The sequence below is a fragment of the Pongo pygmaeus genome, chromosome 2 (genome assembly GCF_028885625.2).
Source record: "Pongo pygmaeus isolate AG05252 chromosome 2, NHGRI_mPonPyg2-v2.0_pri, whole genome shotgun sequence".
NCBI classification, from domain to species: domain Eukaryota; kingdom Metazoa; phylum Chordata; class Mammalia; order Primates; family Hominidae; genus Pongo; species Pongo pygmaeus.
Genome location: NC_085930.1, coordinates 154639386 through 154711474, shown reverse-complemented (window position 1 = coordinate 154711474; position 72089 = coordinate 154639386).

The following is a 72089-nucleotide window of genomic DNA, read 5'->3' as shown; positions in this document are numbered from 1 at the left end:
AATATTGTTATGGGTCAATTTGATCCTGTCATTATGATGTTAGCTGGTTCTTTTGCTCGTTAGTTGATGCAGTTTCTTCCTAGCCTCGATGGTCTTTACAATTTGGCATGATTTTGCAGTGGCTGGAACTGGTTTTTCCTTTCCACGTTTAGTTTTTCCTTCAGGAGCTCTTTTAGGGCAGGCCTGGTGGTGACAAAATCTCTCAGCATTTGCTTCTCTGTAAAGTATTTTATTTCTCCTTCACTTATGAAGCCTAGTTTGGCTGGATATGAAATTCTAGTTTGAAAATTCTTTTCTTTAAGAAAGTTGAATATTGGCCCCTACTCTCTTCTGGCTTGTCGAGTTTCTGCTGAGAGATCTGCTGTTAGTGTGATGGGCTTCCCTTTGTGGGTAACCCGACCTTCCTCTCTGGCTGCCCTTAACATTTTTTCCTTCATTTCAATTTTGGTGAATCTGACAATTCTGTGTCTTGGAGTTGCTGTTGTCGAGGAGTATCTTTTTGGCATTCTCTGTATTTCCTGAATCTGAATGTTGGCCTGCCTTGCTAGATTGGGGAAGTTCTCCTGGATAATATCCTGCAAAGTGTTTTCCAACTTGGTTCCATTCTCCTCGTCACTTTCAGATACACCAATCAGACGTAGATTTGGTCTTTTCACATAGTCGCATATTTCTTGGAGGCTTTATTCGTTTCTTTTTATTCTTTTTTCTCTAAACTTCCCTTCTCACTTCATTTCATTCATTTCATCTTCCATCACTGATACCCTTTCTTCCAGTTGATCGCATCAGCTCATGAGGCTTCTGCATTCTTCACGTAGTTCTTGGCTTTCAGCTCCATCAGCTCCTTTAAGCACTTCTCTGTATTGGTTATTCTAGTTATACGTTTGTCTAAATTTTTTTCAAAGTTTTCAACTTCTTTGCCTTTGGTTTGAATTTCCTTCTGTAGCTCGGAGTAGTTTGATCGTCTGAAGCCTTCTTCTCTCAACTCGTCAAAGTCATTCTCCATCCAGCTTTGTTCCGTTGCTGGTGAGGAACTGCGTTCCTTTGGAGGAGAGGCACTCTGCTTTTTAGAGTTTCTGGTTTTCTGCTCTGTTTTTTCCCCATCTTTGTGGTTTTATCTACTTTTGGTCTTTGATGATGGTGATGTACAGATGGGTTTTTGGTGTGGATGTCCTTTCTGTTTGTTAGTTTTCCTTCTAACAGACAGGACCCTCAGCTGCAGGTCTGTTGGAGTTTGCTAGAGGTCCACTCCAGACCCTGTTTGCCTCGGTACCAGCAGCGGTGGCTGCAGAACAGTGGATTTTCGTGAACCACGGATGCTGTTGTGTGATTGTTCCTCTGGAAGTTTTGTCTCAGAGGAGTACCCAGAGATGTGAGGTGTCAGTCTGCCCCTACTGGGGGGTGCCTCCCAATTAGGCTGCTCAGGGGTCAGTGGTCAGGGACCCACTTGAGGAGGGAGTCTGCCCATTCTCAGATCTCCAGCTGCGTGCTGGGAGAACCACTGCTCTCTTCAAAGCTGTCAGACAGGGACATTTAAGTCTGCAGAGGTTACTGCTGACTTTTTGTTTGAGCCCTGCCCCCAGGGATGGAGCCTACAGAGGCAGGCAGGCCTGCTTGAGCTGTGGTGGGTTCCACCCAGTTCGAGCTTCCCAGCTGCTTTGTTTACCTAAGCGAGCCTGGGCAATGGCGGGCACCCCTCCCCCAGCCTCGCTGCTGCCTTGCAGTTTGATCTCAGACTGCTGTGCTAGCAATCAACGAGACTCCATGGGCATAGGGCCCTGCAAGCCAGGTGTGGGATATAATCTCCTGGTGTGCTGTTTTTCAAGCCCTTCGGAAAAGTGCAGTATTAGGGTGGGAGTGACCGAATTTTCTAGGTGCCATCTGTCACCCCTTTCTTTGACTAGGAATGGGAACTCCCTGACCCCTTGAGCTTCCCGAGTGAGGCAGTGCCTCACCCTGCTTTGGCTCGCGCACGGTGTGCTGCACCCACTGTCCTGCACCCACTGTCTGGCACTCCCTAATGAGATGAACCCGGTACTCAGATGGAAATGCAGAAATCACCTGTCTTCTGCGTCGCTCACGCTGGGAGCTGTAGACCAGAGCTGTTCCTATTCAGCCATCTTCTGGATTCACTTTTTTAAAAATTTAATTTTGTTGAGAGGTATCCCACCAGAAGGACCCTGATTATTATCATGCTATCAATAATTAAGGTTTTTTTTAAGTTTTCAAAACAGTCAATCTGAAGTCATGTTCCTCTAATACAGCATATTTCTTTGGATCTCAATTTTTCTTCTGAGATACTTTTTCCTTGAAAAGACCCTTCCACTTAGAGGATTTTCTCTATAGTAAATCTCCATCTATATTTCCTGCTTCTTAAGCAGCTACTCAACATTTTAAATTTTTCTTTTCTTTCTTTTTTTTTTTGTTTTTTTGAGATGGAGTTTCACTTTTGTTTACCAGGTTGGAGTGTGATGGTATGATCTTGGCTCACCACAACCTCCGCCTCCTGAATTCAAGTGATTCTCCTACCTCAGCCTCCCGAGTAGGTGGGATTACAGGACTGCACCACCACGCCTGGCTAATTTTTTGTATTTTTGGTAGCGACAGGATTTCTCCATGTTAGTCAGGCTGGTCTTGAACTCCCGACCTCAGGTGATCCGCCTGCCTTGGCCACCCAAAGTGCTGGGATTACAGGTGTGAGCCACCGCACCCAGACATGATAGATTTTTCTAATTGCCCTTTTAAAAAACAGAAGTCCTAAACTTTTATTAATTTGTTTTGCAATAAAATACATAAGTTGGAACCGGTGAGAAATACATTTATGGAAAGTGTTTATGCTCCTACTAAATTTCACAAAGAAACATCCTAATTAGAATAACTCTTCCCATCTCTGAACCCTCTTTGTTAAGTGTAGATAATCAGTTTCTAGTTGGGCACTCTCATTTTCTCTACCTGTAAACTAGAGATAGCAATAGCATCAATCTCACAAGATTTTATGATGATTAAATTAACTAATATATGTAAAATGCTTGGAATGTAGCCTGCATACAGTAACTAAATTAAAATATATATACTTATGAAGAAACTAACAATTATGATTTTTAAAGTAAATGAATATACTTTAGAATGTAAAATAGTTTCTCTATTTTCAATTCTAAAACATCATCTGTACTACAATCATGCTTATAATACCTAAAAGGAGAGAAGGAAAAAACAAGGCATTATACTATTCAGGCATCACACTTAAACTACACATAAACATGAAAGAAATCATGTTAATCTCAATAACCCAGAATTTCTCCTTACTTCCAACAGCATATGCAAATTCCACATAGCTTTCTCAGGTGTTTCTGTGGGCTGACAGCAGTGCATTGTGGAGATTCACATACCTGTCATCATCTGCAATACCAGATGGCATCCATCAACTTCTTCCCTTTAGTTCTACCTCTCTGTGATGCTGCTAGATGTGAGCACCAACGTGGGTGGTGGGAAATCTCATAGTGAGGACATTACAAGAGCATCAATGTGCACACCCAGGGAATTGCACAGGGATGCAGCCAAAGCTGCCTGTCTTTGAAGGGCTGAAGGTGTGCTGCATTCTGTGCAGACAAAGAGAAATTATCCTCTCTTCAACTCTGCATTGTCCTATGTCACCTCAGTTCATTAACAGCAATATTTCTTTCCAGGGTCTCTTAGAAATCATAATAGCTCTTCTGGCCTTAAGCTATTTTTTCATAAAGAGCTGAAACCTAGTCCAAACGATTGGGCAGGAAACAGATACCTTGCAATAACCTGTTTCTGTCCATTAGTTCTTTCTACCCCTCCCCTTTATATAAACAAATGTTAAAGCTCCTGTCTCAGCCTTCCACTAAATCCTTCCCGTGTCCCTGCCCATGTGTGCCAGTTATGTAACTCCACTCAGCAGAAACATTTATTCCAGGATTTACTTCTACTTTCTTTTCCATGGCTGAGAGCATGTCAGTTCCCCCAAATCATGACTCATTTCTATTGGGGAATAATTGGAAAAAGAGAGTACTGGAAATAGAATAGAGAAAACAGATGACAGAGTAGGAATAAAGGATTTTGCAATAAAGCTTGGAATCTATGAAAGTCAAACAGTGAGTTAGATCTGTACCCCTCAGATTATCAGAAAAGATGCACTCTGTACATTCTGTGGAAAGACAGACTCAGAACAAACCCTTTGTCTAAAGTCATCCTTGACTGAACTAAGATTCTATAACCCCCAACAACTCTTGGGAAGAGTTGTTGAAAAGTTTCTATTTACCATAGCTGAGTATATTAGATAAAGTTACTCCCAAATTTTCTATATGAAGCAAATTATTACTTATTTCTGTGACTATGAGAAAATTAAAGAGGGAATCAATAACTCTAAATTGTATATCAAATAGCCATTAACATTTGGATAGAAGCTTCAGATCCTGGAAAATAAAAACATTTCTAAACATGCATATTTTCTGCAGCCAACACACACACACACACACACACACACACACATTTTGCTGAAGGCTTTGGTGAAAGAAAATCTAAAGCTATCACCTAGTGAATATAGGGATAATAAATAGAAATTAATTTTAATATCTTGAAATACATAAAGTAACTTTTATATCTTATATATTTTAGTAATCATAAAATCACTTTTACATATGACTTTGATCTCCCAAATTCTATTTCCCTCAGAGGATCTGATCCTTCTTGATGAATGAGTCAGGGTCTGCTTTTTTGCCTTTGCTACTGATCTTTCTAAGGTGAATGACCAACTATGAGGTTTCATAGGATTTTAGATAATTCACCCTTTAATAATTATATTAAACTCATTATTTTTTATGAGTTTAGTAAAAATTCTATTATCATAAGGGAGTACTTTATTCTCTTAACAGGGCCTATGCTTGCTTTTGAAAAATCTGGAATATTGATCTTCACTACATTTGTACATATCATTGGAGAACAGTGTGTGAAGATCATAGATCACAGGATCAATTGAAAACCTCCACATTTGTTGGTTAAACGGTGTGACATTTGGGAATCAAAAAGAATCCAGTTGGATTTTTTTCTACTCATTCTTGATGACAGAAGGAGAGGGGCAGAGGGAGCAGCATTTCAGCTTGGGTAGTGGCTCAAATGTTATTTAGCACAGCAGTGCTAAAGAGAATCGGGCATGTTAACAGGTACAGCGCAAATTTACCAAGTGGTTGGAAGGATCAAAGGTTAAAGGATGGTTAAGTAATTGTATATTTTATAAGGTTAAAGGTGAGCATAAACCCCCTTGGAGATCACAAGAGAATTCAGGTACCAGTCTGGAGACAGCTGGAAGGCATTTTTTCAAAGAGTTTCGTTAGGTAATGGGTGAAGAGAGATTGGACTCATTATTATTAATAGACAGAAGGAACGGAACTAGTCTGAGGAAGGTCTTCACAATGAAACTAAAGCTGTAGATCCTGCATGTTCTTTCACCATGTTTGCATGGCAGGCGGCCATCCACAGCTGTTTGAATGAAGTATGCTACTACTAAAGGAGTGAATGTATTTATTTGGAGCCACTAAGCATTTAAAACTGTGTTTAAATGTCAGTCAATTTCTCCCTTCTCTGTCCCCAGGCAATTCCCTTCAGTGAAACTAAGAATACCGTAGGCCTTCCCCTAAGATGGTAAAGATTTGTATACACACAAATCAAAATCTGGAAGGGATCTTAAAAAATTTATATTCCAACTCACTCAGAGAAAATACTATCCTAGAAAAGTTGTTTCTTATACATTGTTACGGTTAAAGAGAGTACGGATGAAAATTATAGTTTCTTACTTCATTTGCAGGATAACGTACTCTACCCCTTGTCTGAGAAGTGATGAAGAGGTGGAATGGAAAAAAGCCTGAACAAAAACATTTTTGTATCCTCTATGTTATTTAAATTTTTTTCTTCTTGTTAAAATCCCTGTGAGACATGTGTTTTCTCACTTTGTCATTAAACCCACATTGAAAATTGAGAAACAAATCTTGTTCCATAAAAAAAAGTAGTAAATGAACATAATAGAAGTAAGTTTGTTGATTTTCCAAGTAACTGACCAGGGCTTCCACAGGCTCACATATTAGAAGTTTCAGTTTTTAAAATGGTTTTCTATGTCTAACTATTTTGTAGATGCTTTTACCTAGTATTATTTCCAGAAACACATATTGTAGATACGTAGGCAGTTTCCAGAAAAAGTTACTATTTGGGAAACTGGAAGTCACGGGTGGTCCTCTGACCGCTTACATGAACTGATGCATGTGATTGTATGGTACTGAAAGACACAGGGTATTGTGTAATTCCGTACTACTGCATATGCTATTTTTAGACCCGCCTATTACTCTGAGGTTCTCTATAATAACGACACATCTATGCTTCATCAAGATGTCATTAAAAAGATGAAAGAAGACTTAGAAAGTAAAACGAATGTGGTAAACATGGAAAAATACATAAAAATGGAGTAAGAAGGATGTCTCAGAATTCTATGATTAAACTCATCTGGAAACATTGACTTTTTCTTTTACTCTTTTATTTAACCTTTTATTCTACAAATAGCTAGCTTTAAGTAGCTTATGATTATGTGCACATGTATTTAAACTATTGAAAATTCAGTGCTGATTAATGTTGAATGTTATTGAAAGGTCACTCTATCAGTCAGTGTCCAAGTGTGAAATAGAATTCCATTCAGATGGTTCCACTGAAGACTTTAATGTAAAGACTGCTTGCAGAGGTAAGGGCAGGGACAACCAAGCCAACGAGTAAGGTGGAGGCAACCAAAGATCATTGTGGATCAATGGAAAACTGTTATTACTCCTAGGCCTGAAGGGACAAAAGGAGAAAATAATGCACTGAAGACCTGGTAAGAAGTAGAACCATGGATAAAGGACTGCCTCTTAGGGGCCGCAATCATAGCGGCATGGAGGCAATGCCAGAAAACATTGACCTTGTGTGCTGGGGGTGGGGAGGTCAAAAAATATAGTTATGGGAAAAAAAAATTACCCTAATACCCCAACCTTTCTCCTCCCCTCCATAATCTCCTGCCCATGCCTTCCTTTGGCCAAATCCACTGAAAACTAAACAACAAGAAATCTGGGTGATACATTCTATAAGGGCCCACCACCTGTGGACCAGCAAGACAGAAAAAAGATGGAAGATGAAACTGAACAGATAAAGAATTTCTGCTGCAATATCAGAGGTTAAGAATCACATAGCTCTTTCCACTGATCCAAGCCAGTAGAGCAACGATGAGTGAAAGCTTACTTCATGCAAAAGAAGTGGAGTGCATGATGATGCTACAGATACAGCCATTCCAGTGTGAAAAATTTAATCTTAACATAGTATGCCAATCTGCGTATGCACTACTTGCTTCTGGTGTTCTCTTTACTACTTGAGAGTAGATGGGAAAGGTTGATGTGTAGGAAACCCTGTTAATAGCATAAAACTCGAAGGTATGTTCATGGGGAGAAATCAAGATTCAGGTATAATATCATTTTCCTGAGAGTCAAGATGTCCTGTTGTGCCACTGGCTGGATTGTGTGACTTGGCTACTTTTCTGAAAATCAGTTAACATGCTATAAAATAAAAAGGCTTGACTCTAAAAGTCTCTGGTTTTAAAATGTTATGAGTTTATTTCTGAATGGAAAGGAAAGCAAAATGGTTTCCGACTTTCACACACCATTCAAACGATACTGTAGACACCAAATGTCAGGGATTTTTCCCCACACATCCAGCAATTATCCAGCAGATTCCAGGTGAGTATCCTCTAATTCACTTCCATTTTGGATACCATCAGATCCCACTGGCTAAAAGCTCAGTCTCACAAGACTACCCCTTACTTCACATGCCAGTCGCAAATTCTAGGTTGTGACTTGTGGTTCTTACGGACCAGCAATAAATTGGGGGTTCACATAATTACTTTTTCAGGCTTGATTAATTTGCTAGAGCAGCTCATAGAATTCAGGGAAACACTTAATGTTTACCCCTTTATTAGAAAGGATATTACAAGGGATACAGATGGACAGCCAGATGGAAGAGATGCAATAAAGGAGATACTGGGGAGGGGCATGGAGTTTCCATGACCTTTCTGCGCACGCTGCCCTCTCCATGTGTTATCCAACCTGGAAGCCATCTGAATTCTGTCCTTTTGGTGGAAGCTTTATTACCTAGGCATGATTGATTATGTCATTGGCCATTGGTGATCAGCTCAACCTGTATCCCCTCTCTTCTTCCCGGAGGTTGGAGGGTGGGGCTGAAAGTGCTAATCCTCTTCTCAGACTTTGGTCTTTCTGGTGACCAGCCTCAGCCTGAAGACATCCAGGGACCCCCCATTTGCCAGTCATTTCATAAGCATACAAAACTCTTACCGCTTGGGAGACTCCAAGGGTTTAGGAGCTATGTGCCAGGAACGAGGGGCAGAGTCCAGATAAGTGTATTTCTCATTATATTAGAGTTATCACAGAGTTTTTCTATCACAGAGTTTTTTCTGTCACTGGTAAAGTGATACCAGCTTATCTTTGTTTTATTTATCCCAGACTTTGGTGTCACACTAGATTCTTCCTTCACCTTTCCTAGTGTGTATAACCAAATTCTGAATTGTTTTCCTCTGACATTATACTCAAGTTTGCTCTTTCTCCTCCACGCTGTTTTGACTCGGGCCTGATGACTTCACAGCTGGAGCACTGGCGGCAACCTCCTTAGGGCCTGAGTAATTCATCCTTTTTATGCTGAATTGTTACAAAGAAAGAATTATTACTAGTGAACCCTTCTGAGAGTAGAATGGATTGTTCACAAAGTAAACACATAAAAGTAAACTAAAATACCCCTATTTTGGTTTAAGTCCAACAGATGTTTACCAAGTGTGTACTATTGTATTAGACATTACATGTTGGGGATGAAACAGTGAAAGTTACTGACCCTGTCCTGGGAAGGTCCACAGTTTAGATTTTAGCTGTTGAAAATATATGAGGGTTTGGGGGGGAGGGGTTAATGCTTCTTTAACAGAATGTTAATTTTGTTGAAATTTATATACATACAGACACACACACACACACACACACACAAGATATAACCATGATTCAAACAAAACATAAAATGAACATGTTGCAAGTTTTACTTAATTTGTTAATTAATTAGGTGTTGTGGGCTGAATCGTGCCCTCAAAAAGATACGTTGAAGTCCTAATCTGTATACCTGTGAAAATAACTTTATTTGGAAATAGGGTCTTTGTAGATATATCAAATTAAGATAAGGTCATACTGGATTAGGCTGGGGCCTAAATCAAATGACTAGTGTCCTTATAAGAAGACTATATGAAGGCAGGGACACAGACACAGGAGAGAAGGCCGTGTGACAACAGAGGCTAAGGTTGGATTGATGTAGCTGCAAGCTCTGGAAGGCCAAATATTGCCAGCAACCACCCAGAAGCTAGGAAGAGGCAAGGAAGAATTCTTCCCTAGAACTTTCATGGAGAGTGTGGCCCTGCTGACACCAAATTTCAAAATTTTAGCTTCCAGAATTTTAAGATAATAAATTTCTTTTGTTTTAACTCACGAAGCTTGTGACACTTTGTTTTAGCAGCCCTGGGAAATTAATACATGAGGGCACTAGTAAAACACCTGAAACCAGTTTTAAGGAAAACACAAAGAGCAGAAAATCATATTTGGGCAATCAGGAATGCCAAAATTAATTTTTTAAAGTGATGTAAATGTACCTTCTTGAAGGAGAATTGTTTTATTTCCTCCAGACAAAATTCATTTGCATCTCCAAGGACAAGAATTGTTTACAATGCAGTTAGGATTCTACAATATACAGAGTCAAAAAATAATCCAAAAATGAAAAGGTGCAGATATCTATAGATTGGGACAACCTGTGGTAGACACCATAGGATGCCCAGTAATCTCTCTCCACTCTTCTCTCTCTCTCTTTTTTGCCTTTTCAATGTCTTTTTATAATTTAATCAAAATCAGAAAATTGATCAATGATAAATTACCCGTAAGTTACTCATTTGAAATAAATTCCTGTGTTGAAATATGTTTTACTTTTTATTTTCAGTCCATTGTTATTGTAACAATTTTCTTACCAAAACCTCTCTTTCCCCAGATGTGCACTGACACCCTATACCCTACCACATCCTATTTATGTTTCTTGTTTATCAATCTTCTTTACATTTATTTGTGTTCTATCTTCTAACATTGTCTTTTGCTTATCCTCAATAGTTTTTCAGTATTGTAAGATAGGATAGCTCTCAAAGAAAACTCATTCATTTTATGCTTGGTGTATGAGTTCTCAGAAGTTGCTTCTTCTCCTCTGGCCTCTCCCCTCCCTCATCCATCTATGTAGACATTAGTCAATGTTCAAAGTCACTTTCTAGTGCCCTCTTTTTGATCTGACTTCTGAATGCTCCAGCTACTCTCAGGTCGCCCTTTACTAAACTCCCATTGAATATCATTCATCTACAGCATTGCGATCTTGATTGTTTTCTTATTTCATATGTATTTAACTCTTTCACCATACGAGAGCCACACACTGGCAGGGGCAGATGTGTGTGTTTGCTGGCACAATAATTGTAAAATTTGATTTTCTTTATGAAGAACACATTTTTCTTTTCATTTTTTTTCACTGTATCCTGTCACTATACATTGGGCATTTATACCCTTATGCTCTTTTCCTGGATCCAAAAGGCATTTGATTTTGGTCCCTCATTACAGAGACTGAAAAATATGAGCGACTTGCTATCAGGAGCCTTATTTAATAATATACATATATCTTTTGGGCAGACCTTGGCTCAGCTTTGTGTGTACGTTTGCTATATGTGGATTTATTCTTTTTATAATTGAATCAGAAATAAACCCTTTGGCTATGTGAAAAGCCAGAGATAATAACATGAATTCACATTTGCATATTTTAGAGCTTGCAAATATTTGTATAGACACTTTCTCATAATTATCTGATAAAGTAGATATTATAATGTCTAGTTTATAGATGGGGGACCTGAGTCCCAGAATAATTAAATGCCTTACTGAAGCTCACACAGCTAATAAGCAACAGGTCCCTTTTTTTCTTTTACATCATGTGAAAAAATTCAAGTAAATGAAAATTCATGCACATGCTTTTGTTTCTACTGGAAAGGAAAATTACATTAAAAGTGCTGCAGGAATTTTAATGGAGCATTTTACTGCCTTCCACGAGAAAGCGAAAGTAGGAAAATCTTTAGTTAGCTTTGCAAATCACCTGAAAGCATTCTATCCATAAAAGTAATGTTTGGTCTATAAAATTAGCATCGCCTCTATTTATATTCATCAATTCTACCCTATTCCCTATTGTTTTCTTCTGTCTCCTCCTATTGTTCTAATTCTCACATATTAAAAAAAAATACATGCATCTGTCTATACAGAGCAGCCCCATGCACAAATACGTATTTCATTTTAGAAAGTCTAACAAATGGCAAATAAAAGGACCAATTAAATATATTATATTTTCATTAGGTTTCACTACCAGATCTTCATTAGATCCACTGTCAGATTACTTTTAAGAATGTCCTTATTTCTGTAAGACATCAAAATAGGCAGAATACTTACTTTTCATAAATAATTGAATGGAAATTTGAAGGAAATCATAATGATATCAAAATCCATTACATTAAGATTTTGTGCACCCTTTAAAAAGATTAGAAACAGATAACAAGTTAACTCTTGACTTTATTAGAAATTTAAATGGATTAAGGAAACCAAGTTTTTGTAATTCAGAGAAATAAACTGACCTTTCTATGGCTTTGAATTGATTAATGTCTAAAATGTTTCTCATTTGGAAATAAACTTAATTTAGTCACCATTACTAGAAAGAAACTCATCAAAATGGAAGTTTTTTAATAACTGAAAAAATTCTATTTAGGGTGCCCAAACTTTAATTTTTATTATGAATGGCAATATTTCCAAATATATCATATTTTTATGACTTCCACAATAGAGAGCACTTTACCATCATTATGAAATGGCCCATGATTGTGAAATTGATTAGCGTACTCTGCTCTTAACACAGATTCAGAAACTATTAAAATGTAAAGGGTTGCCCAGATGTGGTGGCTAATACCTTGTAATCCCAGAACTTTAGGAGGCTGAGGTGGGTGGATCACCTGAGGTCGGGAGTTCAAGACCAGCCTGGCCAACATGGCAAACCCTGTCTCTACTAAAAATACAAAAATTAGCCAGGCGTGGGGGCATGAGCCTGTAATTCTAGCTACTTGGGAGGCTGAGGCAGGAAAATCGCTTGAACCCGAGAGCAGGAGGTTGCAGTGAGCTGAGATCACACCATTACACGCCAGCCTGGGTGACAGAGTGAGACTCCTTCTCAAAAAATAAAAAATAAAATAGCATAAATGTGAAGGGTTTTTACTCCTAATCTAAATGTACTAGAATGCTATGCTGCTTGAATTCCTTTACATAGTGTGTTTGACCCTCCCCTCCCTGTCTTCCTGCCTTTAAACATTTTTATGGAAACATAATAATTGTACATATATATGGAGAACATGGTGATACATTGATACATGTATACAATGTATAATAATCTACTTAGTGTAATTAACATATTCATCACTGCAAATATATATCATTCCTTTGTATTGGGGACATTCAAAATCCTCTCTTCTACCTATTTGAAAATATACATCATGATTGTTAACAATAGTCATTTTACAGTGCTATAGAGTGCTAGAAATTATTCCTATTATTTAGCTGCAGCTCTCCATTAACCATTCTCTCCCTATTATCTCCTCCTTTTATCCTTTCCAGCCTCTAGTAACCACAATTCTCCTCTCTTCTTCTACTATGAGCTCAGCTATTTTAGCTCTCACGTGAGAACATGAGGTATTTATCATTTTGTGCCTGACTTATTTCACTTAACATAATGTCTTCCAGGCATATCCATGTTGCCATTAATGATAGGCTTTCATTCTTTATAAATAGATAAATAGTATTTCATTGAGTATTGATAGACACTTAGGTTGATTCCAGATCTTAGCTATTGTGAATCATGCTACAATAAACATGGGAGAACAGATAATCTCTTTGATATACTGATTTATTTTCCTTTGGATAAATATCCAGTAGTGAGATTGCTGGATCATATGGTATTTCTATTTTTAGGTATAGAGGAACTTCCATATTGTTTTTTATAATGGCTCCACTAGTTTACATTCCCACCAACCATGTATGACTTCCCTTTTCTCTACATGCTCACCAGCATTTTTTTTTCTTTTTGATAATTGCCATTCCAAGTGGGATGAGATGATCTCTCCATATGCTTTTTAATTTGCATTTCCCTGATAATTAGTGATGTTGAGCATTTCTTAAATATACTTGTTGTCCAGTTGTATTTCTTCCTTTGGGAAATATCTATTTAGCTCATTTGCCCATTTTTAAAATCAGATTGTTTTACCGCTGTTCAGTTGTTTGAGCTCCTTGTACACTTTGGATATTAATCCCTTTTCAAATGAATAGTTGGCAAATATTTTCTTCCATTCTACAGATTGTCTCTTTATATCTGTTGATTGTCTTATTTCTTGTGCCAAAACTTTTTGGTTTGATGTAAACCCAATCTATTTTTGTCTTTGTTGCCTGTGTTTTGGGAATCTTACCCATTAAATACTTGCCCAATGTCTTCAAGTATTTCTCCTGTGTTTTCTTTTAGTAGTTTTATAGTTTGGGGCCTTACATTTAAGTCTTTAATCCATTTGAGTTGATTTGTGTGCATGGTGAGATGCAAGGATCTCGTTTCTTTCTTCTGCATATAGATATTCAGTTTTCCCAACTCCATTTATTGAAGTGGTGATTCTTTCTCTAATGTTCTTGGGAACTTTATAGAAAATCAGTTGGCTGTAAATTGTAGATTTCTGGGTTCTCTATTCTGTTCCATTGGATTATGTGTACATTTTTATGCTAGTATCATGATGTTTTGGTTATGAAAGCTTTGTAGTCTATTTTTAAGTCAGGTAGTGTGATTTCTCCAGCTTTGTTGTTTTTGCTTTAGCTATTATGTGTCTTTTGTGCTTCCATACAAATTTTGGAATTGCTTTTTCTATTTCTGTGAAAAATAGCATTGGAATTTTGATAGGGATTACATTGAATCTGAAGATTACTTGGAGTAAGTAGTATGCATATATGGACAATATCAATTCTTTCAATACATGAATATGCAATCTTTTTACATCTTTTTGTGTCCTCTTCAGTTTCTTTAATTGGTGTTTTATAGTTTTTGTTTGTAGAGATCTTTCACCTCCTTGGTTAAATTTATTCTTAGATATTTGTGGATTTTAGCTACTGTAAAGAAGATTGCTTTTGTATTTTTTTCAGCTAGTTTGTGATTGGGGTCAAGAAACACTACTGGGTTTTGTATGTTAATTTTTAAAAAATGTCAATTTTAAATTCTGCAACTTTAATGAATTCCTTTAGTATATCTAATAGGTTTTTTTCTTTGGTAAGTTGTCTTTAGATTTTTCTATATATAAGATCATGTCATTTGCAAAGAAGGACAATTTTACTTCCTCTTATCTAACATACATGACCTTTATTTCTTTCTCTTGCCTCATTGCTCTGGCTAGGACTTCCAGACCACATTGAATAAGAGTGGTGAGAGTATTTTATATTTATTATTTTTATTATTTACTCTTTTAAACTAAGAGCAAATACCAAAATTCTCTTTGGAAAGTATGGATGGGCAGGTTGATAAAAATCTGTAAGCTGCCACTGTGGGCATATTTGTGACTGAGGAAAGTAATTGGGGTTTGGGCATACATGACTCCTTGTCTACTCTTCTTCATCCTCCGTATTCAAATGTCAAGTTCCAGCTCCAGATAGTTTGTGTGAAATTCAACTCAGGCAAATGTCAATATTCACTGAGTGGAGTCAGAGGGGAACAAGACTCTAAATAACTTCTTACATACGTTACCTCATTTAATTCCTTCAGAAATCAGGTATTAGATATTTAAATACTGTTTTAATAATAAAGAAAATGTGACTGTAGGGAAATTTGGTAAATTGATTAAAAGAGTAAATGATAGTAAAAAATCAAACCCAGTGATTACTGCTTCAATGCCCATTCTTTTAACCATTGGGTTTTCTTGCAAACCCCTGTGTTAACTACAAAGATAAATTAACAGGAATGAACAGAGTGCTAGGGAACAGAACCGGAAGCAGCTCGTTTGTGAGGCTAGATAGGGCTCCATGATAACTTTGGTACAGGGTTGGCCACCAGGTGGAGGATATCAGAAAAGTAATTTAGTCTCAGCAAATAGAGGTTGAATTCTATATGGAATCAGATAAGCCGTTCTTCAGCTTAATGACTATGCTACAGAGCTATGTTGTGGGTCTTGGGGAATTGAGGTGAAATCAGGCACTTAAGAATCAGGAAGGGGTCAGAAATTGTCATGATTAGCTCCCACAACTAATGTTTTATTCTTGTTTTACAGAATAGTGCAGCCTCTCTAGACCATTTTCAAAAAAAGCACTAGTCTTGCAAGCTGATAATTACTTTGCTTTTGTGTGTATATGGAGTGTGTGTGCATGTGTACGTGTGTGGAAGTGTCTAATGGAGAGAATTTCCCAAATCAGATACAGTACAGGACATTTCAGGTTACCAAGTCCAAGAAGGGAAGCAAGGTTAGAAGTCTGTAGACTTTGACTTTATTTTTTATTTATCTGAGGATGAGTGGCAATATGGGAGCATAAACTAACCTTTGCAAAAGTTATTGGTTTCTATATTATCAAAATTACTGAAATTATGTCATCTTACTAAACACGTTTTAAAATGACATGTTTTGTCAAGTCATGGTACATTGTGATATGACATTTTACTTTCTGCTTTATAAACATGAATGTAAGACAAACTTTAGATTGAAAAAAGAAATTAAACCATTCAAAAAGCCTGGGAAGATAGCAGATATAAAATGTTTGTACAATAAAAATACTTTAAAAAATCTAATTAAAAATAAACATTTTATATATAGATAGTAAAAAATTTAATCTTCAAAAGGAAATATAAAATGTAACCCTCTCTTTCCCATTTCTATCCCTGTCAATTGTATTTCCCCAAATGTAACTCCTGCTTTCAGTACTATTTTTTCTGGGGGCCTCACTGAAAAATATATGCATTATTAAACCATATGTATAAATTGTAGTTGTATATTACATAAGTAGAAATTACATATTTATGTAATTTTTCATGCATGAGTTTATACAATATGTGCTTTCTATACTTCTAATGTCATAGTGCTATTTCCATAATTGCAAATGTTTATACATGCAGTTTTATTAGGCGCTAGCAGCTTTTAGCAACATACAGCCCAATTTATTTAAATATTAACGTATAAATGGACATTAAGTTGTTTCCAGATTATTTTATCTAATATGTACAATCATTAAATCACTAGCAGTGCTATTATTGGGCCAAAAGTTATATTACTATCTAGGAATTAACTTTTCTCTGAAGAGTAAATATTGCCTATTAGCATATGGCTTTCTAACCTTAAAAACTTAGAAAATATACTAAAGAAAATTGACTGAACTATAAATTTTTTTCTGACATTGGCATAAGTATAAACCAAATTAAAATATAATTTAAAATGATTGAAAAAATATTTGCCAAAAGTAAAAATCCATATCCTTAATATATAGGGAATCCCCAGCTTCATACTACACAGTCCCCTTGACTGGCAGCAGACAGGACCTCAAAGGTTAAGTTGAGAGCCTGAAAGCATGGTTAAATGGACTTTGTGGCAACTAGAGAGTAAGCAGTAGGCAGTAGGTTTGTTCCTTGCTGGAAAATATAGAAGACAAAATCAAGGGAGCATGGAAGAGGTTCAAGCTTAGCAAAGGCAGGAGGGTCAAAAAGCCATAAAAAGTAGCTCCAACAGGTCACATACATGAGAGTAAAGCCAGAGGAAGATAATAAATTCATAGTGTGAAGCCATAGCTGTATGTATTCAATTTGCTTTAGTGAGACTCTTGAGGAATACCTAGGTTTAAAGAAATAGGAAGGATCTATTCAAAAGAAGATTCAGCCTCTACAGAAATTTAATAAAACATGTTGAAATAGTGAAATGCATTTATTTTTTGCCTGTCAGTGTGTTATCTTCTCTATTGTTTACCTATTGCCTCAATCATTTACATAATAAAAAACCCAAAAATCTAGTGGTTTATGAAACAACCATTTTTTTATTTCTCTTGGACAATTGGGTAATTTTGCTTATCCGTATTAGCTGGGGAGAGGAGTTCTGCTCTTGGTTGGGATTTACGCACAAAACTGGTGGTTTTTATAGTATTGGCTCATTTAGGATGTCCTTGGCTGGCTCCAGGATCTCATCCTTCAGTAGGATGGCTTGGTCATGTTATCATGATTACAGGAATTCAAGATAGGAACCAAGAATGCAAACATACTTCTTTGCTTACACCAAGTTTGTTACTATCCCAATGGCCAAAGCAAGTCACATGACCAAGTTCATGGTCAGTATAACTATCAAAGGCCACATGTGGCTACAGGGAAGCCTGAATAATTGGGACTATGAGTGCAGTCATCTACCACACATTCTCTCTTGCTTTTGGAACTTTTCCCATGACTGGAAAATTTTTCTTTACTTACCCATCCCCAGATCAATGGCTATTCAACTTTTAGACCTCAACTTTACTGCCATTTCTTAACAAAGTCTTCCCTGCCCCTCCTAGATTGGGTTGCATGCCACCACTGTGTGCTCTTACAGTCCCCTTCATATCTTCTGCCATATGACTTACTGACTAAGAAACTCTGTGAGGATGGGGCCCATAGCTTGGCTTTAGTATTATCAGTTATTTTAAATGCATTTTCAGGAGGCTGTCAGCTTATACAAAATTCTACAGTATGTCCTAGATATATCTAAATCACATTTTAGTATAAAAATTAAATAACTACAAGTAACTTAAATGGTTTCCTTTATTTAACGTGTATATAAAATTAAAATTGTCAAAATGTAAATGTAAAATACTAAATATCAAGTGGGTGGTCAAAACACATTTTATGGATCAAAAGATTTTACTAGGTCAGAAAAAAATCTGTCATATTCTGCTTAGAGATTATTTTTTCTCTCTCTTAACCTTTAACGTGAATTATGTTGTATCTACATCTACATGAGATAAGTAAAAATGTGTGTGGAGATTCTACTGCTGTGCCTCTGATGTGTTGAGGGTGTGTGGGTTAGAGAACAGCTTTCCCTGTCCTGCATTTAGGGTAGAATGCACACATTGACCATGCTGGCCATGACACGATTAATGCCGAGGCCTCTAAAGTCATTTGTTTGAAAGAGTAGCTGGATTTTTTTTTTAAATTAGCATTTAGGAACTTGATCTCTGTAAAACACAAGCCTCAAACTTGCTACTCAGGAGAGCAAAAGAGAGGAGGAAGAACTGGACTTTTCTTCTCTTTCCGTCATATAACTCATGGTGAAAGCTAACTGTTTTTGGCCTTGAGGGATACAATAAAACTCATCACATAGACTTTAAATAGAAAATTGGGGGATCTAGGTTAACTGTAAAGACAAATTGCTTGAGAAAGAGGTCAATAAACTCAAAACATATTGAAAGGAGTTTGAACAATTTCTTTCCTAGAGGTCCTTAAGAACGAAATAGATTTTTTTAAAATGTGTTTGGGTGTTCTTAATCTTAAGCCAGACAAATATCTTTTCAGACCATATGTACCATTTTTGAGTACTATAGTTTTACCATTTTTTATTCCAAATCTCTAAGGTTAGAGAAGTCTTCTACAATGCAGCTGGGATGTGTTTTAATTCAGTACGGTAAGACAGTAGACATGGAAATAATTGTCTTAAAGGAAAAAGATTATACTCACAGATCCCTAGAAAAAGAAAACACACCATCCTATGCAGGGCTGCATGGGGAAACAACAGTGTCGGTTAGAAGGCAGGAGAGGGAGAGAGAGAGCATGGCCTGAGGTTTTATTGGGGTTTTTATGGGAAGAAGTGGGTAAGGCAGGGTAAGTGCACTGAGTAAGCTTAGTACAGGCTAGTTTGATAGATTTTAACAGGCTCTGGGCTATAGGGGTGGAACCTACTATCCAGTACTTTATCCTGGGGCGATTTAGGGCAGAGAGAATATTGGCTTGGTGTGAGAAAATTTGATAAAGGAGATGGTTGGGTGTGTGGGCACTGGATTGGTTGGTGTGCCTATCAAATACACACTCAAAGAGGAGTAATTTTTCATCTCTATGAATAAGCTAGCCTGAGGAGAGGCAGTCTCTACAGGATTAAGGACCTAAATGCTGGAACATGAAGAATACAATATAGGAAATATAGTCAATATAGAAGAAATATAAGAAAATAAACAAGCAAACATAATCAATGTGGAAGAAAGTCAAAATCAGACTCACAAATTACGTAGAAAATAATTGTCTTTTTCCTTTCCAATTTTAACCCTTTGGCTTTTAAAAATTATTGGATGTTTTCACTATGTAACTCATTTACGATGCCTATAGGAAAGAAGCGTTAGTTCTCTAATTCAAAATATTAGTATAGTTTAAAATTTGTTGTATATTTATGTTAGGCAAGTCTTCATGTACCTGACATTTTGTATGTTGATAAAAGTCCTAGCAATAATATTTCACCATGAAATAATTTTAATATTAGGGCTTTGGCTGTGTTCTCTGGCCTTCCCTTTACGTCATGAAGTCTAATGGTTATTATTTTTTCAAATTTTGGTGGCAGAAACATGTTTTTAAGATAAATCTCTTCATGAAGACTCTTCAGTGGGGCTATAGTAGGATTCAGAAGAAATGTGTTACTGTCATTATACAGCCAAAAAATCAACTAGGAAACTTTTAAGACATTCAATTTCCTTTTATCTCCAGTTTACTAATCTCTTAAATGAAACACAGTAGTTTCGTCTCTGACATCATGTTATGCTACCTACCATATTGCATAGATCAGTTCTGAAATGTTATGTTTGGACATTTGGCTGAAAACCATAGGGAAACAGATTTTGACTCATATAAGAAAGAATCTTCTCAGCTGGACTTCAGTGGTTTGTGAGTTCCTGACACACATTGGAATTGGTCAATCCAAGGATGAATATGCTTTCCACAAGGATATGGTAGGGATCAAAATTTAGGTAGGTGGTTTGAGCATAAGAACTTGTCTCATTTCAATTTATTCATTAAATTAATATTGCCAGATAACAATGATGCATTCCAGTATGGACCTACTATAGCATTGCATAGTTCATCATATCAATTAATACTTGAGAATATTATATAGTCTTCTAATGTTCCTTAATTATTTAGTACTTGTAGTCTTCATCTCCCCAGCCAGATTATGAATTACAGATTTTAAGAATAATCGTGCTTATACATCTTGACAGACATCCACTAAATAAATACTGCTTGAATTGAAATAGTTACACAAATCTTTGACAAAGCTTTAAGCAGCTACTTCATAATTTAAAAAGTAATTTTCCCAACTGATTCTGGAACTAGCACTTTCACCTTCCTTTGTATTTCCTCAAGGGCACAATCTCTATTAAAAAAAATCAGCCTCCTTCATATAAGTTGCTTGCTCCAAGTAATCGACTCACTTCTGTCTTGGTCTATTGAACAATATTACAATAGTCAATTACCCCAAGGAGTAACATTTTTCAACAGTATGTTTTTCTCTTGGACCTTTCAGAGTAAAGATAAGAGTCATTTAAGTTCTATTTTGTTTTCATTAACCCTCTTTAATTACAAAAAAGCCCTGCTATAACATTAAAAATAAGTCCCAGATGTACTGTGTATACTCCAAATGGAGGTATAAATAATAATTTTGAATATTTTTAGATGGTCTCCATGCATGAAAGTATGGCTTTGATATAACATATTTGTGTGGATTGCCATATAAAAATGAATTGCTTTTTTAAGTAATGAGATACAATTTTTTGCCATAGTTACAAGCTCATTAAATGCCTGATGGATTTAATTTTGTAAAATCTACCCTCAGTCCTGACATTGTAAAAGTTATTTTATAATTTATTTTTGATTTATAAAAATAACATTTTGAATATATTTCCATTTAAAACTATTACACCATGAAGATACATCAAAGCATGCATGCCCACTTAAAAATTCCAGTCTCTCTTCAAAAGTTAACCTCAGTATTATTATTATTTCCTATGTAACTTAAGAGACATAAATACATATAGAAAAGTGTTTTGTATATATTCGAAAAAATGTCAAAATTTTTTTCATAACTTTATTTCCTACAAATCTCGAAGAATTGTTTCACATCACAATATGATATTGTTGTGTTCCTTTTTACTGCTGCATCATATTTCAACATTTGGGTATACCATAGGTTAGTTAGATATCCCTATGGATAGAAATTTCTCTTGTTTCCTTTTTTTATTCTGTTGTGTTTGCTATCTTTTACATATGTGCATAATCATGTAGGATGGATAACTACTAGATTTCTGGGTTACACTTTCTAAATATTAATAGAGCTGGCCAATGTGGCTATGTATGAATTAAAGTTGCATCATCAGAGTATGAGTACACTTTTTTCTACTTCCTCAGAAACACTTGATGTGGTCTATCATTTTTGCTTATCCAGTGAGCAAAAATAACACAATATAACTCAGTGCACATTTTTTCCTCTGTGAATTTACTGATAATAAAATTTGTCTGCCTACCCTCTACCTTTTTGACGGAGTATATTTTCTTTATCCATTTAACGTATCTTCTCCTTTCTTTTCATTTACTTTAGAACTTTATTTAAGATTATTTAGTCATGTCGACATTTTAAAGTTAAGGATACATAAAGTTATAAACCTTATGCTCCATAAACTTTGCACTTAATATTTTGTCATTGAAAGCTTTTCTGATGCCAAGGACATAAAAAAATTGGTCTATATTTCAGTTTAATATTTCTACATTTCATTTCAAAATTTTTTGTTTAGATGTTAAATCCATGGAGAGTTAAGTTTTTGAAAATAAAATAACAGTCTAACTTTATTTTTCTTCAAATAGGTAGGTTATCAAACAATTGTGATTGAGTAGTCTTTATTTTACACACTGATGTAAAATATAATTTTTATTATTAATTAAATTCAAATATATAAATACATTTCTTCACCTTTATCCCATTTCATTGATATTTGTCTGATATTCGCCAAAACCAGATTATTGTGTACATTTTATTATTTTATAGCCTGTTTTACATTTTGGTAGAGCAAATTCTTTCTCATTTTTCTCTTCAAATCTTTTCTGGCTCAGATTGAATTTTTTTATAAAGTTGGACATCGATTTGATAAGTTTTGTTTTAAAAGATGTTTGAATTATTATTGAGTTTTCATGGAGAAAAAATTGATCTCTTTAAAATATTGAGTATTTTTCCTAGTCATGTTCTGTATCTCCATTATTTTGTGCTTTTCTAATGTCCTTCAATTGAGATTTATATCCTTATTAGATCTTTCTTTTTAGATGTACTATAATGAGTTTTTCAGAAATATATTCTGTTGCTACTTTAATTGGATTCCTTTTGAATACTACATTTTTGATTGATTCTTGTTAATGCTATATAGGAAACTAATCAATTATATGTTTATTCTGAAGCAAGTGAGTTGGCTGAAGTCTTGCATTAGTTCTATTTTATTCAACACACTATCCTCCTGGATTTGCTAAATAGAGTATTATATTTAAGAAGACTAATACTTTCAAATATTTATACCTTTGTGTTTTTGTCTGTTTTTGATCTTACTGCGTTGGCATGTGTCATGGTGGCATGTGCCATCTCCTTGACAGTTTCTGAACTTTTAATAAATCCTAAGTTCACCTTTTCCATAACAGGAGTCTTAACAGGAATTCTGGAACTTGACATTGGTTCATATATATTCTCTGCTCTGGAATCTGTTTCTGAAGGTTTGGTAGAACTTGCCAATAATAACTTGAATTTTCATTCATGGTTTGGGGAGCATTTAACCATAATCTTTTATTTTCCATAGTGTGTACCTTGCTTATTCTTCATGAGATAAATTTTGAATTTGGTATTTTTTAAAAAAGATTCTAGATAGAATTTCAAATTTATTGTTGTAAAGCTATGAAAGGTAATTAAGTTAGAAAAAAATTGTATATTGTTAGGTCTTCCGTTTAATTTCTAAATTGTTTGTTTCTTTCTTTTCTTCCTTGATCAAATTTGCAGGATTATCTGTAGTATCTAGTGATGCACAAGAGCTGGCTTATATTCCATGAGGCCTCTATCACATCCTTCTTTATTTCCTTCCTTTTGATTTTCTCTTTTTGTCCCAAAAATCTTTTACCACCCTCACCTTCCTTTTATCCTGTTCCTTATTATTTTCTTCCTGTCTGTGTGGGAATATGGGACTTAGTAGGGCTGAATAACTTCTAAAACATCCTTCTGCCCTACATTAAAAAGGATTTCTAACAAGTCTCTAAGGTTAAATATATAGAAATTTGTAAATAATGTGTCAAATTTTCCGTGTGATTTTAGAACTTTTAAAAAATTAATGGATTGCAAGTTTTTTGAACTGTTCCAAGTGAATAAAATAATTATAATTCTTAGTTTAATTATCCTCAAAATAGATATTTAAATTCTGATTTTTTCATTTTCTTTTTCTCTTATCTCTCTAGCTGATTTTTTTTATCTATTTCAAAGAAATGGCTTATTATCTTGTATTTCAGCATCTCTGTTAATATTTCCTTATTTTTCTATTGGAATTTAACCCACAAAATTGTTTAGCTAAAATTTAGGGCTGTCTTGCTATCACTACCCCAGTAATTATTTTGTTCTTATAAACCCCAGACATCTTGATTTGTTACAAATATTGAAATCCCAATTTGGAAAAAACAATTCATTTTAGAGAAAATGCAATTGTCAAAATATCACCTCTAAACACATGTTAAATTTAATCTGAAAACTCAAATAAACTAACAAACGAACAGAACTTTTCCTCCCCCCATTATATAAGTGAGAGTCTTCAAAATATTCTGCATATTTCTGAATTTCTACCTTTAAAATTTGCATGATGAAGAAGAGATGTAATGTATTGTTTATAAATCTTATACTGATATGCAACAGATAAAGGGTTTTAATGTTTTCATAATGGAATGTATTATTCACCTTCTAAAATTGTTAGCATTATACACATTTTAGTAAAAGGCAATTTTAATGAGTTTATGTTTATTTATTTATTTATTTATTTTTACTTTCCAAGAGCAAAGAAGATTGTTTAACATGGTAATGAAATTATGAAAATATGCTTAACACAGGTAATATGTGTAGAGGTTAAAATAACACATCATTTTTATCTGAAGCTTTAAGTATCTCAGAAAAGAACTAAGTATTAATATCACACAATCTCACATAGAGTAATACCACTTATAAAGAGCTTTTCTTTTATGGTAAAATTATTTCTAAAAAATGTTTTGGGATATTTAACCCGAAGTTTGCCTTGTACATACAAGCATATTGACTCCTTGCACAATTTAAAAAATTCTTTCTTACCTCCTTTCTGTAATATGGTTCAAATAAGTCTTCCTTAAATTCTAAAATGATCTAAAGGACATTCAAGTAATAAGGCCAAATTGTGTAAGCCAACACATTCTTTCTAGAGTCATGGTTACGTTATCTGATTTTCTATTGATATTGTCTAGCTTTGTAAAAGCTTTTTATGTTCAAGGAGATGGTTCTCTCCTCATAACTTCCCTTAGGCTATGTTGTTATTTTCAGAGAACTTGGAGCCACTCACTAGTTCTCAGAAAGTTTCCACTCTGGGCTCTCGGGGGAGGCCCCATGTTTCTTGGTAACCCATCTCACCCTGCCAACAAAAAAGAAAATAGTGACTGCATGATAATTTGCATGTTATCAGCATGTAGTCGGTAATTCTCAGAATTTTTCCTGGCCATGATCAGAATTACCATCCTCAGCATGAGGAATGGTAAGACTAATATTAGACCACCTTTAGGGAGGTAAATAAATAGTGGATGAAAGGTGGAAACATACAGAGAGCTGTTCAAAATTGTACCAAGGGAATCAGAACTCGTTATGTTGACAAAAATAATCAAATACATGTAATCTAGGAGAGATAATATAATACTAGAATATTTCAGAACCACAGTGGCCACTTTGAAATGGCAAATATAAAGGACACATTCTTACTGAATCAAATGCTCAAAGGAATTATTTTTTGAAACTTCTTTAAAGACTGAACAATGTTGCCTTAGCAACTGAAGAAAAAATATATTGGACACATCTGTTGTTTATCCTGTATCATTTCAAAATACAATTTGGTTGTACTGGCATGCAAAGTGATCCTTAATTTAATGAATATATACAGTTTTCACAGATTTGCTATAAAAAGATCTATTTAAATTAGTTTTGAAGATTGTAGACTGCTAGGTGTGGAAAATAAATATCCACTGTTAATGGAATATATTAACATAATAACAGTCTGATTAAAACTAAAATGTTTATATGATAAAATCTGACCCACAAAAACAGCAAAATCACACTTACTTCCCACACTCAGTCTATGATATCAATAAAACTTGTAAAGGGATATATTAGGATATACTTCGTCATATTAATTATTTACCAAGCTTCATGTCATGTACTTCAATGACCCAATTAATACATTATAATAGCTTTAGTCCTCTTTAGAGCTAAGCAGACCTCATCATGTGAAGCCTTGTTAAAATTAAAGATGCACCTCACTTTAAGTGAATCTGAAATAAGAAAATTTGATCTTGACTAATATGTTTACCTTACAGGATGAAGACTAGGAGCTATTAGTGGCCTTACCTAAATGAACTCACAGCCTAACTATCCCCAGGGATGTGGATTGTATATATTTTATTCATAAGATTACAGAGAAAAAAGAGAGACTTAGAGAAATGACATAATTTTCCCAACATTACAAATCTATCAAAACGCATTGCTTGTCCTTTAACCCCAGGGACTCTGTCCCTACCTTCATTCTTTCCAGCATCTATCCATTTCGACAAGTTTTGTTTTTGAAATTGAGTATTTAATTCACTCACATTAATTGTAATTTCAGGTATAGTTTATTTTAAATACATTACACTACTGTTTGTTTTCTATTGCTCTCACTTGTTTGATATTTTCTTTTCTCTTTTTTCCAGACCACTTTGCATTTGATTTATTATTCTAACTTTTTTTGCCTTCATTAACCTTAGAAGTGATATATTCATTCAATTTTTTTTAGTTATTATTTTAGGAATTATGGCATTTATCCTTTACTTAGCAAAGTTTAATATGTTTCGGTACTTTTGCTCCATTACCAGATAATGGATCTATTTCTATTTGTTATTTCTGTAGTTCTTGTTTCATGGTGCTTAATCTCTTCACAGTGTTATGCGATCTTTGGGGTGTCATTTTTCTGGCCAGAAATTTCTGTGGCCAGTGATGCCTTTACCTGAGTTTTGCTTCAGCCCACTGGGCTTATTTCACTCACTCAGCCTGGCAGGTTGTACTTGAATCACACTACCAGCCTTTGTCCTATGCCGGCTAAGGGCAAGTCAGGCATGGAACGGTGCGGGGTGTGTGAACAAGCATAGGTTATAGCCACTGGGCCCAATCAGACATGCCGACTGCTGCAGAGGGGTGTGCAACTCCTGTTGCCAGCAGGAGTGCTGGTTCTTTGTGAGGGTGTGGCCAGACTAGGCACACCACAAGGAGCTTCAAGAGTGACCTGGGGAATACAGAGGAATGCAGAAACTTGGAGATGCCAGGAACCGCAGGGCCCTAAAGAGGGGCCACAGCCCTGGTTTGGAGAGTGCCCAGATGTGGTTCCCCGAAGGGCTGCAGTTCTTCTTTCCTACTCTTCACCCACAACGTGGCAAGCAAGGGTCATGTTTCAGCCCTTTTTGTGTTACAGCTCTTTTAGCCTCACCATTCAGTTGGTCCAGAGTTTTTGTCCTGCCACCAGAAAGAATGAGGTATGCAGACAAGTAGCAGTTGAGCAAGATGAAGAGGAGCTTTACTGAGCGATAGAACAGCTCAGAGGAGACCCACAGGGGTCAGCTCCTTTCCACAGCCAGGGTGTCCCAGCGAGTGTTCAGCTCCTAGCAGAAAGGGTAGATCCTTTCTGCTAGGCAAGTCATTCCAACAGGTGGTCAGCTATCAGCAGAGGGGGAAGCTCCTCTCTACAGCTGGTCATCCCATCGTCTGTGCAGCTCTCAGCAGAGAGGAGGCCCCAGAGTGGCTTGTCCCTCTCTGCAGTCGGTCATTCTGACGTCTGCTCAGCTCTGGCTGAGCTGCTGTTATGGGCTTCAGAGGGTAGGAAGTGCGTGCAGATGGGTCCATGGGCAACCATGGGCAGACCAGGAAAGGGCATCACATGTACCCAGTCTGCAGCCTGGCCCCAGCCTTCAGGCTGTCCATGGCCTGAAGGTGGGCCCTCACTGGAGACAACAACCTTCTGCCCAGGAACCTGTCTGCCTGCTGCTGCCATTCATGGCGCCCAGGCTGTAGGTGCCATGGGGTGCCTGTAGGCCAGCGCTGAGCTGCTCTCAGCTCCCCATTGGCATCCCTCCTTTGCTCATTGGTGCCCAAAGTCTGGAAGGGGCTGATGTGGCAGCGGGCTGGCATGTCAACAGTGCCTCCAGCGTGTGCCCACCCAGCCAGGCTGTGACAGCCCTGGGCTTGGCCCAATTTTGCTTCAAGATTGGAACAGGTGCCGATATCAGGGAAAGCCGGGCAGTGGGAACAAGCAATTCCAAGCCTGCAAGGGCAGAGGGGGACTTCCTGGGCCCCCTAGAGTGCAGAGATGCCTGGGTCCACAGTCACAGTTTGGGTGGCTGCAGCTGCACCGGCAGGACAGGGGTGTGGGGCTCCTGCCTGCTCTGTGGAGCAGGAGGCCCAGGTCGCAGCATGGTTTGAGCAGCTGCATTTGCACCTAGGAGCTCTGGGTTCCCACCTGCTCCCAGGCCCCGAGAGCACAGGGATACCTGGTCTGCAGCCCTGGCTTGGGTGGCTGCAGTGGCACCCAGGGGGCTCCTGCTCCAACTTGGAAGGGCTGAGGCTCACTTGTCCCCAGCTCCTGCAGGCTCCATGGAGCATGCAACCCCAGCCACGTCTCCCTGCTGCAGCTGGTGTGATGGCAGCTGCCACTCCAGACTGCCTGCTGCTGCCATCAATAGACTTGATTATTTTTCATTTCATGCCAAACATTGTATTTGAAAAACTATTTACAGAATTAACTTGAGGCCTAAGATGATATTAGCCTCCTCCACAGAGGGCTTTTGTTTGCTTATGCATGATACTTATAGTAACTACACCACCTGGGGATCTCTGTAATCCAATTTTAATAAGTGAAGTAATTCCAAGTTAGGATGCAATCAATCCCTATGTGGTCTGATAGATCACTAATGTGTAACCCTTCAGCTCCTATCCTGAGCATGAGAGTTTAGAAACAAACCTCTTGGCTGCTTTGTACTCAAATTTTTCTCCCTAGTCTCATGAACCTGCTCAGCCATTCAGCCTCCCTCCTGCCTCTGGAATAATTAAGCCCCAAAAGGAACATGCTCTCAAATACTTGAATTACGTCCCTGAATTTCCATTGTCTCTCAAACTTTAGCCCAATAATTCTATATGATGGCCATTTTAGCTTTCTATTTTCTATAAGCTTAGATATATAATTTTTAGAATGCTTTTTCTAGTTATTCTCACTGGAAATATCTGTCTGAATTAACTAGTCCATGAGTACAGGAAGTCTTTTTTGCAATTCTACTGTGATTCTAAGTTTAAAGAAATACTATTTCTATTTGTTTTTCAGAAGCACATCAAGTAAATAAATGTATATTCCCATAATTCAGTCTTTTCTCTCAAGTTGTATGTTGCTAACAGAGTAAAAAAGTAGGTACTGAACAATCAGCTGGCCAACTTAAAAAATACTATTCGAAATAGATTCTGGTTCTACAATGTATGTGAGCATTTAAAAATATGGTTTTACAAATAAGTAAGTTTGTTGAGGAATAGAGTGTAAAGAAGATCCCTATATCAGGCCTGAGTAGTAATAGTACAGAGCTTGAAGTGAGAAGAATTAGCAGATTACCTACGCTCTTATAAGGAGCTTAGATTTTATTCTAATGCAGTGGAAAACCTTGACAGATTTTAAGCAAAGCAGTGACAAGATCCAATATATACTAAAAAATCAAAATAAAAAATTATTTTGGCTGCTATGTGAAGTATTTATGGCAGTGGGGATGGAGGATCCTAGATTGAATGATGGAGACCAGTTAGCAAGAATTACAGGAATCTTGGTGAGAGACGGCAGTGGCTTACACTAGACAGTGGCTGTAGATAGGAATGGGCGTACTTGAGATTTTTTAAATGAGGGAATATATTAGATCATTTCATTTTTTTTTCATTCCTGTCCTTGGAGTACTTTCCCCTGCTCATGGATGGCAATATCATTACTACTCTTGAAGACCTTATAAAGTAATTTCAAAAGTTCTAAGGCTGAGGTAGTTTGTCCTCATTCTGAACATGCACAGCTTTTCATTTATATTTGCTTTGTGGCACTTTCTGTGTATTTTGCTTATTCTTGGTTATGTTTGTGTTCTTTACTATGGAGAAGCTATTCAAGGATAATGTTGCTAGCTTCACATTTGCATTTTAATGGTGTTTGGCATAATGGCTGGCACAAAATAGGTGCTCAGTAAATATCTTCTAAATGATAACTTCTTTATGTATTTGTAAATATGTCACTATTTTGATCTTTGCCCCTTTGAATGTCTGAATTAATGAGGCTTGTCTCTTCTTGGAAGAACAGAGTATTTTAAATAAGCAACTCATTGCAGATTTATATTTAGAAACATATTTGTCACATTACATTTTTAGAAGAAAATGAGTAATTAAGTTAGATATATTGTTAAATAAAAAATGATCATTAAGAATAATTTTAATGTGGCAGTGATGAAGTTAGACAGATTCAGTTTGGTTTTAGAACACAAACTTGTTTCAGATCTAGAGCTATTTTGTGGGACAACTGAAGGGAAGAATTGTAAACAACCATGGAAAAACATGTATTTGCTTCCAAAATCCAGATAAAGATATTAGGCCCCGTGTATTATTTTATGCTTGAATAGCTAGAAAAACTGGTTTGGATATAAAATTAATGTAAGGGATTTTTTAGCTCAAATTTTATTTTAAATTTTTATAATATTGTTTTTAAAAAGTCTTTACCTATATAACATATATACAGAACTTTAAAATAAAATGCACTCACATTTCATTATATATATGTGTGTGTATATATATAATGTGTGTGTATGTATATATATACACACACATTGTATGTGAAATAGAATATATATTAAATATGTATATGTGTGTACATTTTTTCTTTTTCTCTTTGCCTCAATTAGTTCTTACTATCTATAATTTTGAAAACTACAAGCTGAAGTATGCTGTGATTAGTTTTTTTCTTATGAAAGGTTATATAACTTATTTTTGTATAGACACTGCCCCAAATGCTCTCCAATAAGAATTGGAATATATTTCTTTAAATTCCAAATACAGCCTTTACTTCTTATTCCAGGAACCCACTTGTTCTGAAAGGTGAACTGGCTTGAACAATACTTTATTGCAAGTTAAGACAATCTTCACTCATTGATCTAAATTGTTTATGAATTCCCCTGTTGGCTTGCTTGTTTATTTATTTATCTGTTTGTTTGTTTTATAGTTTCTGAAGGACCTATCAAGATTCCCGTAAAGATTTACCCAATGAAATTAACCAAAATAAGTTGTTCAGTAGAGACATCTCATGGACATTTGGTGCCCAGGCTTCTTTCTTGATCTCTGAGATGATTTTTAGATAGAAAAATCTAAAAATGGTGATAGAACTATTTCTGGTGTATTTCTTCTTTGTACAGATCTGGATTGGTTTTGTCTTAGGTATCATGTGAGTTTACCCCACTAACATTATATTTGGATCTGCCTTTACTCTGTGTTTTGTTTATAGAACTTCAAGAAAACCCCAGTGCCTGGCACATACTCATTTGTAACTGTATCACGGGAATGATTTTAGTCTGGTCACACTTGGGTGTTTGAGACTGTCTGTGTTTAGGGATCTATTACGTTTTTGTGCCTTTGTGCTGACTGTGTCATGCTTATGAAACATTTCAAAGCCAAACTCAATTCTTTTCTTCAGAAAGAGCTCACACTCCTGGCAATTATTGTTACTTTCTGCCATTTTTATTTCAAAATACTGTCACTCTGGTTACAATTATTGTCAAAACTGTAACCATTTTTCTTGTCTTTGGGTGTCTCCTCTGATAACTGTTATTGATATTGGCCCTCCCAAATTCAGAGTGCAGGTTTCCAGGTGTCAGTTGACTTCACGGTCATGAACAGATGCTTTTCAAAGTATCAGGGGACTGTATCAGGGCCCCCAGGATACCTTTGGTCAAGAAACAGATGACTCATTGAAAACAGCCTGCTCAGCCAAGTCTTGACAGTAAAGACTTAATTATGTAGGATAGATTATAACTAATATGAGAGAAATTTAATTATAGGTAATGTTACATTTTCTGATGGATATATTATAAAACAATTTTCTTTCTCCTTGGCTTATTTCTAGCATGCAGATTAAGAGGTCACATTTGTACAAACTGAAATCAACAGCCTGTTTAAATGGTGCCTTGCCCCTACTAACCTCAGAATTTGAGAGAAAATATCCTATAGGAAAATCTTCATATAATTTTTAATCTAATGATCATCATCACAGCTTAAAAATGGTTCATCTATAAAAAATAGTAACTATATTGATTATCTTTGTCTTCAAAACTAATCAGATAAATGGTCAAATATTATTAAAAAAAACTTTTTGTAGCAAGGCAGTTATTTGCATAGATTCAATAACATTTCTATCACTTTTTCCATCAGAATTTAATTTAACAAACCAAGATGTATAAACAGGACCATTCTAGAAGTTATCATTTAACAGTAAATTTTATTACAAAAAGTAGATTAGAAGTTACCAAGGGCTGGTGGGAAGGGGGAATTGGCAGCTGTTGCTTAATGGATACAGTTTGTGTATGGGGCTATGAAAATGTTTTGGAAATAGATCCTGGTGATGATTGCACAATACTGCAAATGTAATTAATTGTGCTCTTAAAAACGCATAGACACAGAGAGTAGAATTTCCTTTGCCAGGGGCCAGAAGAGGAGGGGGGAATGGGGAATTGTTATTCAATAGGTATAAAGTTTCAGTTACGCAAGATGAGTAAGTTCTAGAAATCTGGTGTACGGCATTGTGCCTAGAGCCAACATTACTGTATTCTACGCTTAAAAATGTGTTAAGAGGATAGATCTCATGCTAAATGTTCTTACAACAACTTAAACAAATGGCAAATTACACTATATTTCATCATAATAAAAATTATTTAAAATGCAAAACTTATTACATTAAGAATTATGAAGGACAGGGCTTTTGGAGACAAGGCCTTTAATTCTTCCAGGCAATCTGTCTAGTATAGTTCTAGTATTTATAGATTCTTAGCCTTACAGGTGGCAAAGAATGTTTCTTCCTGGCAGGCTAGAGGCATTGGTGGAACTGAGAAGTCTCAGAGAAAGAGACATACAGTGGCAGGCAATGCCTGGTAGAGGCGAATGGGACAGTATGCCTGTTACTACAGAAGGAACAATAAATAACACTATAGTCTTTCAGAAATTTCTAGACAGAGGTTAACTCTCTAACCTTAACATCTAGACAATCTTTTTTGTTAAACATATAATAAGATATATTAGTCATCACTTCTTGTTGTCTCTAGAACAATAAAAGAGGTCAAAATAAATCAGAGCATCAGATTTATTTTGCTGACTTAGATAGTCATGAAACACACTTACTTGGTCCAAGGCAAGCCCCTGTCACAGGATTCTGACCATCAGGAGATTCTGAAAGAGTGAAAGTAACATTTCACAGTTAGCTTACCCTCTAAATGGGAGCATATGTTGGGCCACTGAAAAGATGTAGATTTGTAAAGGTTTGCATTTCAAGAGATAATTCTTGAATTACAGGGCAATTCCAAACCTCTGACAGTACAAAATAAGTCAAGTTACTGTTATTTCTTTATCAAAGGCAGGAACTATGGTTCTTCATCAAAATAAACCCGAACTTTATTCAGTCAGAATATTTGTTTGCTGTTACTCATTTTTAGCTGTAAATACAGCCTTCACTAATTATTCAGTGATAGTTCTAAAATATAGAATCCCCTACATAATGCTTCACTGAAAATAAAAAAAAAGATAAACCACACTTTCTCACAGCGATCAAAATGGCTTTCTTTTTATTTTATTTTATTTTTTTCACCTGAGAGCAGCATATGCTTTGAATTTGCAGAAACGTGTTTTATTTCATACCTGAGAAAGTAACTTTTGGTGATGCATACTTTATAAAGCCTACAAATCACCCACTTTGGATTTCCATAAGACCTGTAAAAATGTAACTTTGTTCCAGATATTTTTGTAGCTGGCAACATGTCCTTTTTTTCTCTCTCTTTCTTCAGATTCAGACTCTGGGGATACATTAACTCAGTGGCCCATTTTATATGAGGTGAGATTTTGGATTCAGTCTTATTTATGACTTTGATCTTGCAGATTTTGCATTCTTCCTTTTAAAATAGTCCAGTTAATATGGAATATGAATATTTCAGACTCAGGATTTCTAAAAATTAATTTTAATTTCAGATTGTATTTGCTTTTTGTGACATAAGGCAGGATTTTTAAACTTAAGTTTCTCCCTTAAAGAAAACATTTTAAAAAATTGTGGTTTTTTTTTTTTGTTTATTTTTTCTTGGTGATATTGAGTCAGTATTTTACACCCAAAGTGCTTAAAACCGATAGATTAACATTTAAAATAGAAAAAAAAATGAATTGTCAGTGTTGTATCAAATAATTTCTCTACTATATATTGAATAATATTGAATTTGATATTTAAAGTTGAAATGCTGAATATAAAATGTTTTTAGAGTATGAAATTTAGCAGATTAAAAATACCTGGAATTGAAAATATACCAAAATGTAAGAATTAGGTATTATTTGCTTGAATCCACTCCTGCTCTAAAGTGGTAATTTTCATAATCTCATGATCACAATATTATTTCACAATAATTTTATTTTTAGTGGGTGACATTTATTAACATGTCCTGGAAAATATTTACATTTGGAAAATTCCTACTTGCTAAGAGAATTTAAACCCATGATCAACTCTTACACTGGAAGCAATTTAAAGGTAAATTATTAGGTTGGTACAAAAGTAATTGCAGTTTCTGCTATTGAAAGTAATGGCAAAAACCTCAATAACTTTTGCACCAACATAATACTTTAACCTGATTTGGGGCTGCTCTAGGCTGAAATCTGGGCTTAACTCCACCCACTACAGGCCTTACCTGCTGGGCTCTGTCTTCAAGGGGAAAAGTGAAACCAACTACTCTTCTGTTGTACCTAGTTTACTTCTGGCTTTTGGGTTTGTATTTCTTTGTTTTGATTCTTAGAAGCTTATAGAAATGTGTCAGCCTGATTACTTTCCCCTAAAGAGTATAATTCAAGCAGATTATCCAACTAGTGAAGTTCAACAATGGTCACTTCTGACTCCTTTATTCTCACACTTTATCTCCCCGTCTCCCTGCCTATAGGAAACACAATCACTGCCAACCCATGGATGGCTGCTGTAGTATTATTTCCTAGGCTAAACATATATGGTCTGTAAGTAATTGATTCACGGTTATGAATTCAGTGCCTAGATCTCAGTTGTGTTCATCTCGCTGTAAATTGCTCAAAACAGTGATATATTCCTGCACAAAAACGTCAACATTTATGGTTAACTCCACAAACAACCCTCTGGACTGGTCTATTCTTCTATTCTCCTAGCAATATATTTCAAGTCCAACACAAATACCTGGTTTAGCAGTTTTGACAATTACATCAGTGAGTGTTCTACTAGAGAAACAGAACTAGTAGAAGGGAGAGAGAAAGATGGAGAGAGAGAGAGAAAGACTTATTGCAAGGAATTAGCTTATGCAAGGGTCACAGCTGGCTAGGCAAATCTGAAGTCTGTAGCAGTGTAAACCTGGAGGAAGGGCAGGCTGCAAACTCGGGCAGGTGCTAAAAGTACTGCCCTCAGGTAGAGTTTCTTCTTAGGGAAACTGCAGTTCTGCTTTGCCTTTCAATGGATTGAGTCAGCTCTAGATAGATTATGAAAGATATTCTCTTTTATATAAAGTTGATTGATTGTATGTGTTAATCTCCTCTACAAAATATCTTTATAGCAATACCAAGATTAGTATTTCATTAAACAACTGAGTACTATAACCTAGTCAGGTTGACACATACAAATGACCATTACAGCAATTTTTATGCCATATTTGTTAACAGATAGACCACATCAGTAATATAGTCCATTGCTGGGTCCAGACTCCACTGGGTGATTACCTCAACCAGTGAAATATAATCTAAAACAAAACTTGACCTTCTTTCAAGGTTCCTTTCTTAATTGATTTAACAAAACTTATTTAGTATGTGTTACGTATGTGATGGTTAATTTTATGTGTCAACATGATCTGGTTAAGGAATGCTCAGTGGGTAAAACATCATTTCTGGGTGTGTCTGTGAGAGCCTCCTGGAAGAGATTAGCATTTGGGACAATAGAATGAATCAAGAAGGTCACCCTTACCAATTTAAGTGACTTTCATCCAATCCTGACCCTCAGTTATTGAAGATGGAACAAAAAGGCAGAGAAAGGGTGGATTCTTTGTCTTTTCTTGAGCTGGACATCCATCACCTTTTGCCCTTGGAAATCAGATATCAAAGCTCCTGGTCTCGAACCTTCAGATCTTAGGACTTAACACCAGCACCCCTCCTCCTCCAGTTCTCATCACTTCGACCTTGGACTGAGGGTTACAACATTGGCTCAGCTGGTTCTCATGCCTTTGAACTCAGACTGAATTATACTATATAGTTTCCTGGGTTTCCAGCTGCAAATGACATAATATGGGGCTTCCAGGCCTGAATAATCATGTGAGCTAATTTCCATAGTAACTCTCCTCTTGGTTTTGTTCTTCTGGAGAATGCTGACTAATACAATATACTAGACATTTTTCTAAGTAACTCATAACTAATGAATTATTTAATTAATATAATTATGCTTTGAATTAGGTTTTATTATTATTCCCATTTCACCAATGAAGAGATTGAGGTATAGAGAGGTTAAGCAACTTGCCCAAGTTAGCAGAGCCAATATAGAATCCAGACAGTCCCACACTTAAGCTCTTGTACTTACTACTATGCCTCACAGTCCTTTGTGGGTTCAAGTAAATTCTAATTTCTTTAAAAACTGCATTTCTGTGGAGTTTGAGAAAATAGTAATTTTTATTCATCCATTTTAGGAATAAATTTTAAAATACTTTCTTAATTATTAAATTGACATAATGTATAGTGTCGGTTCAGTGCTGGACAGAATATTCTCATTTTACCACTGTGACTCTCGTATCACATTTACTTTATCTGTTTGGGGTTTGTTGCTATTTGATGAGCCATCGTCACTTGTTACTTGTTACCGTTTTTCCAGCAATCTCATAGTCAAGGGAAATTGTGCTCTAGCCTCATATAATTAAGCTAGTTTAGAGGCTCAGCTAGTTATCATACTGTAGGTTAACATCCTAGATGACAACTCTCCTTCACTCCTTACATAAAATTTACATCCTATGAAACATGTTTTGTTCTGCTTAGAGAGGCATTGTGCACAACTATGAAAGTTCAATAGTGAAAAAGTAATCTTATGTATTGGCATTTTTACTGATGAGTACTAGCCTTCTAAGACATGTTTGAGTGACAAACACATGCCTTTCATAAACAAGCTTTCCTATTATTCATAGACATAAGCAGGATATTCTGTCCACTTAATATAAACTTCCTCCCAATAAACTCATTTCTTTTTTTTTTTGTTTGTTTATTATTATTATACTTTAGGTTTTAGGGTACATGTGCACAATGTGCAGGTTAGTTACATATGTATACATGTGCCATGCTGGTGCGCTGCACCCACTAACTCGTCATCTAGCATTAAGTATATCTCCCAATGCTATCCCTCCCCCCTCCCCCCACCCCACAACAGTCCCCAGAGTGTGATGTTCCCCTTCCTGTGTCCATGTGTTCTCATTGTTCAATTCCCACCTATGAGTGAGAATATGCGGTGTTTGGTTTTTTGTTCTTGCGATAGTTTACTGAGAATGATGATTACCAATTTCATCCATGTCCCTACAAAGGACATGAACTCATCCTTCTTTATGGCTGCATAGTATTCCATGGTGTATATGTGCCACATTTTCTTAATCCAGTCTATCATTGTTGGACATTTAGGTTGGTTCCAAGTCTTTGCTACTGTGAATAATGCCGCAATAAACATACGTGTGCATGTGTCTTTATAGCAGCATGATTTATAGTCCTTTGGGTACATACCCAGTAATGGGATGGCTGGGTCAAATGGTATTTCTAGTTCTAGATCCTTGAGGAATCGCCACACTGACTTCCACAATGGTTGAACTAGTTTACAGTCCCACCAACAGTGTAAAAGTGTTCCTATTTCTCCACATCCATTTTTCATGTGTTTTTTAGCTACATAAATGTCTTCTTTTGAGAAGTGTCTGTTCATGTCCTTCACCCACTTTTTGATGGGGTTGTTTGATTTTTTCTTGTAAATTTGTTTGAGTTCATTGTAGATTCTGGATATTAGCCCTTTGTCAGATGAGTAGGTTGCAAAAATTTTCTCCCATTTTGTAGGTTGCCTGTTCACTCTGATGGTAGTTTCTTTTGCTGTGCAGAAGCTCTTTAGTTTAATTAGATCCCATTTGTCAATTTTGGCTTTTGTTGCCATTGCTTTTGGTGTTTTAGACATGAATCCTTGCCCATGCCTATGTCCTGAATGGTAATGCCTAGGTTTTCTTCTAGGGTTTTTATGGTTTTAGGTTTAATGTTTAAGTCTTTAATCCATCTTGAATTGATTTTTGTATAAGGTGTAAGGAAGGGATCCAGTTTCAGCTTTCTACATATGGCTAGCCAGTTATCCCAGCACCATTTATTAAATAGGGAATCCTTTCTCCATTGCTTGTTTTTCTCAGGTTTGTCAAAGATCAGATAGTTGTAGATATGCGGCGTTATTTCTGAGGGCTCTGTTCTGTTCCATTGATGTATATCTCTGTTTTGGTACCAGTACCATGCTGTTTTGTTTACTGTAGCCTTGTAGTATAGTTTGAAGTCAGGTAGTGTGATGCCTCCAGCTTTGTTCTTTGGGCTTAGGATTGACTTGGCAATGTGGGCTCTTTTTTGGTTCCATATGAACTTTAAAGTGGTTTTTTCCAATTCTGTGAAGAAAGTCATTGGTAGCTTGATGGGGATAGCATTGAATCTGTAAATTACCTTGGGCAGTATGGCCATTTTCACGATATTGATTCTTCCTACCCAATAAACTCATTTCTTCATGAAAACAGACTCCTGGTGGTTTGGTCTTATGGGATGTCAGGAATGGAGCTATGGCACTAAAGAATTTTTTCAGTTTGAGATGTTACTTTTTTTTTTTTTTTGAGAAGGAGTCTCACTCTGTTATCCATGCTGGAGTGCATTGGCATGAGCTTGACTCACTGCAACCTCCACCTCCCAGGTCCAAGCAATTCTCCTGCCTTAGCCTCCCCGGTAGCTGGGATTACAGGCACGTGCCACTATACCCGACTAATATTTTATATTTTGGTAGAGACGGGGTTTCACCATGTTGGCCGGGCTGGTCTTGGACTCCTGACCTCAGGTGAACCACCTGCCTCGGCCTCCCAAAGTGCTGGGATTACAGGCATGAGCCACCACACCTGGCCAAGATGTCACTTTTTGAGATCATGTGAGAAATTATCAGTCTAGAGACCTGTGAGACTAGATCAGAGAAAGGCTTCCATAAGGAGAACAAAGGGAGGATCAAGAGTAAACTTTAATGAGTTACTGCAGTCTTGGGAAACAAATAGGAAGAAAACAAACAAGCAGGCGAACAAACAAAGACCAGAATTTAAACTGAAAACGGGTAGGAAAAATGTGGGATATTAGAAGAATTAACTAAAAAATAAAATATTGCTGATTGGAATGAAAATAGATGATACAAAATGGTGTTCAATTATGTGACAGAATGAACAATAGGCAGACTTCTCTGAAAGAGTTTGTGTTGTTAATACTGTTTGCTAAGTTATGCAGAAAAGTAAAAGAAAGAAATCATCCGCAATCCACTACTTCAGATAACTTTTAACATTTTTTGACTTTTATTTCAGAAGGCTTTTTAATAAATTTTTAAAAATAGTTTTCCTTGAGTATAAAATCCTGTTGATTATAAGATGTAGCATTAATTTAATAGTACATTTTCAGAAAACAGAAAAAAACTGAAAACTTTGAATTTATGTGAATGAAAAGATATATTGGATGAGGATATGTGGTACTTGTGATCATAATTTGTGCATTCAAAGGAATCCTGTTCTGTTCAATAAACATTTATAGAACAATAATTTTTCATAGTAATAGAAACTCATAATGAGCCTTATTTTAACAGCTGTGCATAATTCCACCTTGTGGATTTCCCATATTTGTTTAACCTTCACAATTGTTGGCATGTGGTTTGATTTCACTTATAAATAACTCTGAATGGATATATTTGTGCATGAATTTCTTTTGTATTTCAGATTATTCTCTCAAGATGGATTTTTGGAAGTGAGATAATTAGATTAAATAGAAAATATTTATGATATTGGATGGCCATTGACAAATACCTTTCCAGAAGGATTTGTAACAGAGTTTTATGGCAATGTCTAATGGGAGATTTTTTTTTTTTCATTTCAATTTGTGTCTTAAATTGTGTAGGGATCTCATTAGCAAGATAATGTGGTGAGGACTCCAAAATTCCCTTTTGTAGTTCAGAGTGTGTACTCAGAAAAGCAAAATTAAATATTGCTTTTGCCACTTCTCCGTGACCTTTGTTAACAGAAGACCATAATATTTTCAGAGGCAAAAAAGGGGTACTTTATTTGCCTAAAGCAATCTATAGATTGGGGAAACACAGCCTTTGGGACAAAGTGAAAGTGTGCTCCAAGAAGAGGCTGGAGAGTTGGAGATTATAAAGGCAAAAACTGCAAGTCCATGAAGGGGGATCTGGGGAGTAAATAACAGAAACTTGATTGAACCTTGAACCTTAGGTCTAAAACCACAAGTATCTTTTATTGGCTGACTCTAGTTGGTCAGCTGGGGAATTTCTGGGTACAGTCTTTTGTCATCAATATTCATTGATGAGGGGAACTAGTTTAGCTCGGTTGCAGAAAGGGAAATTTTGTGATATTTTTGCAACATTTTTCCAGAACACAGAGGTCATGACTGCCCCTTGTCCTGCTATGACTGCCTGGTTCTTCTTTAACTTGAGCATCTGAGTTAGCCACAGGGAGTCCATTTTGTCTGCAGGTTGAGGTATAATTTAACACCAAATTTAAAATTTAACACTTTTTCTACCTGTATCCAGAAATAATATTTACTTTTCTACCATTTGCAGAGTACTGTATTAATCAAATACTTGAAGGAATTTTGGAAAATGCAAACTACTGTAATCATTATTAGTTCAATTAGAATAAAATGAAAAGGAGAATCATAGTAATCCAACCCAGGGGAATTGAAGAGTCTGATGTTTGATTTATGTAATCAGAGAGGTTTGATTTATTTTGAACTGCATCAGGAGAACATAGCTCTATGTTGCCTGAGAACTTCAGGCTGATTCTATTCTTGCATAAGGCAGAATTTGCTCATTTTTGTCTCTTAATATTGCATTATTTTAGCAATTCCATCATATGGTAGACCAGCTTAAATTTGTTCTGGGGAATCCAACTCTGTAATAGTTTTGGAAAGGGGAAGATGAGGCTATGCAATTGTCAAAAGCTTTTAATTTTTTTTGAAAAAGAACATAATATTGCCACAATATATTAAAACCAAACAGAAACTATATACGTGAGGTAAAAATAATAATTGAGTTGAATATATAATGAGGACAGATTTTACAGGTAAAATAAAAGGAAGGTTAGTGTCATCCATTAAACTGTGTATTCTGTTAGTGATGAAGAACGCATTTGTTTCTGAAATTACTGAAAAGCAACTGATAAAAATAAATAGCCAAGTGGATGGTTTTCCATGAAGCAGAACAAAATAGCAGAGAGAATGTTGGAACTTGCACAACTGAGGTCAGTGAGAATGAATTCTCAGTTTGAAGAAAATAAAAAGGTGGGAGAAATGGCTCCAGGTGATGTGGTGGTGAGAATAGTGAGAATGGATGCAAGCAAACTTCCTGAGGTGACACAGGAAGAGAGGTGAGGACACAGCAAGGAGAAGAGAGTTCTTGCTGAAGTACAGAAATAGAACGTTAAGCTCTAAAGAACTTGTATTGTCTGAAGTCCACAGAGGAAGAAAGAAAAGGTGTACGAGAAATAGTAATAGAAGATAAGACCAAGCAAAATAGGAACAGGAACAGTGCTGGTGGAATCTAAGCATAGAGGGCATCAAACAGAGAAAATACTGAAGCCGAATTAGAAACAAAATGAAATTATAGAATTTGGGGGTGGGGAGCATATCCTCAAATTGACAGAGATACTCAAAAGGCTGGAAATGTAATTACTAATCTTTGAGAGAATAAAAGCAGATTGATTTAATGCAAGGTAACTAAGTCAAAAAATGGCTTAATGGGACATGGATGAAGCTGGAAACCATATTTCTCAACAAACTATTGCAAGCACCAAAAACCAAACACCGCATGTTCTCACTCATAGGTGGGAATTGAACAATGAGAACACTTGGACACAGGAAGGGGAACATCACGCACTGGGGCCTGTTGTGGGGTTGGGGGAGGGGGGAGGGATAGCATTAGGAGATATACCTAATGTAACTGATGAGTTAATGGGTGCAGCACACCAACAAGGCACATGTATACATATGTAACAAACCTGCACGTGTGCGCATGTACCCTAGAACTTAAAGTATAATAAAATAAAATAAAATACAGTAAAATAAAATAAAATAAATAAATCTAGTCACATTAAAATAAAGTACAATTATCAAGGACAAAAATAAAATTGTACAACTCAGCAAAAGAAAAAATTAGAGCAATTGGGGGAGAAGAGGTTGGAAGTATAATTTCCTTTTTATTTTCTTAAATGGTCATTACTCAGGCTTTTTCACTGAACTAAAATGTTCTTCTACTTTGGTGCCCAGTTAACCCGAGGGCATTTTTAATTAATTGGTTTAAAGATAGATACTCATATAAGCTTTCCGTTGTTTGCAAATTACAGGAGCCAAATTTGAAATAAATGTTTGACCTCTAAATTTTCTAAATTGCAATATTTAAGGAAATAAAAATTATAAAAAACATTTTGTAAAACATTTAGTATGTAACTGCTGTTTCTAACATATAATAAATCCAATTATGGCAGAGAAAAAAACAAAATTTATTTTCTATGAAGAAGTAATATCAGGATATTTTATATGTATTGCTAGGGAAAGAGCTTCTCAGAAGATAGCCAGGGTTTTCATTAATACTTTTCGGGAATATTCCAGAGATATACCGTTGAGGATGCAAGTTGTGTGATCATGGAGGTGGAATTAGGAGATAAACAGATTTGTGAGTAAATGTGTCACTATAAGGAAATGTAAAGTGACATATTTCACATAGAAGGAAAAACGATGAAGGAAATTATTTCCTGTGCTTAATTATGTTTAATTATGACCCACTGGGAAAACTTGGTCAAAAGGAAGTAAACAACGCCCTGGAGAGAGTGACCACATTGGAAATCACAGCCCCGACTGGGAATGTTCAGATGGGTTCCTGGCATTAGTAAAGCACCTTAAACAATTCATTGTGTGTGATAGGACATATATAAGAAGAAAAAGGGTACACTGAATCAAAGGCAAATACAAAAGCCTGGCATAAGACCTCAGGAGTGTTTGTGTCAGGTATTGATGATTGGCTCTCAATTCCAAACCCACCCTTCCGTACTCAGCTTGTGGGGCTGGGCTGGGACTCTGCAGACAGTATTTCTGCCTTGACACTTGCTTCCTGCTACACTCTGGCAATGGGGACACCAGAAGATGGCACAAGCTGGAGGGTGAAGAAGGGGCTTTCTCCTTTCTGCGGGCTTGTATCTGCTTCCTGTTCCTGTGAGCATTGCATCAGCAATGCTTTTCACCCAGCCAGAGGCACCTGAATCCAATTTGCAGTTTCCTTCTCACTTGCAGAACTGGCTTCAAGGGACTCCTTCGGGGACACCAGAACCAGCCAGCTGACACCTCCTCTTCAGAAGTCTGAGTCCCAGGCCCACTGATCACTCTTCCAAGCTTCCAGGCCACAATAATGCCAACTGTTTCCCTTTGTTTCCTGACTCATGGGGGTGGTCATTGTTCCCCACAGTTGCTACTTCCATGATAACTTTGATGCTTTTGTGGTTCACAGCTTTAGATCTGGTTAACAATTCTTAAACACATAATAAATTAATTTTGCTAAAAAACTTAATTATTAAGTGTTTCTTGTAATAAACAGAATATTAATATTATTAGGGACTCAGCTCCACTGATTATAGTAGATACTGCTATAAACTTAATATTATAGAAAAAAAAGAGAACCTTTCAACAAGTCATTTTACTTTTTTGTTTTTAAAAAAGCTTTACATTGAAAGGACAGAACAAATAATGAATAAAAGAATTGAGCCTAACTGAATGAGGAAATAAAAGAAACTCAAGATATTTTAGGTAAGAATAGGATAGGGCAAAAAGGAAAAAATGGAAAATATAGACTTCTACCACCAAGGTAGAAGACATCATATTAAACATCATGTATGAAGGCAGTAAGTGTTGGCATGAGTTTAGTAAAAAAAAAAATGTTAAGCCAAACTACCTTGATTGCTTTTCACCCCAAATTAAAGAATATGTACAATTTGTAAACACACACACACACACACACACACACACTCTCACACACACATCAAAAACTCAAACTCAAAAGTGAAAAGTCAGGACAATGTCAAATATATCACATAAATTATCAAACAAGTTAACTTGAGAAAGCCTCTGCTGATATCCTTGTGAAGAAAATGGAATAACGAAGTGAATAATTGTATAGTCAGGTGGATGTGTGTTGGGTTGAATTACCGCAAAGTTATTGATTAAAGGATCAATGGCAATACACAGTGAAGACTCTAGTCTTATTTCACAGGATCTGCCCTTGGTTTTGTCCTATTCCACATTACATTTTAAATCAATGATATCAATTCCCTTTTCCTAAAGACCACCAGTAACATACCTGTAGTTTAAACAAAATTTGTTTGGATTTATTATTTATTGCACTGAGTGAGAGTGCTCATTATGGGGAATTCTTTTATAGGACTTAGGTCTTAGCTGAGTAATTTTCAGGAGGTTCTAAGGAAATGGAACTTTGCTCTGGATTGGATGCTGTTAGAAAGCAGGGGCAATTTTATGATTAGGTACCTCAATCAATCTTATCTACAAAGAAAGCACACTAGAGGAGGATAAAGCCATAATTGATGAGGAAGCAGCAGTCACTCATACTAGCCAGGAGCAGATAAAGTTTACTATTTTGAGAGTTGCAAGTGATTTTGTTTTGCTTTATTTTATTATACTTTCATAGTAACCTTTCTGATGTTGCTGTACTGTAAGATGGTTTATGTTCAGCAAGAGAGCAACACGGCTTAGCTGTAAGCAACAGACCAGGATGTCAGGGGACACTTTTCTCTTTCTCAACGATTTATTTAAATAAGTACCTAAAGGGCAACTTAATCAAATTTGTAGATGACACCAAGCTGACAAAAGATAGACAAGCACAGTTAAAAATAAAAAGTTTAAAAAAAGACAACGTATACACTAGAGATAAAGCATGGGTGAGAGATTATAAAATACAAACTTGCCTTTTATAAATTGGTGACAAAGGTCTAAAGTAAATTAATTATGTGTCTCAGTATAAGGTCAAATACAAATGAAAAATAAGAGGCTTTATTTTCCCTGTTGAAAATGAGAGACTTCCATTCCCATTTTATTAGAGCATGTAGTTTGAAAAACTTGTAAGTTCTTCATCTCTTTGAAATATATATAAATCCTTTTAAAAGCTAAATAAACTTCTTGCCACATTATGATTCAGGATTGTCTTTCTCAAGCACCTGGGAGCCATCTTTGTAAAATGTAATCATCAAGGACAGCAGTGCTCCTGTCTCCCAGTTTCTATGGGAGGGTGGGAGGCTATCGTCGGCTTCCACAAAGTTGCAAATCTACTTTCTGACATAAAGACATAAGAAATTTAATTTTCCTTTGGATAAGTCCGTTAAGTAATACAGATAATCATCTTAGTTACCAGGTGAATTTAGGTTGACCTGTGTGTGACAAATGGTATTGTTAAATCCTCTTACTTGAGGACTAGTTTACTCTTTATCTTCAGAACATGTGCATAATGAGTTGTATCTGCTTGGCTATATAAAAGAGTGAGATTTCTATGGGTCTTTGCAATCTCTTTAGTGGATTGTCTGGATACACATCACATTCTAGTTTAATGGTTATTCAAAAATAAAATTTGTTTTCTTTCTCTTCTACTTTTGGGATGAAATTTTCTGGGTTAGGAGGGGAGAGATTTTGTTTTCATTAATATTTCCCCAACACAAGGTCACAGAGCTGTGGCAAAGATGGAGTGGTGGTGCATTCACCCAGCTCCCAATTCGGAGTTCTTTTCAGGAAACCACTGTACTACTAACTAAAGTATATTTAGATGTATATGGTCACCATCTTACAATTATACTTGGAAGAAGAGGAATATGAATAAGGATAAGTGTAAAACATTGTTCCTTGGTTCTGAGGAGATAATACTTTCTCTTACATTGAACAGGGATTTAAATGTATCATACAGTAAAAAGAAAACCAATTCAAAGTTGTAAAAGAATAAGAAAAGTGTCTTGTTTCCACTTGAGAAGTTGTGAGTAGAAAGATCCCAGAAGATGGGTTAAGTTTAGGGATGTGTCCATGCTATTCAGGATCACCCTACCATCTTACTTCTTGAAGTGGTCTCTAAATTTCAGGATGTTCATGAGATTCTATAGAACTGGCCACATGGATTGGTGGGTAGTGAGTTGTTTAGAAAAGGACTGTGGTTGCTGGCACCATTATGTATGCCACACTGACATTTGCTTAGACATAGATCATCCAATCTGGATCTTGGGTGCAGTGAATCATGGTTACTGGCACCTGAATGAATGTTCACATCCCCAACTGCTCTCCAGTCAGATGAAAACCAGCACATTCACTGAGAAGGCCTTTCTTGCTTATCACAAGGGACAAAACATTTGTGATAACTGGCTGTCTCCCTTTCCACTAATTTTTGAGAATTTCTTGGAAGTACAGAAGTAGTTATATCTTGCAGCTCAGTTGGAGGAGGTCACAGAGTGTAAGTAAAAATATAAGAGCAATGGGTGATACATCGCAATATCATTTCATCTCAAATTTCCTCATTTGCCTGAGAAAATTCATGTAGTGATTATGAGAAAAATATGAAGAGAAAATAATACATATAATTCAAATGAAAAAGTACTGCCTGATTGTTATAAAATAAATCATTACAAAGGCTGATAAGTCAGAAGGTGGTAGAGGAAGGCTGAGGTGGACATTAGGATGAACAAGGTATAAATTATTATAGCCAATCAATTTTATTTTGGTAATTATTTTGAAATTTATATAATGATGTTAGTCATTATTTCTAGGCATTGTTTCTTTTAAAGAAAAGTCACTAACCTACCTAATGGCAGATGATCTTTATGAAGTCTGCCCCTCAAAAGGTATGTTCTTTGAAATCCACAACCTAAAGACTTCCTTGGTCTATGTATTACTACATATTCATTGTATTCTATTTGTTTCTTCATCTAGAAATAAAAGTATATAATTTTTCAAATTAGAAGATTGCATTCAATTATTGATAGAAGTATTCTATGTGTTTGGAAATTTTGGTGCCAAAATTTCTCCTTGGTCAACTGACTTTTATAAAACACTGAAGATATCCAAGTGCCCTTTAAAAGGAATATGTTTGTATGAAGTTGTCCTGCAACACTTAAAATGGGTTGTTTAGGAAAGTACAAATGAAATTTTGTAAATATATGTCAGTGTCACATTTTTAAAAAATGTGGGTAGCCTCCAAGGGTGGAGTTTACATTTTTTCCAATGGTCGAAATAACTGTGCATCGGGAAAAAAAGAAAACAGAAAAAAATTTCATGGAATAAAATGGTAAAAGAAAATGGGAAATTTACAGCTTTGTGGATTGTGTAAAGAGAAAAAAACAATGGGGGTTTCCAGTCTCTAATATTGTTCATGTGGGGTGTGGGATAGTGGGAAAGGAAGACCATGAGTTATCTTTAGAACATGCTGAAGTTGTGATGTCTCAGGGATATCCAGACAAATGTCTATACGCCTGGAGCTCATAAAAGGAGTTTAAGCTAGAGAAAAAGATTTGGAGATCATTCTTTTAGAGGTTCAAATAATTGAATATTATTTGAGTTATAAATTGAATCTGGAAAACATAAATGTTTAGAGGCTTCTACATAAAACAAGACGTTAGATTTTTTTTTAAAGCTGCCTCCAAGTTATGCACTGCCTTTCAAAGTTTAAGTAAGATGAAAACAAGGAATTGAAAGCGTAAAATATGTGAGTAGTTTGAAATTGACCAAACACCATGGATAATCATTTTTACCAACTTCATTACTCTGAGGGCTTCACTAGGCAAAGCAGAGAATCCAATTGATAACTTTCTTGGCACTTCAACTTTGTGGTCAAAATCCTTCTAGCATCATGTCACTCCCAGATGCTTTTGCTTTCAGACTACACCCAGCATTCCCTTTTCCCCACCTGCTTACACCAATAAGCCCCCAGAATTTCAGAGCTTTGCTGGTTAGCCTCTTCACTCCAGTTGTTCCCCATGAAAACTTCATATTTTGTCAATTTCTCCTCTTATTTCTTCCCTGCACATCAGCTAAATCATCTAATGAATGATTTACTCAATCCTAATGAACACTACTTTTATTATATCTATAGTTCCTCTTTTTTTTTTTCCAGGTAACACAGATACACTTCTATTTTTAAAGGCATGATTGCCATTTTAGACACTATAGAAGATTAGGAAATTGATTGGGTAAATGACAACTCTTGAGCTCAAGCTGTACCAAAAAAAAGTACTCTAATTATTTATTGTATGGTCAGTTAAAATATTAGTTTTGCTTGATTATTAAAGTTACATAATTTTAGGAAATTTCACGATTAATGAAATAATAAGAAAGAAAACCAAGTCCACCTAGAGATAATGATGGATAGCATTTCTATGTTTCTTTTTTATACATTTTTTTTTTCAGTATCACCACCACTATCTTTACCTTCCAACCATTTCCCCCTCCATCATTATTATTGCCAAAGTTGATTGAGTGCCCACTATGTGCTAGCGCAAGGTTAAATGCCTTGCATGGAGTATCTCACTTAATTCCCAAAGCAGTTTCGTTATGTAGATATTATTTTCTCAGTTTTGCAAAAAGGAAATTGAGAGTTAGAAAAGTTAAGAAATTTATGTAAAGACAAACAGTTTTGGGAGAAGCAGAATATAAAACTGGGTAGACTGAATCCTAAACTTCACTTTTGAGATTATATTGTATTAAATTGGGTATTGTTTGAAATCTTATAAGGGTCTCATAGTGAACAGATTTCTCTCTCAGTAACGTTTGTTACTTTTTTTTCCAGTGGAAACTGTTTTATCTTTTGAATGCTGGTTGTGGTAAAGTTGGCTTACTAAGATATTTTGGACCATAATTACTTCATCATTAGAGTAGCCCTTTTATCCAACCTTCATTTGGTAATGTTATATTTTTGACTTGTACTTTTGTTCTTTTCCTGTTACTAGGCAGCAGTATAATCAGCAACCATATAGCTAATTACACACTGCTTCTAGAATGACTATGTGCCCTGAATTGGGTTGTAATGTCTTGAACTGAATAGTAACTTGCAAAAATATTTTCTAGGAACAAAATACATTAAAAGAGAAATGCAAAACTTTCATATGTATGTATATATATATATATACACACACATACATGAATATGCATATTCATATACAGATGATTCTATCTATGTGAAACTAATGAAATCATATATGATTGTATACTATATATGAAATACATATAATGTATATGTTTTATAATTAAATGAATATAATATAGTTCTGCTCTTAAATTTATCAAGTCCAGGTAGCCTCTTTTATGCTCTCAGGGATAATTCATGCCAGCTTTAGCAAAGATAAATATGAAGACACCAGATTAAATTTGAGTTGCAGATAAATAATAATTTTGTTTTGGTATAAGTATGTCCAAACAGTTCATGAAATATAATTATGCTATAAAACCATTGTTTATCTGAAATTCAAATGTAATTGAACATCAAGTATTTTACCTGACAAATCTATCTGTTGAATCTCATTGTACTTGAACAAATACTTGTTCAATGAATTAAGTGGTTTCAGAATCTTTCTTTTGAGAAAAATAATGTCCTTTACTCAATGCAGCCAGTAACTTCTCTCAGGGATGGACTGGGCAGGCCTCCCTCTTGGCCTAAATTACAAGGTAGCTTCTTAATGACTCACATTGAATGGCCATCTGATATGTGACGTATGTGATTCTCTTTACCAGCAACATAGATGCACTTATTAACGAGCTCAATCATGTGAATAAGATAATCTTTAAAAACACCTTTAAGGCCCATGTTCCATTCATCTTGCATATTCTGATGTGTCCTCCCATAGCAAGGATAGAAACTGGAGGGGGTGCAAGTGGAGACTCTTCACTTGTACATATTTTTATGCACTCAATTTTAATAGTATGTTATATACTCTTATTATTACTTATCTTTAATATTTCACTCATTCTTTTACTTTTTGCTATATTCACATAACTTTGTATGATGCCTAAAATCATACCTGACACAATGTACCTTTTGATATGCTTTGAAATATACAGTATCATTCGGATATATTCTTGGCCAAAAGGTTAAATATGATTAAACCTCTAGAGTTTACTTTCATTTAAGAATCTTGATACTAGAGGAACACATTAAAAAATACAGTGTAGTTGCTAAAGACTCATTGCTCTACAAGGCATACATCCTGCCTTTACTTTCTCACAATAATCCTCTTCCCTTGCATCTAGGTGGTCTTGCGACTTGCTTTTAGGACCACAGAATGCTGCAGAAGTGACACTGTTTGATATCAAAGTGTAGACAATAAGAAGCCTTGCAGCATTTGCTCTTAGAACATTTGCTTCGGCATCTCTCCTCTCTAAATCCAACCTCCAAGCTGTAAGAAGTTCAAGCAACATAAAGATGCCATTCTTGTTGGCAGCCCCACTGAGCTCTAGGCTGAGAGCCAGCATATGAAGCTGGATATCCACCCTAGTCAAGCCTTCTGATTCTTTTACATGTAGTCATCATGTAACTAAAAAACTCTATGAGATACCCTGACTAATAATCCCAAGGCTGAGTCCAGTTGACTCATAGCAGTGAGATAATAATATGTTGTTGTTTTTAATTATGGGATTGTTAGTTTTTCAGCAATAGTCAAATGGAACATATCACAAGAAAAGAAACAGACAAATCCAGAATATGGGACACTCTACAGGACAAATAACCCAATTTCTTTAACAGGTCAATAGCAGAAAAGAAGAAAAAAGAAAGGTGCATGCTCTATTTTAGACTAAAAGTGACTTCTGGGACATTACACTGAAATATCATGTGTTTATCTTGTTTGAATCCTAATTCAAACAAAACAACTGTGAAATCATATTTTTGAGGCAACATGGGAAATTAGAATATATTCAAATATTATTGATAATTTGTGAAGAGTTAAGGTTATATAATATAAAGATCCATTTTTTATGCCTTCATGTGAAACTATGGAAGAGTGAAATAATATGAACTGACATTTGCCTTGAAATTATTCAGCAGTAAAGGAGAGAAAAGGACATGTGAAACAAGAAGCAAAATCTTGATAAGAGTTCACTCTGGGGAAGGGTATGTGGTGGTCCATGGTAGTAGGTTATCTAATTCAATGTACATTTGAAAATTTCATAATTACAAAATAATAAATCTTTCTGGTTCAATGCAAAATATAAAATATATACATTATATATTTGAAACATAAACATGAAAATTATATACACACCCAAATAGACAAAATTATCAGAAAATAAGAATTATACTTAATTACATGGGTAAGATTATAGGTAATTTTTATATCAAATTAACATTTATTTTCAATAAAATCTACTGGCAAAATTATAAAAAATAAGATATATAACATTTATAATGAATTTTGTTTCCTTTCCTATTCAGTATGTTTAGAATGACATTTAAGATGTAAGCAAAAACTTTATTAATCTTCAAAACCTCTCTTTTGTGTTTCTTTATACTGTCTTTATACTGACTAACTATATTTTATTTGATTGGAAATCTTTATGGAAGTTGTTAGAGATTACAGGACATACATAAAATACATAATATATGTGTTCCAAAAGCAACCTGTCCTCCATCACTGTTTTGCAAAGCAGGGCAATTGTAGGTTTCGTCTACATATAAAATTGCAGAAGTATTAACTACTCACTAGTTACTAAAGAGTTACTAGTTATGCTTTGATGAATCTGGTTCTTTGAATAAATTCAGATGAATGCTCTATGTATAGGGAACTGTTTAATATCCCTCTTTCAAATATTTACTAGATATAAAGAAGAGGATCACTACATTAAAATGTCAAAAGTTGTAACAAAGTATAAATTTTAAAGTGACCTTTAAACTATTCTGGAGTTTTTTATTTTAAGTCAACAACAAATTGATAAATAATTGCATAATTTTTTTCCATGAAAGGTCCTTTTATAAACCAGAAAGGAGCCTGAGAACCCCAAATTAAATTCATGTTAAATTACAAAATTAAGAGGTAAGAGTTGGACTTAAAATAGTCAATGATAAATAGATTCAGTTTGATGTAGACAGCTTTATAAGAATCTTTAAAATTCTTATAATGTTCCTGCTGTGAGCTGAAACAGTGATAAAAATTCATTCTTTTTAAGTTGCCCTAATAAGAAATGCCTCTTCTGAATATACAAATTGTTAAATCAATTATTACATTACATTTTTTAAAGCTTTCACAGGTCCTAATATTATCTCAGTTTCTTTGGCAAGGTCTTGATTCCTGAGTCTTTTTCAATATGATGGTAATTTTGTCAAGCCAGAGGAAGCCTGCCCTAGTGTGATGGCGAGAGAATAAATGTAACTCATTTGCTTTTTACAAATTAGTTATTAAATTTCATATTGACATTTGACATTGACACTGACAAAATGACTGGAGAGGTTTTCTTTCTTCTTGCTACTCTCTTAAAAAATAAAAATTCATAGCTTAAAAAATACTATTTCTCCAAACCTCCATTGAGAAACTGATTAAAATGATTGTTAGGGACAGATAGCCGAAAGGAATATGCTACAATTTGTTAAATAAATTAATTTTTAAAATATGATGTGAAACAAGTGTGTTTCAGTACATATTAATAGGACAAAACTTTGTATTTTGTGAATCCAGTTTGGTCCATCAAAAGAGGTGATTACAGAAGTCTCCATGGATAATTTAGAGTTTACTATATGTATATATATATACAGACATACACACACACATGCTCATATATACAGTGTATGTGTATATATACACTCAGCAAAGTATAGTGTGTGTGTGTGTGTGTGTGTGTGTGTATACATAAAATACTCTGCAAAGATAATAAACTTAAAAGTAAAAGGAAATTAATGCATCTCCTGGAAAGTACAGTGCATTGTCTAGTGAAAATAAATCTCTCATAAGAAGGACTATCTTAAAAAATAAAGCTAGGCTGGTGTGGCAAGATGGCTGAATAGGAACAGCTTCAGTCTGCAGCTCCCAGCAAGATCAGTGCAAAAGGTGGGTGATTTCTGCATTTCCAAATGAGGTACCCTGTTCATCTCATTGGGACTGGTTAGGAAGTGGGTGCAGCCCACGGAGGGCAAGCAGAAGCAGAGTGGGGCAATGCCTCACCCGGGAAGTGCAAGAAGCTGGGGAGCCTCCCTTTCCCAGCCAAGGGAAGCCATGAGGGACTGTGCTATCTGGCCCAGATACTATGCTTTTCCCACAGATTTTGCAATCCACAGACCAGGAGATTCCCTTGTGTGCCTATACCACCAGGCCCTGGGTTTCAAGCACAAAACTGGGAGGCTGTTCGGGCAGACACTGAGCTAGCTGCAGGAGTTGTTGTTTTTTTTTTTCTCCATACTCCAGTGGTTCCTGGAACCCCAGCAAGACAGAACCGTTCACTACTCTGGTAAGGGGGCTGAAGCCAGGGAGCCAAGTGGTATCGCTCAGTGGGTCCCACTCCCACAGAGCCCAGAAAGCTGAGAACTTGAACTTCTCACTGCCAGCATAGCAGTCAGAAGTCAACCTGGGACAATTGAGCTTGTTGTGGGGAGGGGCATCTGCCATTACTGAGGCTTGAGTATTTGCTTTTCCCCTTACAGTGCTAAAAGGACTGGGTGGAACTCAACAAAGCACGTCAAAGTGGCTGTGGCCGGACTGCCTCTCTAGATTCCTCTTCACTGGGCAGGGCATCTCTGAAAGAAAGGCAGCAGCCCCAGTCACAGGCTTATAGATAAAACTCCCATCTTACTGGGACAGAGCAACTGGGGGAAGGGGCAGCTGTGGGCATAGCTAACATCAACATCAACAAAAAGAACCTCCACACAGAAACTCCATCCAATGGTCAGATCAAAGGTAGATAAATCCATGAAGATAAGGAAAAACCAGAGAACAAAGGCTGAAAATTTCAAAAACCAGAATGCCTCTTCTCCTCCAAATGATCGCAACTCCTCTCCAGCAAAGGCACACAACTGGACAGAGAATGAGACTGACAAATTGACAGAAGTAGGCTGCAGAAGGTGGGTAATAACAAACTCCTCCAAGCTAAAGGAGCATGTTCTAACCCAATGCAAGGAAGCTAAGAACCTTGACAAAAGGTTACAGGAACTGCTAACTAGAATAACCAGTTTAGAGAAGAACATAAATGACCTGATGGAGCTGTAAAACACAGCATAAGAACTTTGTGAAGCATAAGTATCAATACTTCATGAACTATCAATAGCTGAATTGATCAAGCGGAAGAAAGGATATCAGTGATTGAAGATCAACTTACTGAAATGAGATGTAAAGACAAGATTAAAGAAAAAAGATTGAAAAGGAACAAACAAAGCCTCCAAGAAATATGAGACTATGTGAAAAGACCAAACCTACTATTGATTCGGGTCCCTGAAAGTGATGGGGAGAATGGAACCAAGTTGGAAAACACACTTCAGGATATTATCCAGGAGAACTTCTCCAACCTAGCAAGAAAGGCCAACATTCAAAATCAGGAAATTTAGAGAACCTCACAAAGATAACCCTCCAGAGAGCCATCCCAAGACAGATAATCGTCAAATTATCCAAGTTTGAAATGAAGGAAAAAATGTTAAGGGAAGCCAGAGAGAAAGGTCAGGTTACCTACAAAGGGAAGCCCATAAGACTAACAGTAGATATCTCTGTAGAAACCCTGCAAACCAGAAGAGAGAGCAGGCCAATATTCAACGTTCTTTTTTTTTAAAAAATTATTATTATACTTTAGTTTTTATGGTACATGTGCGCAATGTGCAGGTTAGTTACATATGTAAACATGTGCCATGCTGGTGCGCTGCACCCACTAACTCGTCATCTAGCATTAGGTATATCTCCCAATGCTATCCCTCCCTACCACCCCACAACAGTCCCCAGAGTGTGATGCTCCCCTTCCTGTGTCCATGTGTTCTCATTGTTCAATTCCCACCTATGAGTGAGAATATGCGGTGTTTGGTTTTTTGTTCTTGCGATAGTTTACTGAGAATGATGATTTCCAATTTCATCCATATCCCTACAAAGGACATGAACTTATCCTTTTTTATGGCTGAATCGTATTCCATGGTGTATATGTGCCACATTTCCTTAATCCAGTCTATCATTGTTGGACATTTGGGTTGGTTCCAAGTCTTTGTATTGTGAATAATGCCACAATAAACATACGTGTGAATGTGTCTTTATAGCAGCATGATTTATAGTCCTTTGGGTATATACCCAGTAATGGGATGGCTGGGTCTAATGGAATTTCTAGTTCTAGATCCCTGAGGAATGGCCACACTGACTTCCACAATGGTTGAACTAGTTTACAGTCCCACCAACAGTGTAAAAGTGTTCCTATCTCTCCACATCCTCTCCAGCACCTGTTGTTTCCTGACTTTTTAATGATTGCCATTCTAACTGGTGTGAGATGGTATCTCATTGTGGTTTTGATTTGCATTTCTCTGATGGCCAGTGATGGCGAGCATTTCTTCATGTATTTTTTCGCTGCATAAATGTCTTCTTTTGAGAAGTGTCTGTTCATGTCCTTCGCCCACTTTTTGATGGGGTTGTTTGTTTTTTTCTTGTAAATTTGTTGGAGTTCATTGTAGATTCTGGATATTAGCCCTTTGTCAGATGAGTAGGTTGCGAAAATTTTCTCCCATTTTGTAGGTTGCCTGTTCACTCTGATGGTAGTTTCTTTTGCTGTGCAGAAGCTCTTTAGTTTAATTAGATCCCATTTGTCAATTTTGGCTTTTGTTGCCATTGCTTTTGGTGTTTTAGATATGAAGTCCTTGCCCATGCCTATGTCCTGAATGGTAATGCCTAGGTTTTCTTCTAGGGTTTTTATGGTTTTAGGTCTAACGTTTAAGTCTTTAATCCATCTTGAATTGATTTTTGTATGAGGTGTAAGGAAGGGATCCAGTTTCAGCTTTCTCCATATGGCTAGCCAGTTTTCCCAGCACCATTTATTAAATAGGGAATCCTTTCCCCATTTCTTGTTTTTCTCAGGTTTGTCAAAGATCAGATAGTTGTAGATATGTGGCATTATTTCTGAGGGCTCTGTTCTGTTCCATTGATGTATATCTCTGTTTTGGTACCAGTACCATGCTGTTTTGGTTACTGTAGCCTTGTAGTATAGTTTGAAGTCAGGTAGTGTGATGCCTCCAGGTTTGTTCTTTTGTCTTAGGATTGACTTGGCGATGTGGGCTCTTTTTTGGTTCCATATGAACTTTAAAGTGGTTTTTTCCAATTCTGTGAAGAAAGTCATTGGTAGCTTGATGGGGATGGCATTGAATCTGTAAATTACCTTGGACAGTATGGCCATTTTCACGATATTGATTCTTCCTACCCATGAGCATGGAATGTTCTTCCATTTGTTTGTATCCTTTTTTATTTCCTTGAGCAGTGGCTTGTAGTTCTCCTTGAAGAGGTCCTTCACATCCCTTGTAAGTTGGATTACTAGGTATTTTATTCTCTTTGAAGCAATTGCGAATGGGAGTTCACTCATGATTTGGCTCTCTGTTTGTCTGTTATTGGTGTATAAGAATGCTTGTGATTTTTGTACATTGGTTTTGTATCCTGAGACTTTGCTGAAGTTGCTTATCAGCTTAAGCAGATTTTGGGCTGAGACAATGGGGTTTTCTAGATATACAATCATGTCGTCTGCAAACAGGGACAATTTGACTTCCTCTTTTCCTAATTGAAGACTCTTTATTTCCTTCTCCTGCCTAATTGCCCTGGCCAGAACTTCCAACACTATGTTGAATAGGAGTGGTGAGAGAGGGCATCCCTGTCTTGTGCCAGTTTTCAAAGGGAATGCTTCCAGTTTTTGCCTATTCAGTATGATATTGGCTGTGGGTTTGTCATAGATAGCTCTTATTATTTTGAGATACGTCCCATCAATACCTAATTTATTGAGAGTTTTTAGCATGAAGGTTGTTGAATTTTGTCAAAGGCCTTTTTTGCATCTATTGAGATAATCATGTGGTTTTTGTCTTTGGTTCTGTTTATATGCTGGATTACATTTATTGATTTGCGTATATTGAACCAGCCTTGCATCCCAGGGATGAAGCCCACTTGATCATGGTGGATAAGCTTTTTGATGTGCTGCTGGATTCTGTTTGCCAGTATTTTATTGAGGATTTTTGCATCAATGTTCATCAAGGATATTGGTCTAAAATTCTCTTTTTTGGTTGTGTCTCTGCCAGGCTTTGGTATCAGGATGATGCTGGCCTCATCAAATGAGTTAGGGAGGATTCCCTCTTTTTCTATTGATTGGAATAATTTCAGAAGGAATGGTATCAGTTCCTCCTTGTACCTCTGGTAGAATTCGGCTGTGAACCCATCTGGTCCTGGACTCTTTTTGGTTGGTAAGCTATTGATTATTGCCACAATTTCAGCTCCTGTTATTGGTCTATTCAGAGATTCAACTTCTTCCTGGTTTAGTCTTGGGAGGGTGTATGTGTTGAGGAATTTATCCATTTCTTCTAGATTTTCTAGTTTATTTGCATAGAGGTGTTTGTAGTATTCTCTGATGGTAGTTTGTATTTCTGTGGGATTGGTGGTGATATCCCCTTTATCATTTTTTATTGCATCTATTTGATTCTTCTCTGTTTTTTTCTTTATTAATCTTGCTAGCGGTCTATCAATTTTGTTGATCCTTTCAAAAAACCAGCTCCTGGATTCATTAATTTTTTGAAGGGTTTTTTGTGTCTCTATTTCCTTCAGTTCTGCTCTGATTTTAGTTATTTCTTGCCTTCTGCTAGCTTTTGAATGTGTTTGCTCTTGCTTTTCTAGTTCTTTTAATTGTGATGTTAGGGTGTCAATTTTGGATCTTTCCTGCTTTCTCTTGTGGGCATTTAGTGCTATATATTTCCCTCTACACACTGCTTTGAATGCATCCCAGAGATTCTGGTATGTTGTGTCTTGGTTCTCGTTGGTTTCAAAGAACATCTTTATTTCTGCCTTCATTTCATTATGTACCCAGTAGTCATTCAGGAGCAGATTGTTCAGTTTCCATGTAGTTGAGCGGTTTTGAGGGAGATTCTTAATCCTGAGTTCTGGCTTGATTGCACTGTGATCTGAGAGATAGTTTGTTATAATTTCTGTTCTTTTACATTTACTTAGGAGAGCTTTACTTCCAAGTATGTGGTCAATTTTGGAATAGGTGTGCTGTGGTGCTGAAAAAAATGTATATTCTGTTGATTTGGGGTGGAGAGTTCTGTAGATGTCTATTAGGTCTGCTTGGTGCAGAGCTGAGTTCAATTCCTAGGTATCCTTGTTGACTTTCTGTCTCATTGATCTGTCTAATGTTGACAGGGGGGTGTTAAAGCCTCTGATTATTAATGTGTGGGAGTCTAAGTCTCTTTGTAGGTCACTTAGGACTTGCTTTACGAATCTGGGTGCTCCTGTATTGGGTGCATATATATTTAGGATAGTCAGCTCTTCTTGTTGAATTGATCCCTTTACCATTATGTAATGGCCTTCTTTGTCTCTTTTGATCTTTGTTGGTTTAAAGTCTGTTTTTATCAGAGACTAGGATTGCAACCGCTGCCTTTTTTTGTTTTCCATTTGCTTGGTAGATCTTCCTCCATCCTTTTATTTTGAGCCTATATGTGTCTCTGCACATGAGATGGGTTTCCTGAATACAGCACACTGATGGGTCTTGACTCTTGATCCAATTTGCCAGTCTGTGTCTTTTAATTGGAGCATTTAGTCCATTTACATTTAAAGTTAATATTGTTATGTGTGAATTTGATCCTGTCATTATGATGTTAGCTGGTTACTTTGCTCGTTAGTTGATGCAGTCTCTTCCTAGTCTCGATGGTCTTTACATTTTGGCATGATTTTGCAGTGGCTGGTACCGGTTGTGCCTTTCCATGTTTAGCGCTTCCTTCAGGAGCTCTTTTAGGGCAGGCCTGGTGGTGACAAAATCTCTCAGCATTTGCTTGTCTGTAAAGTATTTTATTTCTCCTTCACTTATGAAGCTTAGTTTGGCTGGATATGAAATTCTGGGTTGAAAATTCTTTTCTTTAGGAATGGTGAATATTGGCCCCCACTCTCTTCTGGCTTGTAGGGTTTCTGCCGAGAGATCTGCTGTTAGTCTGATGGGCTTCCCTTTGAGGGTAACCCGACCTTTCTGTCTGGCTGCCCTGTTTTTTTTTTTTTCTTTTATTATTATTATTATTATTATTATACTTTAGGTTTTATGGTACATGTGTGCAATGTGCAGGTAAGTTACATATGTATACATGTGCCATGCTGGTGCACTGCACCCACCAACTCGTCATCTAGCATTAGGTATATCTCCCATTGCTATCCCTCCCTCCTCCCCCCACCCCACAACAGTCCCCAGAGTGTGATGTTCCCCTTCCTGTGTCCATGTGTTCTCATTGTTCAATTCCCACCTATGAGTGAGAATATGCAGTGTTTGGTTTTTTGTTCTTGCGATAGTTTACTGAGAATGATGATTTCCAATTTCATTCATGTCCCTACAAAGGACGTGAACTCATCATTTTTTATGGCTGCATAGTATTCCATGGTGTATATGTGCCACATTTTCTTAATCCAGTCTATCATTGTTGGACATTTGGGTTGGTTCCAAGTCTTTGCTATTGTGAATAATGCCGCAATAAACATACGTGTGCATGTGTCTTTATAGCAGCATGATTTATAGTCCTTTGGGTACATACCCAGTAATGGGATGGCTGGGTCTAATGGAATTTCTAGTTCTAGATCCCTGAGGAATCGCCACACTGACTTCCACAAGGGTTGAACTAGTTTACAGTCCCACCAACAGTGTAAAAGTGTTCCTATTTCTCCACATCCTCTCCAGCACCTGTTGTTTCCTGACTTTTTAATGATTGCCATTCTAACTGATGTGAGATGGTATCTCATTGTGGTTTTGATTTGCATTTCTCTGATGGCCAGTGATGGTGAGCATTTTTTCATGTGTTTTTTGGCTGCATAAATGTCTTCTTTTGAGAAGTGTCTGTTCATGTCCTTCGCCCACTTTTTGATGGGGTTGTTTGTTTTTTTCTTGTAAATTTGTTGGAGTTCATTGTAGATTCTGGATATTAGCCCTTTGTCAGATGAGTAGGTTGCGAAAATTTTCTCCCATTTTGTAGGTTGCCTGTTTACTCTGATGGTAGTTTCTTTTGCTGTGCAGAAGCTCTTTAGTTTAATTAGATCCCATTTGTCAATTTTGGCTTTTGTTGCCATTGCTTTTGGTGTTTTAGACATGAAGTCCTTGCCCATGCCTATGTCCTGAATGGTAATGCCTAGGTTTTCTTCTAGGGTTTTTATGGTTTTAGGTCTAACATTTAAGTCTTTAATCCATCTTGAATTGATTTTTGTATAAGGTGTAAGGAAGGGATCCAGTTTCAGCTTTCTACATATGGCTAGCCAGTTTTCCCAGCACCATTTATTAAATAGGGAATCCTTTCCCCATTTCTTGTTTTTGTCAGGTTTGTCAAAGATCAGATACTTGTAGATATGTGGCATTATTTCTGATGGCTCTGTTCTGTTCCATTGATCTATATCTCTGTTTTGGTAGCAGTACCATGCTGTTTTGGTTACTGTAGCCTTGTAGTATAGTTTGAAGTCAGGTAGTGTGATGCCTCCAGCTTTGTTCTTTTGGCTTAGGATTGACTTGGCGATGCGGGCTCTTTTTTGGTTCCATATGAACTTTAAAGTAGTTTTTTCCAGTTCTGTGAAGAAAGTCATTGGTAGCTTGATGGGGATGGCATTGAATCTGTAAATTACCTTGGGAAGGATGGCCATTTTCATGATATTGATTCTTCCTACCCATGAGCATGGAATGTTCTTCCATTTGTTTGTATCCTCTTTTATTTCCTTGAGCAGTGGTTTGTAGTTCTCCTTGAAGAGGTCTTTCACATCCCTTGTAAGTTGGATTCCTAGGTATTTTATTCTCTTTGAAGCAATTGTGAATGGGAGTTCACTCATGATTTGGCTCTCTGTTTGTCTGTTATTGATGTATAAGAATGCTTGTGATTTTTGCACATTGATTTTGTATCCTGAGACTTTGCTGAAGTTGCTTATCAGCTTAAGGAGATTTTGGGCTGAGACAATCGGGTTTTCTAGATATACTATCATGTCATCTGCAGACAGGGACAATTTGACTTCCTCTTTTCCTAATTGAATACCCTTGATTTCCTTCTCCTGCCTAATTGCCCTGGCCAGAACTTCCAACACTATGTTGAATAGAAGTGGTGAGAGAGGGCATCCCTGTCTTGTGCCAGTTTTCAAAGGGAATGCTTCCAGTTTTTGCCTATTCAGTATGATATTGGCTGTGGGTTTGTCATAGATAGCTCTTATTATTTTGAGATACGTCCCATCAATACCTAATTTATTGAGAGTTTTTAGCATGAAGGTTGTTGAATTTTGTCAAAGGCCTTTTTTGCATCTATTGAGATAATCATGTGGTTTTTGTCTTTGGTTCTGTTTATGTGCTGGATTACATTTATTGATTTGCATATATTGAACCAGCCTTGCATCCCAGGGATGAAGCCCACTTGATCATGGTGGATAAGCTTTTTGATGTGCTGCTGGATTCTGTTTGCCAGTATTTTATTGAGGATTTTTGCATCAATGTTCATCAAGGATATTGGTCTAAAATTCTCTTTTTTGGTTGTGTCTCGGCCAGGCTTTGGTATCAGGATGATGCTGGCCTCATCAAATGAGTTAGGGAGGATTCCCTCTTTTTCTATTGATTGGAATAATTTCAGAAGGAATGGTATCAGTTCCTCCTTGTACCTCTAGTAGAATTCGGCTGTGAACCCATCTGGTCCTGGACTCTTTTTGGTTGGTAAGCTATTGATTATTGCCACAATTTCAGCTCCTGTTATTGGTCTATTCAGAGATTCAACTTCTTCCTGGTTTAGTCTTGGGAGGGTGTATGTGTTGAGGAATTTATCCATTTCTTCTAGATTTTCTAGTTTATTTGCATAGAGGTGTTTGTAGTATTCTCTGATGGTAGTTTGTATTTCTGTGGGATCGGTGGTGATATCCCCTTTATCATTTTTTATTGCATCTATTTGATTCTTCTCTGTTTTTTTCTTTATTAATCTTGCTAGCAGTCTATCAATTTTGTTGATCCTTTCAAAAAACCAGCTCCTGGATTCATTAATTTTTTGAAGGGTTTTTTGTGTCTCTATTTCCTTCAGTTCTGCTCTGATTTTAGTTATTTCTTGCCTTCTGCTAGCTTTTGAATGTGTTTGCTCTTGCTTTTCTAGTTCTTTTAATTGTGATGTTAGGGTGTCAATTTTGGATCTTTCCTGCTTTCTCTTGTGGGCATTTAGTGCTATATATTTCCCTCTACACACTGCTTTGAATGCATCCCAGAGATTCTGGTATGTTGTGTCTTGGTTCTCGTTGGTTTCAAAGAACATCTTTATTTCTGCCTTCATTTCATTATGTACCCAGTAGTCATTCAGGAGCAGATTGTTCAGTTTCCATGTAGTTGAGTGGTTTTGAGGGAGATTCTTAATCCTGAGTTCTGGCTTGATTGCACTGTGATCTGAGAGATAGTTTGTTATAATTTCTGTTCTTTTACATTTACTTAGGAGAGCTTTACTTCCAAGTATGTGGTCAATTTTGGAATAGGTGTGCTGTGGTGCTGAAAAAAATGTATATTCTGTTGATTTGGGGTGGAGAGTTCTGTAGATGTCTATTAGGTCTGCTTGGTGCAGAGCTGAGTTCAATTCCTAGGTATCCTTGTTGACTTTCTGTCTCATTGATCTGTCTAATGTTGACAGGGGGGTGTTAAAGCCTCTGATTATTAATGTGTGGGAGTCTAAGTCTCTTTGTAGGTCACTTAGGACTTGCTTTACGAATCTGGGTGCTCCTGTATTGGGTGCATATATATTTAGGATAGTCAGCTCTTCTTGTTGAATTGATCCCTTTACCATTATGTAATGGCCTTCTTTGTCTCTTTTGATCTTTGTTGGTTTAAAGTCTGTTTTTATCAGAGACTAGGATTGCAACCGCTGCCTTTTTTTGTTTTCCATTTGCTTGGTAGATCTTCCTCCATCCTTTTATTTTGAGCCTATATGTGTCTCTGCACGTGAGATGGGTTTCCTGAATACAGCACACTGATGGGTCTTGACTCTTGATCCAATTTGCCAGTCTGTGTCTTTTAATTGGAGCATTTAGTCCATTTACATTTAAAGTTAATATTGTTATGTGTGAATTTGATCCTGTCATTATGATGTTAGCTGGTTACTTTGCTCGTTAGTTGATGCAGTCTCTTCCTAGTCTCGATGGTCTTTACATTTTGGCATGATTTTGCAGCGGCTGGTACCGGTTGTGCCTTTCCATGTTTAGCGCTTCCTTCAGGAGCTCTTTTAGGGCAGGCCTGGTGGTGACAAAATCTCTCAGCATTTGCTTGTCTGTAAAGTATTTTATTTCTCCTTCACTTATGAAGCTTAGTTTGGCTGGATATGAAATTCTGGGTTGAAAATTCTTTTCTTTAGGAATGGTGAATATTGGCCCCCACTCTCTTCTGGCTTGTAGGGTTTCTGCCGAGAGATCTGCTGTTAGTCTGATGGGCTTCCCTTTGAGGGTAACCCGACCTTTCTGTCTGGCTGCCCTGTTTTTTTTTTTTTCTTTTATTATTATTATTATTATTATTATTATACTTTAGGTTTTATGGTACATGTGTGCAATGTGCAGGTAAGTTACATATGTATACATGTGCCATGCTGGTGCACTGCACCCACCAACTCGTCATCTAGCATTAGGTATATCTCCCAATGCTATCCCTCCCCCCTCCCCCCACCCCACAACAGTCCCCAGAGTGTGATGTTCCCCTTCCTGTGTCCATGTGTTCTCATTGTTCAATTCCCACCTATGAGTGAGAATATGCAGTGTTTGGTTTTTTGTTCTTGCGATAGTTTACTGAGAATGATGATTTCCAATTTCATTCATGTCCCTACAAAGGACGTGAACTCATCATTTTTTATGGCTGCATAGTATTCCATGGTGTATATGTGCCACATTTTCTTAATCCAGTCTATCATTGTTGGACATTTGGGTTGGTTCCAAGTCTTTGCTATTGTGAATAATGCCGCAATAAACATACGTGTGCATGTGTCTTTATAGCAGCATGATTTATAGTCCTTTGGGTACATACCCAGTAATGGGATGGCTGGGTCTAATGGAATTTCTAGTTCTAGATCCCTGAGGAATCGCCACACTGACTTCCACAAGGGTTGAACTAGTTTACAGTCCCACCAACAGTGTAAAAGTGTTCCTATTTCTCCACATCCTCTCCAGCACCTGTTGTTTCCTGACTTTTTAATGATTGCCATTCTAACTGATGTGAGATGGTATCTCATTGTGGTTTTGATTTGCATTTCTCTGATGGCCAGTGATGGTGAGCATTTTTTCATGTGTTTTTTGGCTGCATAAATGTCTTCTTTTGAGAAGTGTCTGTTCATGTCCTTCGCCCACTTTTTGATGGGGTTGTTTGTTTTTTTCTTGTAAATTTGTTGGAGTTCATTGTAGATTCTGGATATTAGCCCTTTGTCAGATGAGTAGGTTGTGAAAATTTTCTCCCATTTTGTAGGTTGCCTGTTCACTCTGATGGTAGTTTCTTTTGCTGTGCAGAAGCTCTTTAGTTTAATTAGATCCCGTTTGTCAATTTTGGCTTTTGTTGCCATTGCTTTTGGTGTTTTAGACATGAAGTCCTTGCCCATGCCTATGTCCTGAATGGTAATATCTAAGTTTTCTTCTAGGGTTTTTATGGTTTTAGGTCTAACATTTAAGTCTTTAATCCATCTTGAATTGATTTTTGTATAAGGTGTAAGGAAGGGATCCAGTTTCAGCTTTCTACATATGGCTAGCCAGTTTTCCCAGCACCATTTATTAAATAGGGAATCCTTTCCCCATTTCTTGTTTTTGTCAGGTTTGTCAAAGATCAGATACTTGTAGATATGTGGCATTATTTCTGATGGCTCTGTTCTGTTCCATTGATCTATATCTCTGTTTTGGTAGCAGTACCATGCTGTTTTGGTTACTGTAGCCTTGTAGTATAGTTTGAAGTCAGGTAGTGTGATGCCTCCAGCTTTGTTCTTTTGGCTTAGGATTGACTTGGCGATGTGGGCTCTTTTTTGGTTCCATATGAACTTTAAAGTAGTTTTTTCCAGTTCTGTGAAGAAAGTCATTGGTAGCTTGATGGGGATGGCATTGAATCTGTAAATTACCTTGGGAAGGATGGCCATTTTCATGATATTGATTCTTCCTACCCATGAGCATGGAATGTTCTTCCATTTGTTTGTATCCTCTTTTATTTCCTTGAGCAGTGGTTTGTAGTTCTCCTTGAAGAGGTCTTTCACATCCCTTGTAAGTTGGATTCCTAGGTATTTTATTCTCTTTGAAGCAATTGTGAATGGGAGTTCACTCATGATTTGGCTCTCTGTTTGTCTGTTATTGATGTATAAGAATGCTTGTGATTTTTGCACATTGATTTTGTATCCTGAGACTTTGCTGAAGTTGCTTATCAGCTTAAGGAGATTTTGGGCTGAGACAATCAGGTTTTCTAGATATACTATCATGTCATCTGCAGACAGGGACAATTTGACTTCCTCTTTTCCTAATTGAATACCCTTGATTTCCTTCTCCTGCCTAATTGCCCTGGCCAGAACTTCCAACACTATGTTGAATAGAAGTGGTGAGAGAGGGCATCCCTGTCTTGTGCCAGTTTTCAAAGGGAATGCTTCCAGTTTTTGCCCATTCAGTATGATATTGGCTGTGGGTTTGTCATAAATAGTTCTTATTATTTTGAGATACGTCCCATCGATTCCTAATTTATTGAGAGTTTTTAGCATGAAGGGTTTTTGAATTTTGTCAAAGGCCTTTTCTGCATCTATTGAGATAATCATGTGGTTTTTGTCTTTGGTTCTGTTTATATGCTGGATTACATTTATTGATTTGCATATATTGAACCAGCCTTGCATCCCAGGGATGAAGCCCACTTGATCATGTTGGATAAGCTTTTTGATGTGCTGCTGGATTCTGTTTGCCAGTATTTTATTGAGGATTTTTGCATCAATGTTCATCAAGGATATTGGTCTAAAATTCTCTTTTTTGGTTGTGTCTCTGCCAGGCTTTGGTATCAGGATGATGCTGGCCTCATCAAATGAGTTAGGGAGGATTCCCTCTTTTTCTATTGATTGGAATAGTTTCAGAAGGAATGGTACCAGCTCCTCCTTGTACCTCTGGTAGAATTCAGCTGTGAATCCATCTGGACCTGGACTTTTTTTGGTTGGTAAGCTATTGATTATTGCCACAATTTCAGCTCCTGTTATTGGTCTATTCAGAGATTCAACTTCTTCCTGGTTTAATCTTGGGAGGGTGTATGTGTTGAGGAATTTATCCATTTCTTCTAGATTTTCTAGTTTATTTGCATAGAGGTGTTTGTAATATTCTCTGATGGTAGTTTGTATTTCTGTGGGATCGGTGGTGATATCCCCTTTATCATTTTTTATTGCATCTATTTGATTCTTCTCTGTTTTTTTCTTTATTAATCTTGCTAGCGGTCTGTCAATTTTGTTGATCCTTTCAAAAAACCAGCTCCTGGATTCATTTATTTTTTGAAGGGTTTTTTGTGTCTCTACTTCCTTCAGTTCTGCTCTGATTTTAGTTATTTCTTGCCTTCTGCTAGCTTTTGAATGTGTTTGCTCTTGCTTTTCTAGTTCTTTTAATTGTGATGTTAGGGTGTCAATTTTGGATCTTTCCTGCTTTCTCTTGTGGGCATTTAGTGCTATAAATTTCCCTCTACACACTGCTTTGAATGCATCCCAGAGATTCTGGTATGTTGTGTCTTGGTTCTCGTTGGTTTCAAAGAACATCTTTATTTCTGCCTTCATTTCGTTATGTACCCAGTAGTCATTCAGGAGCAGGTTGTTCAGTTTCCACGTAGTTGAGCGGTTTTGAGTGAGATTCTTAATCCTGAGTTCTAGCTTGATTGCACTGTGATCTGAGAGACAGTTTGTTACAATTTCTGTTCTTTTACATTTATTGAGGAGAGCTTTACTTCCAAGTATATGGTCAATTTTGGAATAGGTGTTGTGTGGTGCTGAAAAAAATGTATATTCTGTTGATTTGGGGTGGAGAGTTCTGTAGATGTCTATTAGGTCCGCTTGGTGCAGAGCTGAGTTCAATTCCTGGGTATCCTTGTTGACTTTCTGTCTCGTTGATCTGTCTAATGTTGATAGTGGGGTGTTAAAGTCTCCCATTATTAATGTGTGGGAGTCTAAGTCTCTTTGTAGGTCACTCAGGACTTGCTTTATGAATCTGGGTGCTCCTGTATTGGGTGCATATATATTTAGGATAGTTAGCTCTTCTTGTTGAATTAATCCCTTTACCATTATGTAATGGCCTTCTTTGTCTCTTTTGATCTTTGTTGGTTTAAAGTCTGTTTTATCAGAGACTAGGATTGCTACCCCTGCCTTTTTTTGTTTTCCATTTGCTTGGTAGATCTTCCTCCATCCTTTTATTTTGAGCCTATGTGTGTCTCTGCACATGAGATGGGTTTCCTGAATACAGCACACTGATGGGTCTTGAGTCTTTATCCAGTTTGCCAGTCTGTGTCTTTTAATTGGAGCATTTAGTCCATTTACATTTAAAGTTAATATTGTTATGTGTGAATTTGATCCTGTCATTATGATGTTAGCTGGATATTTTGCTCGTTAGTTGATGCAGTCTCTTCCTAGTCTCGATGTTCTTTACATTTCGGTATGATTTTGCAGTGGCTGGTACCGGTTGTGCCTTTCCATGTTTAGCGCTTCCTTCAGGAGCTCTTTTAGGGCAGGCCTGGTGGTGACAAAATCTCTCAGCATTTGCTTGTCTGTAAAGTATTTTATTTCTCCTTCACTTATGAAGCTTAGTTTGGCTGGATATGAAATTCTGGGTTGAAAATTCTTTTCTTTAAGAATGTTGAATATTGGCCCCCACTCTCTTCTGGCTTGTAGGGTTTCTGCCGAGAGATCCGCTGTTAGTCTGATGGGCTTCCCTTTGATGGTAACCCGACCTTTCTCTCTGGCTGCCCTTAACATTTTTTCCTTCATTTCAACTTTGATGAATCTGACAATTATGTGTCTTGGAGTTGCTCTTGTCGAGGAGTATCTTTGTGGCGTTCTCTGTATTTCCTGAATCTGAATGTTGGCCTTCCTTGCTAGATTGGGGAAGTTCTCCTGGATAATATCCTGCAGAGTGTTTTCCAACTTGTTTCCATTCTCCCCGTCACTTTCAGGTACACCAATCAGACGTAGATTTGGTCTTTTCACATAGTCCCACATTTCTTGGAGGCTTTGCTCGTTTCTTTTTATTCTTTTTTCTCTAAACTTCCCTTCTCGCTTCATTTCATTCATTTCATCTTCCATGGCTGATACCCTTTCTTCCATTTGATCGCATCGGCTCCTGAGGCTTCTGCATTCTTCACGTAGTTCTCGAGCCTTGGTTTTCAGCTCCATCAGCTCCTTTAAGCACTTCTCTGTATTGGTTATTCTAGTTATACATTCTTCTAAATTTTTTTCAAAGTTTTCAACTTCTTTGCCTTTGGTTTGAATATCCTTCCGTAGCTCAGAGTAATTTGATCGTCTGAAGCCTTCTTCTCTCAGCTCGTCAAAGTCATTCTCCGTCCAGCTTTGTTCCGTTGCTGGTGAGGAACTGCGTTCCTTTGGAGGAGGAGAGGTACTCTGGTTTTTAGAGTTTCCAGTTTTTCTGCTCTGTTTTTTCCACATCTTTGTGGTTTTATCTACTTTTGGTCTTTGATGATGGTGATGTACAGATGGGTTTTTGGTGTGGATGTCCTTTCTGTTAGCTTTCCTTCTAACAGACAGAACCCTCAGCTGCAGGTCTGTTGGAGTACCTGGCCGGCCGTGTGAGGTGTCAGTCTGCCCCTGCTGGGGGGTGCCTCCCAGTTAGGCTGCTCGGGGATCGGGGTCAGGGACCCACTTGAGGAGGCAGTCAGCCCGTTCTCAGATCTCCAGCTGCGTGCTGGGAGAACCACTGCTCTCCTCACAGCTGTCAGACAGGGACATTTTAGTCTGCAGAGGTTACTGCTGTCTTTTTGTTTGTCTGTGTCCTGCCCCCAGAGGTGGAGCCTACAGAGGCAGGCAGGCCTCCTTGAGCTGTGGTGGGCTCCACCCAGTTCAAGCTTCCAGGCTGCTTTGTTTACCTAAGCGAGCCTGGGCAATGGCGGGCGCCCCTCCCCCAACCTCGCTGCTGACTTGCTGTTTGATCTCAGACTGCTGTGCTAGCAATCAGCGAGACTCCGTGGGTGTAGGACCCTCTGAGCCAGGTGCGGGCTATACTCTCCTGGGGCACCGTTTCCTAAGCCCGTCGGAAAAGCACAGTATTTGGGTGGGAGTGGCCCGATTTTCCAGGTGCCGTCTGTCACCCCTGGAAGGGGAACTCCCTGACCCCTTGCGCTTCCCGAGTGAGGCAATGCCTCGCCCCTGCTTCGGCTGGCACACGGTGCACTCACCCACTGACCTGCGCCCACTGTCTGGCACTCCCTAGTGAGATGAACACGGTACCTCAGATGGAAATGCAGAAATCACCCGTCTTCTGCGTCGCTCGCGCTGGGAGCTGTAGACCGGAGCTGTTCCTATTCGGCCATCTTGGCTCCTCCCCTCTGGCTGCCCTTAACATTTTTTCCTTCATTTCAACTTTGGTGAATCTGACAATTATGTGTCTTGGAGTTGCTCTTCTCGAGGAGTATCTTTGTGGCGTTCTCTGTATTTCCTGAATTTGAATGTTGGCCTGCCTTGCTAGATTGGTGAAGTTCTCCTGGATAATATCCTGCAGAGTGTTTTCCAACTTGGTTCCATTCTCCCCGTCACTTTCAGGTACACCAATCAGACGTAGATTTGGTCTTTTCACATAGTCCCACATTTCTTGGAGGCTTTGCTCATTTCTTTTTATTCTTTTTTCTCTAAACTTCCCTTCTCACTTCATTTCATTCATTTCATCTTCCATGGCTGATACCTTTTCTTCCATTTGATCGCATCGGCTCCTGAGGCTTCTGCATTCTTCACATAGTTCTCGAGCCTTGGTTTTCAGCTCCATCAGCTCCTTTAAGCACTTCTCTGTATTGGTTATTCTAGTTATACATTCTTCTAAATTTTTTTCAAAGCTTTCAACTTCTTTGCTTTTGGTTTGAATATCCTCCCGTAGCTCGGAGTAGTTTGATTGTGTGAAGCCTTCTTCTCTCAGCTCGTCAAAGTCATTCTCCATCCAGCTTTGTTCCGTTGCTGATGAGAAACTGCATTCCTTTGGAGGAGAGGCACTCTGCTTTTTAGAGTTTCTGGTGTTTCTGCTCTGTTTTTCCCCCATCTTTGTGGTTTTATCTACTTTTGGTCTTTGATGATGGTGGTGTACAGATGGGTTTTTGGTGTGGATGTCCTTTCTGTTAGTTTTCCTTCTAACAGACAGGACCCTCAGCTGCAGGTCTGTTGGAGTACCCGGCCGGCCGTGTGAGGTGTCAGTCTGCCCCTGCTGGGGGGTCCCTCCCAGTGAGGCTGCTCGGGGGTCAGGGGTCAGGGACCCACTTGAGGAGGCAGTCTTCCAGTTCTCAGATCTCCAGCTGCATGCTGGGAGAACCACTGCTCTCCTCAAAGCTGTCAGACAGGGACATTTAAGTCTGCAGAGGTTACTGTTGTCTTTTTGTTTGTCTGTGCCCTGCCCCCAGAGGTGGAGCCTACAGAGGCAGGCAGGCCTCCTTGAGCTGTGGTGGGCTCCACCCAGTTCAAGCTGCTTTGTTTACCTAAGCGGGCCTGGGCAATGGCGGGCGCCCCTTCCCCAACCTCGCTGCCGCCTTGCTGTTTGATCTCAGACTGCTGTGCTAGCAATCAGGAAGACTCCGTGGGCGTAGGACCCTCTGAGCCAGGTGCGGGTTATAATCTCCTGGTGCACTGTTTCCTAAGCCCGTCGGAAAAGCACAGTATTTGGGTGGGAGTGGCCCAATTTTCCAGGTGCTGTCTGTCACCCCTGGAAAGGGAACTCCCTGACCCCTTGCACTTCCCGAGTGAGGCAATGCCTCGCCCCTGCTTTGGCTGGCGCACAGTATGCTCACCCACTGACCTGCGCCCACTGTCTGGCACTCCCTAGTGAGGTGAACACGGTACCTCAGATGGAAATGCAGAAATCACCCGTCTTCTGCATCGCTCACGCTGGGAGCTGTAGATCGGAGCTGTTCCTATTCAGCCATCTTGGCTCTCAACATTCTTAAAGAAAAGAATTTTCAACCCGAATTTCATATCCAGCCAAACTATGTTTCATAAGTGAAGGAGAAATAAAATCCTTTCCAGACAAGCAAATGTTGAGGGATTTTGTTACCACCAGACCTGCCTTATAAGAGCTCCTGAAGGAAGCACTGAATATGGAAAGGAAAAACAGGTACCAGCCACTGCAAAAACACATGGAAATATAAAGACCAATGACACTATGAAACAACTGTATCAACTAACCAGCTAAAATAACCAGCTAGCATCATGATGACAGGATTAAATTCACACATATAAATATTAACCCTAAATTTAAATGGGCTAAATGCCCCAATTAAAAGACACAGACTAGCAAATTGGATAAAGAGTCAAGACCCATCAATGTGCTGTAGTCAGGAGACACATCTCACGTGCTAAGACACACATAGGCTCAAAATAAAGGGATGGAGGAATATTTACCAAGTAAATGAAAAGAAAAAAAAAGAAATAAAAAAAAGCAGGTGTTGCAATCCTAGTCTCTGACAAAACAGAATTTAAACCAACAAAGATTTTTTAAGAAAATAAAAAGACAAAGAAAGGCATTACATAATAGTAAAGAGATCAATGCAACAAGAAGAGCTAACTATCCTAAATGTATATGCACCCAATACTGGAGCACCCAGATTCATAAAACAAGTTCTTACAGACCTACAAAGAGACTTAGACTCCTACACAATAATAGTGTGAGACTTTAACACCCCACTGTCAATA